General features: G+C 39.3%; 5 protein-coding genes across 6 annotated transcripts; 3 read left to right on the forward strand and 2 right to left on the reverse strand.

Annotated features, from left to right (window-relative positions):
• The first annotated feature begins 14,886 nt into the window (after positions 1–14,886).
• Positions 14,887–18,916, forward strand: s1pr5b (sphingosine-1-phosphate receptor 5b). Its single transcript, XM_014981650.2, has 2 exons — positions 14,887–15,116; positions 16,125–18,916. Exon 2 carries the CDS (start codon positions 16,332–16,334, stop codon positions 17,547–17,549), a length of 1,218 nt encoding a protein of 405 aa, XP_014837136.1. The 5' UTR covers positions 14,887–15,116; positions 16,125–16,331; the 3' UTR covers positions 17,550–18,916.
• Positions 18,917–21,446: 2,530 nt separating this feature from the next.
• Positions 21,447–35,803, forward strand: keap1b (kelch-like ECH-associated protein 1b). The gene is made up of 7 exons (XM_014981621.2): positions 21,447–21,556; positions 24,575–25,592; positions 27,350–27,595; positions 28,667–29,343; positions 31,330–31,535; positions 32,066–32,242; positions 32,926–35,803. The coding sequence occupies exons 2-7, from the start codon at positions 25,287–25,289 to the stop codon at positions 33,153–33,155; spliced, it is 1,842 nt and encodes a 613-aa protein (XP_014837107.1). The 5' UTR covers positions 21,447–21,556; positions 24,575–25,286; the 3' UTR covers positions 33,156–35,803.
• A 1,927-nt stretch (positions 35,804–37,730) lies between these two features.
• LOC106914655 (volume-regulated anion channel subunit LRRC8C) lies at positions 37,731–42,418 on the forward strand. Its single transcript, XM_014981601.2, has 3 exons — positions 37,731–37,916; positions 38,774–38,925; positions 39,985–42,418. Exons 2-3 carry the CDS (start codon positions 38,785–38,787, stop codon positions 42,253–42,255), a joined length of 2,412 nt encoding a protein of 803 aa, XP_014837087.2. The 5' UTR covers positions 37,731–37,916; positions 38,774–38,784; the 3' UTR covers positions 42,256–42,418.
• Positions 42,419–45,172: 2,754 nt separating this feature from the next.
• cdkn2d (cyclin-dependent kinase inhibitor 2D (p19, inhibits CDK4)) lies at positions 45,173–48,518 on the reverse strand. Of its 2 annotated transcripts, none has more exons than XM_014981572.2 (3): positions 48,078–48,518; positions 47,560–47,717; positions 45,173–46,138 (listed from the first exon to the last, which is right to left on the reverse strand). In XM_014981572.2, exons 2-3 carry the CDS (start codon positions 47,698–47,700, stop codon positions 45,785–45,787), a joined length of 495 nt encoding a protein of 164 aa, XP_014837058.1. In that variant the 5' UTR covers positions 47,701–47,717; positions 48,078–48,518; the 3' UTR covers positions 45,173–45,784. The 2 variants fall into 2 exon arrangements, with proteins under 2 accessions (XP_014837058.1, XP_014837049.1); XM_014981563.2 differs by having other exon boundaries at positions 47,560–47,720.
• A 133-nt stretch (positions 48,519–48,651) lies between these two features.
• ap1m2 (adaptor related protein complex 1 subunit mu 2) lies at positions 48,652–53,746 on the reverse strand. Its single transcript, XM_014981538.2, has 12 exons — positions 53,511–53,746; positions 52,324–52,480; positions 52,074–52,141; positions 51,767–51,897; positions 51,525–51,672; positions 50,760–50,886; positions 50,527–50,669; positions 50,358–50,429; positions 49,581–49,739; positions 49,362–49,487; positions 48,987–49,062; positions 48,652–48,875 (listed from the first exon to the last, which is right to left on the reverse strand). Exons 1-12 carry the CDS (start codon positions 53,550–53,552, stop codon positions 48,850–48,852), a joined length of 1,275 nt encoding a protein of 424 aa, XP_014837024.1. The 5' UTR covers positions 53,553–53,746; the 3' UTR covers positions 48,652–48,849.
• Between the last annotated feature and the right edge of the window lie 1,497 nt (positions 53,747–55,243).

Below are 55,243 nucleotides of genomic sequence, written 5' to 3' on the forward strand. Positions count from 1 at the left end.
GGAGGAATGTACCCTCGTCCCCCCTGGGCATTCAGATGTATGCACATGCCTTTGCGTGAACTATGTGTGTGCAGGCTGGGGTAATCATCCCACAGCTCCTATTGGCTCAAAGCAAGAAAAGAAAACATCAAGATTACACTGAGAACCATTTCAAATCGATTAAAATTCCACTTGCTTTCTCTTTTTACCGATTCCCAAAGAGGCCAGCTGGTTTGTATCTGTGTACAGCCCACCGATAAACTCAGGATACCCACTTTACTAAAGCCTGCGCAGAACTTACACTTCAGCACAATGAAACAGAACCCAGCTGCTGCCATGCGTGAGACCTGACATCTAATTGCTAGCGATGGAACAAGCAGCCTCGAGATATGGTTTCTCTGAAAGAGGGGGTGATGTGGGGGTAACAAAATGAGTGACTGACACATCCACTTGGATTCGCTGGAAATGAGGAAGACATTAAGGTTTCTGCTCTTAAATTTCTCCAAACCGCACATAATTGTTTGCAGAGACTGAATGACATCAGAGAGCTGATTTTGCTAATGAGCTAAAGGAGAAACCAGACTACCAGAAATCATGCATGCAGCCTTTTACACCCGATGATTATGTTTCTGTTCTATTCTGCTTCGTTTTGTTTTGTTTTAATGGCTCCATTAGAAATGATCTCAGTCTGTGCCGGAGTTGCCTCTGCAGACCCTTCGTTTGCATGCAAGGCGTCTTCAGATGTCATCGACATTTTTTCTTTTTTTCTTTTTAAGTGTGATCGCTTTGATATGTTAAAACATCTCACAGTGAAACTGGACGAGACAGTTTCACTAGAAAATAGAGTAAAACAATCTATCTTTAATAACACTTTTCAGATGGCTGAATGTCAAATGTAATTACACCAGATGTAGGACATATGTTTGACTTGCATTCTGCTGCTTTGATTCTGGAAAACATGTGAGCAGCAATGCATTGAAGTAACTTTGGCATGTACTTGTGTTCTTTACAAGCCTCCTTAAGTAAAAGCAGAACTGTACATGAAGATCAATCTATTCAATGAATCCAGCATACTGGAGGATATCGTGTCAAGAGATCCTAATTGTCCCTTTGCAAGAATAATTTGACATTTTGCAAACTTTTGGGCCAAGTTTGATGACAAAATTACAGACATTCAGGCTTTTATCTTATCATCATGTTTGCAATGGAGTCCAATGTAGGTCATTATTTACAAAATGATCTCTTGAGTACACTATGTTAAACAAAAATTGTCACACCACAATGCAATAATTTAATGTTCCAAATGTGTGTCAGTTTGTTTTGTTTTAGAAAACCATCCCAGCTTGGTTTGGAATATTCCTCTTGGAAAATATTTTTGTTTCCCTATAAAGTTTCTCAACGTTTTTTGCACTTATTTGTCAGAATGAGAACATTTTACTAAGATCCTGTATCAAGTTAAAATTTTTGTTACTGAGTTAAAGTTCCCAGACAATAATCGGAGTTTCCTGCTGTATGAAGCCTTTCCATGTGTTGCTGCAAAGTGCTTGGAGAAAGGAGTTTGCTACTTGTCTGTCTGTAAATTATCTGGGTGCAAAGCCATGGTGCAGAGAGTAAAAAAGCACCAACAAGAAAATTTCACTTTTTAAAACCACAGCTGAAAACACAAGCAACATGTATGCTAAGAAACCAATAGCAGGTTTGCTACTTGAGCAGACGGCCTGACTGATTAACATTATCCTCTTCTTTCGCTATAAAAAGCAAAGGCAAGGCTTGTTTATTCTGCACAACGTACACTTGAAAACTACAGCTAAATTTGCTCTTTATTTTTGCTTAATTTGATTAAAAATTGTTCTAATCAGCATGTTTTGCCTCCAGCACCAACCTGGGTCATTTAAGAATATGCTAAACTGAGGTCCTATTTGACACGTCATTGCATTCATTAAAACAAAAACAGGAGTTTTCTCACCCTACATCATGATATGACTGTGGAAGCGATTTTTGCCGTCACACCATATTTACGTATTTTATTTCCAACATTTTCAAATAGTATAGTCACTTTAAAGCAGTAGGAAAACCTTTGAGTTAAGCATAGCTTAAAAGAAATAATTCAATATCGTTGTTTTTTGCTGCTGGCATCGTCAGACTAATATTTTCACTGGGATCAGAGTACAGATGGGCACAGTTGCGTTCTGCCTTTGTGTCCTGTTATGATAGGGATTTGCTTCAGCGTGTGCAAACCCTTGAGTTAGAATTTCAAAAGTTATCTGAAAAGAAGTTTTGATGCCTTCTTACGCTGCCTCATATTTCATGTGCCTATGTAAAAGTTATTTTTATAAAGTGAACTCACTGGCAACAGCACATCAATAACATGGCAAAAGTTGACTTTCTTATTGACTTTTGTTTGAAGAAAAGAGGAAGGAGAGTTTTGTGGACTTCCTGTTCTGATAAAGGAAGAAAAGCTCTTTTTATATTGAATTTCTCACAAATGTCCAGATTGTTATTGCTATAGTTGTTGCATATTTATAAAAGAAAAAAGTTCTGCTGACTAGAATCCTGTCGGCTAAATGTCTCAGCCTCTCTTTATTCTGAGATGTGGAAGTTGAGTCTTGCACCTTAGTTGGTAACACTTTATTTGAAGGGGTGTGCATAAGACTGACATGACACTATCAAAAACATGAGATAACATCTGTCATGATCATAAAGAAGTCTTTATGAATGTTTATGACAGTTGTCATGAAGTGTCATTTGGTAAATAATGACACTTTTAATGCAAAGTTGCTCTAAAAGTTGCATTGAAAGTCCATTAAAAATGCCAACTTTGCATTAAATTATCATCATTTACAAAATCGTGCAAAGTTGGCACTTTAAATGGACTTTTAATGCAACTTTTAGAGCAATTTTGCATTAAAAGTGTCATTATTTACCGAATGACACTTCATGACAACTGTCATAAACATTCATAAAGACTTCTTTATGTCCATGACAGGTGTTATGTTATGTTTATGACAGTATCATGTCAGTCTTACATCCTTTCAAATAAAGTGTTACCTATTGAGATAAATATTGACCACATAATGAAGTTATAAATGTGCCACATAGCTGAGACTGATGCATGCATTAATACAAACAGCTATGTCTTCACTGGGAGCTCAAGTGTTATATTTTATGAAGGTAATTTTGATACTCACTGGCACAACTCCATGTCGTCGTCTGACCCCAGATCTCACTGCAAGTTCCTGGATTTCTAAGCGTAGAGAACAGAGTAAGTCCCAAAAATAACATGCAGATAGGGATCCTCTGGAGCCTCTCTTAATGTCAGCGTCATTGCAAAGGGCGGGAAAACCTTTGATCTTAGGCATAAATCCCAAAACATAATTTGCGCTAACTATAATGCAATTCATGCACCCAGAATAAGGTCTCAACTGTAAAAACTGAATCCCACAAAATGCTGCACCATGTCTCTCTGGTGGTGCAACTGATTTAATTGCAAAAATAGATCGACAAGAGGTATTAGGAGTTGAGTTTGCTCAGTAACTCCAATACTGAATCTTGTGGTCTGAAATGTTGGTCAGTCATATTTAAAATAAAATTTAAAAAACTAATAATCAACCAATATTATAATGAAAACAATGAACCTGTTGCAGTATCTTAGTTGTAGCTGGCAGGACTGCTTGCGAAAACTGGAACAATGTTTTAGATTATTAAATTAAATTAGGGCCACATATTTCTCGCATAAAACTTGCGATGGCGGTTTCTAATTTCCACTGTATCTAAGAATGTCACAATCCAGGGTGTCAGTAATTGAGTTTTTTCAGAGTCCCCTATGCCATCCGTACTTTATTTACTTGTCTCCTAAATTCCCTTTCTGTAAAATTGCACTAGTGCAAATGTAGAAGAGTTACAGTTTTCCATGAGAAGAAAGGGTGCTGTTACTCACCTTAGGTGACAAGTGTTTTTGGCACTGTTGTAATCCAAACAAGACTGTACAACCTGATGGTTCTGGCTCAGTTAAAGCGGAATCAACATTTTAATCTTTCTCTGGAAAGGGACAAAATACTTTTCACACAGTGTCTAATTCGGTCATCTGTTTTATCTGATACGGCATATCTGCTACAAATCTTAGCTTCGTGAAACTGACAACAGTAATTGGGAAAAGTCATCCAACACTTATTGCTGACATTCTCGTTTTGATTTGGTTTAAAAAGATTTGAGGGGCTAGTGGTAAATCTGACCGCCAAAATTTCAACACTGAGAGAAAGTGGGAAAAACTCAAATTCTAGTCACACTAGGCTTTTTGTCTGCCTGACTGAGTGAGAGCTACGCCCAAGTTCCCTCAGATTGCTCTAAAAGTTGTTGATTGAATGAAACGAAGTAGAGCATATAAAACTGAAAATGACAACGATACGTTGACAGGTCTAAGCTTGTCTTGGGCCTTTCTCTATGCTTATCAGTGGCTCTACATTTCAACAAATTATTCTGGGAAGAAGAGGGGGCGGTGTATCTTGCAGATCTGACTCTAGCTTGTATTTTTACCGGACTCAGCCTCTCCCTTCTGTTTCTTTCTCAGTTATCAAAGTTAAATTTCAATAAGGTGAAAGGCGTAAAAAAAACTGAAGTTCATGCAGCATAAATAACACGGTGAACATTTCACATGGAACTTTATGGCTTTATATTTGTGCTCGTAATGTCGTTGATTGCCATCGGGGTTTTGCGGAAAATCTATGAGATCAGAGTTTATGTGCTTACATGTGATTAAAAGAATATGTATGGACAAGTTTGTGTTCAGTTTTATAATTCCTCTGCATTTAAGGTGTAACTTTGAAATCTGTTTGGAAAGTTTTGGTCAAATCAAAAGCAGATCATCTTTAAATAATAGTAAACTAATAATGTGGCCTCAAAGTAATCAGAATCGAAAAATTACTTCTTTTTTTTTGCTAAACTACAACACATTTTACTTTCTCCACTCCTTTCTTTTCAACATATCCAACCTTTTGATTAATTGATGCAGTAAAGTAGAATAATTTCAGTTTTTTTATCATAAAATAAAATGTGTAGATTGTTGTTCTAGTATCTCTTCCCAAATGCAAAAAAGAATTTAACAAGTCCTGGTTCGAGCCATGTCGATGAGTCGATTAAAATTCCTCTTCCAGACTTTGGTATATATCGTAAATTTTTTGTTAATGGTTCCACCTTAGGAAAACAATTTACCTGCCAAAGTCACAAAATATGTCTTGCTATGGAAAACATATCCCATAAAATCCAGAGTCAGATTTTCAAATGCTGCTTCAAACAATGGATTTTGTGTGGGAACGTTCTGTGCAAGGATAACCAATATTTTTGTTTTCTGATTGAAGCTTAGAGCATTTATGTCACACAAGCCGTTTTGGCCAGGATGCATAAGCCTCAGCTGGTGACAGTGCTTATAAAAAGGGATGCAAACTAAATTTTATACATGTAATAGAATAGCTCTTAGTGCATCAACCTAGATTCACAAGATCATGTAGAATAAAGTAAGCTGCCAGAAGGTAAACAATTTTGTGTTATTTTCATTTTTTACCAGGGTAATTTCAAAAGTATGTCACTGAATTGACTCTGTATTAATAATACTGATTAGATTATTTATTTCTGTATCTAAATTTGACCTTTTAATCGTGTAACGTGCCTTAAGACAACATTTGTTGTGAATTAGAGCCATGAATTGGGACCTGAATTTAATTTAATCCAAATTTATGTAAATTATCAAAAGCTAAGCTTTGAGAAGATATAAGTTTTAATCATGGCTCTCACCACAGTCTCGAGAGTTACTCTCCCACCTTTGTCTCCATGAGCAGCAGTCCTCTGGGTGGTGTCTTTGCTGGAGCAAAGAGAAAGAGCTAATGCTACGCAAGCGCTGACCCAAGCTTAGCACTTGAACCACTTTGGTGGGAAAATAACACAAAAGAGATGGTTTGTTACTGACTCCAATTTGTTAAAATTGAAAATGCTGAGAAGTTATCTTAGTATGACATCAATCGGTGTTAAATTTGCATTGTTATTTGAATAAAGAACAAAACTACTTTTAGTTTTGATTTGGCTTCTCTGTATTTCTGCTGAACTTGGTTAGCCTGGTGATCCACAGGGCTTCGGATGGAATTTGCTATGTAAGGGGCTCAGCTTTGATGGCTCTGTAGGAGGAGGAATGATGGGAGTTCAAGACAAACAACCACAGTCAGGTAAGTTCTCATCAGCAGCTCTAAAGTCTTTTATTTACTTGCCCATATAATAGAACACTAAAGAATTAATTTTCTCTGAACTAAATAATCTATTTTTAATAACCTAATTTGTTATAAAAACCAAATGTTCCAGTTGAAAAGATCCACCAGTACTTTTAGCTAGAGCTTTCTGTTCAGATCAAACTTCCACTGGATGAATTAAATATTTAACTTTGGGTTTGGCAGTCTCATCAAAGTTATTATTCTTTCTCCCAGAGATATGCATGTGTGTGTGTGCGTGCGTGCGTGTGTGTGTGTGTGTATTCTTGTGTGAAAGTGTAAGAATATGCAAAGTCTAGCTGACAAAAGCTATAACAGATGCACATTAGCCCTCGGCAGGCAGATCTCATTGGGTGTCAGGAGTTACTTCTGGCTCTGCAGGAATGAACACATCATCTTGATGGTTGTGTGATATGGTTACAGCCCCGTGGAGCCGAGAGGGGTGTCAGTGTCACACTTTAAACCCGGAATGTTCTCAGACCTGGATCTCATTAGGCCATGCCAATCCTGAACACATCCAGACGGCAGACACAGACCCCCTAATGGATCGGCGCGCACACACAGAGAAAAATATTCCATCAACGATCGAGTAAAACAGCCATGGAGTTGAAAATAGAAACCACTGAATAGATGTTGGATATGGGTTCAAGTGTCTGCTTTCAGAGGGAAAAAAAGAGATTCCAATGAAAACAGATATAAAGACTTGCATGTAGGTCCTAACACACACTGGAGCAATCTCTGACTTCTCTTTCCTCCAAGGAGCTATCTAGTCTTATCACTCTAATTGGAGAAATAGGTGGCCATTTCCTGGGCTTCATGACTCAGTGCTCTCCTCTGCGTCTTTGAGAACACATCCAGCTGTTTCACAAAGCAAGACCGGATCACTTGTAGCCACTTTCCAGAATCGACTCCCGCTCACTCTCTGCTTTGAACTCATTCCCGAACTCATCCATCCTTCTGAGGCCAATACAATCTTGAAGCAAAGAAAAGCAGCTTTTTATGAATTGCCCTATCTTGGCCACCAAACCGCTGCACGTTGGCTGGAAAACCCACATAAACAATACGCTGATGAGTGGGATAGTCTGTCTTAGGTCATGCAAAGAAACTGTCATGCAATTGGAGGAAATATTCCGGTGTGTATGAGAAGGACTGAGGAGAGACATTTAAAAGGCGCCACCAGACTAGGAGGACTGAGAAGAATTTTATTTATTTTTTTTATGTTTATGGAAACCCGCCCGGTACAACATTGAACTAATAAACTCCACTGTGATATAATCTTTAATCCATGTACTGATGTATAATTATCTTAATTATTCCAGACATCATGGCTGCTGTTCATATGCTGATGTAAAACGTTTTAGTTTGGACAACTCGTGTCCCAGCTACTCCATTTGGGTTTGTGTTCCTCACTTTTACAAACATTGAACAGAGTGACATTGAATGCTCCATTTGTACTGGCTAACTTAAATATTTTTAGAATCAGTCACATGGGATTGTGCTCACTGGGTCATGTTTGAGTTTTTGGTTTTTTTGTGTGTGTGTGTGACCTAAATCTTATAGTCACATTTGAGTAATGCTGAAGCAGACTTATTGTAAAATTTTAAAATCTAATGACGACTTCAGCTGGGGATTTCTCTGGAAGACGAGGGAATATGATTAGTTGGACTCAGGAGAAATTTCAGAGAATGTAAGATAATTAGAGTATTATTTATAATACATAGATTAATGGACCAGGGGGGTTGGGTCCTGAAATGGCTAAACCAGATGTTGAACCGCCAGGTGCCGAGGCGTTTAAGTCCCTAGCCTCTTTCACGAGACGGTTCTGTCATAATCTCTCAAAGACAAGCCGCTTTCCTGTGGTTCATTCATAAATCACAAGTAAAGCTGGTGATATCCTGCTCAAACATGAGCCTTCAGAAATCAAACTGGTTGACCCACCCTTGCCACCGCAGTACTTTCACTAAGCACAAAAGCATATTGAAGTGGTGTCTTAATCCTGCCTGGAAGTGTTGTGTTACTCCTTGGCTGGTTAAGAGATCTCCTGATGATGTTTGTAGACGAGGGGATGCAGTCACAGGTAACCGTTAATTGATTTGCCATGTTTTTCCTTTGCGCACAAGCTGATCTCCAGATTGTCTTTGGGAGCCAGAGCAGATAGGTAGGAGAATACTGTAAAGGTAAGCTGACTGCGCTGATATAAATGAATGTAGATCTCCAGGCCACTGTAGAAGTGGTCTGAACCAGGAAGAGACGTAAGGATTTTGAGTTTGAACGACATGCACAGTAAGGAGCAAGGTATTGCTGTGCTTCTAAGTATTCATCCAGGAGGAGTCCTGCTGTTCGTCATATACTCCGAAAGTAACAACAGGATTATTTGCACGTGAGCATGAAGTCCTGCAGACACAGCCGCACCCATGGCAGTTTCTGAAGGACTTCATATAGATTGCAAAAGCGTTGCCAGGTTTCCGATCAGGAAACCTGGCAACGCAACATTACAAGCCCACAGGTCAGGCAAGGTAAGAGTGAAGCTGGTCCATTGTTTTCACTGTCCACACCATATGCAAAAGAAAGTATCACAAACCACTGACATAAAAACATGTACAAATGATGATATGTACACCTGAAGAAGATTGGAATATTGTGAAAAGGTTCTTTGTTTTTTGTTCCTCATTTTAAAAAGTATAACTTGTACATTACATTGATCCATTACACATAGAGTGAAATCTTCCATGCCTTTATTTCTTGAGATTCTCATGAAAATCTCAGAAAGTTTTTGTCAACATTAATTTGCTTACAGATGTCCACTAAGTATTTGATATACTTCTACCTGAGTCCCCTGTGACAGGAAGCACAGATATTTTTTAGCATTAATTAGACTACTTGACTCCAAGGTGTTACTTTCAGGAGGTATTTCAAGTCAGTCGCCTTTTTGCTTCCTTCATTGAGCCAATTACTTCCTTTAAAATCTAATGCATTTTTAGACTGTGCCACTGTTTCTGTCTGGCAAGCTCCGTTCACACTGTCTGCAACAACCTCACAAAGATGGAGGTGTGTACGACCAGCTGAAGTGGTGTGATGTTGAACTCACCCACTTCCTGACAGTTAACACGACAATATGTGTCAAAGGATGCTGTTCATCAAGACATTGGTGGTGATTGTAAGTTAAACTTTATTCCAACTTTTTCAGACACAGTTAAACCACTGACATCCACTCACCAATAAACAGTTTTCACCACAGTCTCACAGGCGGTAACAATCTGCTGGTCTGTAAATTGTTTACAGCACTCAAAAGAGAACAAGAAGAAGTAAAGATTTGAGTGGGTTCTATTTATTTACCTAAAGAAATCAATGTAATCTTTCTGACCTTGATGTCCCTGAGAGAAAAAATATTGAATTAAGACGGAAAACTGTGGGCCACCCACTTTATTGCTTTAAAACACTGTTTGCAGATAAAAGTTAACAGGCAGGGGAAAGCGTGTAGGTGGCAGGGAGCTCTTATCTCCAGATCGATTTTGTGAGAGTGGTCATGCATGCACGAGGATCCAAGGTTGATTTTGTACGTTTAGACCAGCAGTGAGCTTCTGTAAATTAAAGTAGGTTTTCCAGGTTAGTTGTTTTAAAGTGGGGAGAACTAGAAAGTGATTTTATGAGCCTACTGATCATCTAAAAGAAGCTCAAGGAACTGAGACAGTATGCATCTAAGAGGCTTGATTGCTGCATCCAAAAATGCAGCGGGGAGAGTTTCTGTTCCTCTTGTCCTCTGAGAGTAAATATGTGAAGAGATGATGATCTGCATCTGGAGCAACCTCTACCGAGGAGGAAATCAGCTTCACAAGAATTTACAGACACAAAACGTCAGATAGCCACACCACGATCATAGGGAATATCCATATCTTTTCTCAGGCTTCCTTTGAGCTTGACTACAGTTTCCTACACAGAATCAGTGTTCAGGATAGATCAACACGGATTAGATTTTACTTTGGGCATCTTTGTTTAGGACTGTCCAGAAACATAGCTGTAAACTACAGTCCCAAGAGTGCAGTCTGCAGCTGCTCCTCGTTCATGCCTTCAACATGAAAGCAAGTACAAAGAAGAGGATGAGCTGTAATTAAAAGCGGAGAGGAATGTTTTCTTATCATCACAGACGTGGTCTGGACGTTCTGATTTGAGGACCTTATCAGGGGGAGTAAGCCTGAGGACTGACTGGTGATAGATTGCAGGGGGTCCACAGTGAGCTGGTCTCAGAGAAAAGTTTGGAGAACTTGGCAAACAAAGACCCTTTAGACGATATTTCAAAGCTCTGTGTTTATGTGTCTCCCTCTTAGGTGTTCAATTCTCTAATGAATGTCTGACAGGCTGAAGCTGTGACATCTGGAGTATTTTAAACTGTGACTGCGCTGAGGGGAAGTACTGGTCTGGTTCAAGTGAGAGCCAAAACGAATCCTTAAAAAGTAAAGACAGCAAAATAAAACCATAACGTATATGTTCTCTTTTTAACTAGGAAGTTTGATTGGGGAGTTTTCTGTAGTTTTATAATGGATGCCTACTTTTGAGAGATATGTCTTGCCCAAGCAGATTTTAATAATTCATAGATTTTTGTAGGTTAAATAGGTCACATGTACAGCCAGGACAGTTTGGCGAGAGCTTTCACTATCTTGCTAGAATCACACAAGAACGGTGATTTAGGACCCCAAAATAAACCTCCGTTAACCACAATCATATATAGTGTGTCACAAATAGTCCAACAAGGTCAGCATTACATCTACGCCCAAGAGGAACCAGCTAAGCTGAAAGCAGCTATAGTATTACAGCAGAGTGTGTGTGTGGCCATAAACATGTTCTAGTTGGAGACCCATGTTTTCCATCTTCAGGGCTGGCCTACGTCGACTTGCGAAAGTATTTACACTCCGAAATTTTTTCACATTACAACCATAAGCTGCAGTGCTGCATTGAAACTCGCACATAAGCTAACATGTCATCTTGAAAAAATTGCTCTGCACAGAAATAACATGATGGTGGCAACATCATGCTGTAGGGATGCTTTTCTTCCTCAAGAGGGAAGCTGATTAGTTAAATTCAGAGCAATACTTACTCCAGACCGCAAAGGACTTCAGGCTGGAGTCGAGGTTCACTTAGCAAAGTGAACATGAACAAGTGAACATGAAAGTGAACACTTTCATGTTCACTTTCCAACACTGAACATGCAGCCAGGGCTAAAACGTAATTGTTTATATTGAAGAATCTATTTCAGAATCTTTTACAAAACTTCAAAATAGCTAACACTCTTCAACCAATCTGACTTTGAACTATTTTTCATAGAAAAAAGGACTGTCGTGTGTAAATCAGAGACATACCCCAACCATATGACCTGCTTTTACTGCAGTGAAAGGTTGTTGGGTAAACTGTTGGTTTAGAGCATTTAAATACAAACATACACCACCTTTTTTTTTTTTTCCAAAATGTTTTGAAAACCATTTTTCCTTTTCCTTCACTTTACAACTAAGCCCAACTTCTCATAAAACACATGTAAAATGTATTGAAGTTTGTGGTTGTGATTCTAAGAAACATGATAAAGGTCATGGCGCATAAATACTTTTTTTCCTGTTCATGCTAAAAAGTCCTATCTGTCTGTTAGACTATTCATCTGTATTCTCAGACTTCTGTTTCTTCACTTCAGACTCTGATGTGAGGCCTCTGCTTTTGTCACTCCAGGATATTAGACTATAATTCTAATTACTCTTTTTTTTAAGAATCTCCTCCTACGTGCTCTGTTTCACATCCGGGAATGTACGAAGGTGGAAAGCATACATACATGGCCTCGAAAATACTCAGAAAGACAACAAATAGATTCTGAAACAAGAAATTAATTGAAAAGCAATGTTATGTCTTCAGTGATTATTTGGAGTTCACTCTCGATTATGTTGAGTTCCCATTTTATTGTAAGCCCCTGGCACAAAAATTGAGAAAACAGACCAACAGCATTTCTGAACCAGTACTTGACAGTGAGTTAGTGCTAAGTGTTTGTTCTGATATCCATTCATTCATTGTCTATACCCGCTTGTCCTGGTGGATTGGTTCCTATCTCCGGCTGTTATTAGGCAACAGACAGGGGACTCCGTGGACAGGTCACCAGTTGTGGTGGAAGTATGTTTAAAAAGTTTATCTGCAATGGAAAAATAAGCATTCAGTATTGAAGAAGTGAAGAAGTGTTATGGTTCCACCCGAGCCAGCTCCAATCAGATTCATCTCCAGTTTCCCCATTTAGCCGTTTTTTGGAACCATCTCAGCAGAGATACAAGCCAGACTTATCCAGGTATCACGCACAAGCGATTTGATTCTCAGCAGGTTGCATTCACTGACTGGTCCATGGATTTGAATCAACAACAGCATCTCAACTACTATTTTCAGTCTGCGATCAGATTACAGATTTGGTGAGATGACGAATTCCATGTTCAGACCTTGAATTCAAAACCTTTTTATCAGTTGAAGCACATTCAGCATTAACTAGACGGGGGAAATAAACATATATACAGAGAATAAAAGAAAAAGAAAAAAAAACTGGCTCCCCAAGGTTTCAAACGCAAAATAGCATAATCAGAGTGTCGACCAGCTCCTGAGCTCTCATGACGTTCCTGCCCATCTTTGTGCCCACATAGTAAGGAACAAACTGTCAATGGAGAAACACCCAACTTGGCAAGAACTGAACCAGGGATTAGTGAGACTTCACAATGGACAAGCAGCTTCTAACCTTTTAATCATGGGTAGATAACTTTGGGAGAATGTGATTTAATCAAGGGGACAATGTGTTCTCAGAGCAGCAAAGAGAAAGTTACTAAGGTATCAGTTTAATTTGTGTTTTGAGCTTCCAAAGTGTTTTAAATTGATGTTTTTTGAGTGTTGTGCGACTTTGTGGATGTGTTCAGAACACTTTAAGAAGACTATGACGTGCTTAAAGTACATGAGAATCTGATGTAGAGAGTTTATTGCAGCAAGCAATGAAGCTCAGGACTCAGAAAAACTGCTTCAACCATCTTTGTTAAAAGGTTGTCCATTTCCCCAGTCCATCACAGGGCAACACAGACACACAGAACTTGTTCTGCGTATTCTTTAAATATTCGTCTTCATTAAGTTTTCAGCTGATGTATTTACGGACTGTGTTGTCAGTAACTGTCAAAGCAGTCCGCACATTTTATCAGCCGAGAAAGCAGCCAGTTGACTCTGTCATGATGCTGGCTGTGGGTGAAAAGCATGGGAGATATTGAAATTCAGATAAGGTGTGACCATAATACAAAACAATGAAAATCCTTTGTTTAGGTACTGTTCAGTCTCAAAGAAGACAGATGATCCCTCAGTTGAAACTAGGTAAAATCCCAACAAACCAGTTCAGGAGAAGGAAACCACTGTTTTAATAAGGCATTGCTGCGGTGTAATGTGTCAGAAAAGCATCCGGATTTCAGAGCAGGATTCCCAACTGAGAAAACACTCAGCGCAAGGAACGTTGTTTAAGTCACAGCTGTTTCACATTTATGTATTTATATACAGGATCATGTTGAATGATGAGGGCACCATGTGTATCCTAAGGAACCTGAGTTTAGAAATCTGAAGCAAGTTATAAAAAAGAAATACCTTTTTTTTTTGGCTTCTCCAGCATTACTGTCACCTCTCACCTGTTTTACTTTGTCCTGATGAATCTTGTTCAGAGCTGACAGGCAAAGTTTCACAGGTGAACCAAGGAGGCGTGTCAAAACATGCCAAAATCTTGCTGACGGGTTGTGGGAATTTGGATTTCAAAATGGCCGTGTAATTGTTGCCAAAAAAATTATATGTTTCTTATATAAGCTTGTATGCAATAAATATAAAGAAAGGAAGGAGAAAATGTTGCTTTTAACAGGGAGGGTTGCTGAGCCATTTGTGTTTTTCCAGCTTTAATGAAAGTCTGTTCCCTTTAGAAAACGCTGTATATAAAAAAGCATACTTAGTTATGTGTTATCCAAGTATAAACAGCTGTCAGTTTTATCTCTGATTTTAGATCTTCATTTGGACAGATCTTCATCTGTGCTATTTAGTAAGCATGGTTTAGACAAAGACTATCAAAGGCTGTGTGGGACCCTGGAATGAATTTGATTTATGGAAGCCTTCCCACCAACTTCAAGCACCATTAGTCAACAAATATCTCATTGACACCATCTATGTTCAGACTTTTATTATAGATCTTACAGAACCATTGATAAAGTTCACTAGGCAAAGCAATATATACCATCCCAACAGTTTAGAGTGCTTTAACTGAAGGAACAGAGATAAGGTGTATCACTTGTACACAAAACAGCATTTGAAAACCTGACTTGTGCCACAGTTTAATTCTATAGGTTCTGGAGCCGCTCGGTTCACTTTGAGCCCGCTCTGGATTTACAATGAGAGAAGCTTTAATTTCTTCTGCCAGGATAGGCTCTTATCTCGGGAGGAAGTCTCACTTGATATGAAGACGTCTGCCAGTCAGTGTTGCCCTTTATCATCTGTTCCTGTTTGACAGCAGGTGAGTAATATCTTTTCAGTTTTCACATCGTGTATATAGGTCACACACACCTACAAGTGTCGCATGAAAGAGTCCAGAAAAAACAAGTGGCATCAAAGTCTAAGGAAGCAAAAGCTGCTTGTGAAGTGCAGTATAATGCAACACTGAGTGAGAGCTAGTCTGAGGGAACGTAAGGGGCAGAGACTGTTTGAGTTAAGACCAACCCCCAGAGCCGTTGCATGTTTCAACTGAAGACTTCACTCCCTCTGCCTTGTCAGTTTGACGGTGACTAACTTGCTGCACATGTTTGGATTCTCTTGAGTGAAATTGTCAGATGAATGGCAGGATAAGCTCAGCACGACATCGCTTCCCAGGTAATATTTACTGCAATGCTTTTCCAGTTGGATTAAATATGTTAAAGACTTTATCGTTGAAAACATTTACTTTAGATATCTTTGTTGTAGATGCATGCTGTTTGTAGAACGAGTTAAGTGGAAGAAAGCTATGGTTATTCTGTGAGCATAAGTTTTGGTATGAGTATATAGAAATTTATTGTGATACTTTTGCATGTGAAGGCAACATCTATTTCACTAAAGTAAGTTAATAATAGGGTCAATTGAAACACGAATATTACATTTTAGTTATACTGTAACGCAAAAGTTAAAAAAAAAAACATTATTATATATTTTCAGTGCTGTAAAGTCTTTAGAGACACATTCACTTTCTATAATTATTTTAGGTACACAAACAAATCATTTAACGATTAAATGTTTAAATTTTAATCGCTGATGAAAATCTAATCTGTTTTCTTGGATTTTTTTTTCAATGGCAAATTTATAGCATTTTTCCAGCACACTGCATGATAAAGTAGTCAGATTGAAAAATAGGATATTAACTTTTTATAAAAACCAAGAGAAATGCAACAGTGACTACAAATGATCGTTAAACTCATTTTGAATTAACTTTAAATAGTTTTAGAAATATTTGATTCTCTCTTAAAAGCCTATTTTTGTGTCATACTTTTGTTTTTTCTGCAACACGAGAACCAGCTGCAAATGTTATAGATTATATGTTGAAGTGGTTTCTGTCTAACAATTTTACTGGGGCACACAAACCTCAACCATAACTGAAATGATTATAGAAATAGTTGCACATCATCTTTTTTATCTTTTAATATGAAAATATACCTTATTAAACCAAATAGAGTTCACATTTCATCTGCTTATGAATTAATATGCAATGTAATTTAATGTTTTGCTTACGGTGACATATTTACATGTTCCTTTTTTTCTCAAAATGCATGTATCTTTGACTCAGCTTTGTAAACTTTTATGAGTTAATGATTTAGTCCCACTACATTGAACTTTTTTATGTTTCCATAGTAATTGGAGCCCACAGTCAACCAGAGCTCAAGAGCACCGTCTGCTGGCCTTAAAGAAAACATCTGCATCATTTTCATCAAACTTCTCCATTTACTGAAGGCTCTTCCTGTTAATTTGATGTTTCCTGCTCTTGCTGTCAGCTGCATGTCAACGGAATGACTTCATAATCCCAGCTGCAAGAAGAGAAGGAAAAAAGCAGCGTCCTACATGGGTGCGTCATGTTCTGACCTTGAAGGTGCTAACGCTACAACGATGGCCTCCACCGCCTCACCTTCCTCTTCTGCCGGCTACTTTGAGTTCTTCTGGGATTACCACAATAAGTCTGTCATTTGTAAGCATTACAACTACACCGGCAAGCTCAAGAATCGTCAGGATCTGAAACCTGAGAGCATTGTATTCCTGGTGGTGTGTCTCCTCATCATCCTGGAGAATGCAGTGGTGCTCATTGCCATTTGGAAGAACAAGAAGTTCCACCTGCCCATGTACTACCTGCTGGGAAACTTGACTCTGTCAGACCTGCTGGCGGGTATCGCCTACATGGCCAACATCCTGATGTCAGGACACAATACTTTGAAACTGACACCGTTGTTATGGTTCCTCAGGGAAGGAGGGGTCTTCATCACTCTGGCCGCGTCCATCATTAGCCTGCTGGCCATTGCAATTGAACGTCACGTCACTATGGTGACAATGCGTCCATACCACGGTGCAAAACGGGGTCGGATGATTGCACTGATTGGTGGAAGTTGGGCCCTGTCAGCATTACTGGGGATTCTCCCTATTTTGGGATGGAACTGCATACACAGATTGGACCAATGTTCAACAGTGCTCCCACTTTACGCCAAAAGCTACATCCTTTTCAGTGTGTCTGTGTTCAGCACGGTGCTTTTGTCCATTGTGGTCCTCTATGCTCGGGTTTTCCGCATTGTCCGCACCAACACGAGGCGGCAGCGGCTGAGCCTGAAATCCAGCATGAGAAACAGCCTCGCCAGGGTGACGCAGAAGTACATCGCCCTCCTCAAGACTGTCACCATTGTGGTGGGAGTCTTCATTGCTTGTTGGCTGCCCCTCTTCATCCTCCTTCTCTTGGACTTTTTCTGCCCCACGGGCCAGTGCCAGATGCTCAAAAAGGCAGACTACTTCCTGGGAGTAGCCATCCTCAATTCATTCCTCAACCCAATCATCTATACTTTGACCAGCAAGGACATGAGGAGAGCCATTCTGAGGCTACTCTGTCAGTCGTGTCTGATGACCAAAGATGGACAGGTCAAGAAGATTGGGATGCCATTTATAGAATGCAGTTTCAGCAAAACTGAGGTGCCTTCTCAAAAACTGGATCATGGACTGGATACAACCATTTCCTCGGGGAATGCAATAACCTCTCCATCCACGATTAAATCTCTTTATCCTAAACTGTTTAAGTCATAAAGACTGAAACTCTTGGATGCAGAGTCCAAAAGACTGTGAAAGAACCCCACACTGCACAAAGAAAATATTCCAATAATGGAAAGAAAGAGGTCAGTGGGGTAAACCTGAAAACTGAATAGTTGGAATGAACTACAAATGGAGGCACAGAAAGAAGACATTAAGACTTTATCCTCCAAGCAGAATTTAGCTTAAAAGACTGAAAAGACAACATTTCCTTCTGTCTAAGCAATGTTAAAGTGTGGTTGAAGGTGGATTGAGTAAATTAAATTAACTAACTTTATAAACCATGTTAAAAATGTCCGTGGATATAGTTCTTGAAGTTTAATACCTCCTCTTTCACTAGTAAAAAGGAGTTTGGTCAAATTGATAGCCTACACATACCAAAGATTATAAAACAGTCATAAAATAAAACTGGTATTATTCTCTGTATTTGAATTCTTAAGGACTTTTTAAGACAGCACTTGCAGTCTATGATGCCTGCTTTTGCTGATGCTTGGGCTTCCGCTGGTTCGGAAACCCGAGGCGCATCAATTTTGCTCAGATAAGATTCTTTTGCAAACACTTGCCTGTCTGTGTTGCATAAAGAGTTAAGAGAAGTCTGAGAGATAACAGGAAAGGGGTATCTCACTTCTCAGTGACACAACAACACAATGCAGTGGAGAACGTTGCGGTCTTATTGAGGGAGGAAAGGTGCAAACCAAAAGCCCCCCACATAACATTTTGAAATGACTGAGTGCTAAAGTCTGATGGAGAAATAGTTGGTCTTTGGGTGGGTGTGCTATTCTTGTAAAATGTCACCCAATTACCCTCAGTTCAACTGCTACACTGAAAGACAAAGAGAAATGAACATGGCAAAAAGTCAATACACCTGTACTATGACTAGTGTGCACTTGTAAAAATATTATTGCTTTTTTTTCCTGTTGCTACATGCTGACAGCTTAACCATGACTGAACCTGAATCAGCTGGCTGGTGAGTGAGCACATCATGATCTGTAAATGGTTTATTTTTTTAATCAGGTGCGTCAGAACTTTATTTGACAAAAGTGTGTGCTCGTTTAATTATTTAGGGTGTGGACATATTCACTCTCAGATCCCTTATTTTACTGTTCACCTGGAACATTTCTGCTTCTAATGTGAGGTATGCGTTTTTAGAATAAAACCAGCCTGAGAACCACTTTTGTAGCTTGAATGTTGAATGTTATTTTTTTTATATACTGAGATCTGTGTGGTGGACTTTCTGGGTTTCAGAACACATTTTTGTAACATCTGTACTATAAATTATACCTTTTTGTAACAGTCTAAATCCAACATAACCTTTCTTTTCATAAAAGAAATAATAATAAAAATGCATTTTAAGCGATGCCAAAGAGTTTGTGATCTATTTTCATTCTCTGTAACAGATCTAAATGAGGCTGGGTGTATTTTGTCTCGAGCGACTGAAGTTGTAAGTACTACAGGAAGTCAGCCCCCCGTCTCACATCTGTTAATGACATTGGGCAGCACACATCAAGGTCTGCTGGTCTCAGACTGGCTTGAACACAATACAACACTTCTCTTATGAAACAGTGAACTTTGTTATTCTGCTTTTTCTTGAAAAAAGCATAGGTAAAATTTACTATCACCTTACATTAATGTCAGTAATTTCTACATTTGTGATGAAGAAAATGCTATTGTAGAAATATACCTCTTGATGCATTGAAAATCCTTTGTTACTTAAAAATCTGGCATTTCACTCATAAAGGTTACCACACGTTTCACACATTGGGAGAATGTGAAATGAGTGAATCTTTCCAATTTTTAGGTTTCATCTAAGAAGGAAGTGTTTTTATTGTTCAGTGTTTCCACAGACCAGTCACAAAGTAAATGTAAAATTCACTTAACAAAAACAAAATAACTTTAACTTAAACATTTGCTTTGTTGACATGAACAAAGTCCTGCAAGAAGGGATCTCTAACAAACCACTTAAGACATTCACAGAATGGCACTTTTTATACAAAGGGATTGGCTTTCTCTACAAATCAGATGATTTGTTTGAGGGCACATGGTTGAAAAGATTTTATTTAGGGGTAAGAAATTGAAGTTTAGTTGTAGATTTGCAGTGTTGTTGTATGATAAAGAGGATGCTCAGGGCTGTCTGTGATGATCTTCATTTTATGACGAATCTTTCTTTGCACACTAATCTCCAGATGGTCCACAACATCCACTTTGTTTGCCAAAAATTGCACATTGCCTTTTGTGGTCAAAGAGATGGTTTGAATTTCCTCCTACTCTCTATCCTCTGATGAATCCAAATGAATTCAACCCTTCCCCAAACTGTAAAACTACAAAAATAGCTTCCCTCCCACATCAAAATTATGCCCTACTTTTTGTTTGTTTACGACATTGAAGTTTGAGGTTGTAACATGACATGGCATAGTGCAGAAGCTATCATTTCGTGTTCAATGTGAACAAAATTAAAGAAACGGTTATACAAACAGGTAAATGGCAGTGAAACTGCATTTCTTGTTTAAGTCTACTGAGGAGAGTGGGGTTTCTTCTGTCCTCAGTAGAGTTTGCAGCAACAGAGACAGTGAATTGGAAATATGAACAAGCTCATAAAGAAGGCTGGTTCTGTTCTTGAGTCCGCACTGCAGCCTGAGGAGATGATTGTGCAAAAAAGGCTGTTTTATGAAATTAAGATCATAATGGACAACCCCTAAAATCCTTTTCACAAGACAGCTACAAGGTGTTTTCAGGAAGAGACGACTCGTTCACATCTCTAGAATATCGTTTCTGTTAAAAGAGTTCACAATCTGTAACGACTCTGAAGGAACTTACTTAGTACATTAAATTTCCCTGTGTGATGAACAAAGGGCTTTTAAATCAAACTGAGCTCAACAGAATTAAGCTACATTAAGGCATAGATAGATTTGCAAGACCCTGCAGTTTTCCCCATGTGTTGTGACCTAAAGACATTGTTGTCTAGAAACTTGGCTATGTTACAATGAAGCACCTTTGTTTTGATAGGATTTTCACCAGTGCAGATGTTCTCCCAGATGTTGACTGTATCCACCAGAAAAAGTACCTGCTGATAGAGGTCAAGCAGTCAGGACTTCCTTCCTGCTGTTGAAATCATACAATAAACTGCGTTGGTCGGTAAAAGCCGTAGGTCATTTGTCAGTGTTGACAAGGGACACATGCTTAGTTCACTGAGACATCTAACGTGACACACCTCATGTTAGAGCAGCAACTCGTTGGACCTACAAACTCTAAATGTTAAGCTTTGGCGCCACCTATTGCTTGAAAAGGAAATGTTGCTCCACGAGACCTTATTGACCTGAACTAGATTATATATTTTGAAAGAGGGACGAACTGATGCGTCAGCACCAGCCTGGGGCAAACTGACTTCTTTCATGCTGCGGCACTGGGAGATGTTCACAAACATATTTACTGTAAAGAAAAACACCTGAGAGGCACGTTTGAGGTAAACAGTTCTTACATAACAGAAACGGTGTGTGTTATGAAATTAGCTATTTATTCAAAATATTGTTTAGTTGGGTTATTGACGCAATTAATTTCTTGTTAGAACTGCAGAGTTTGCTTTGCCATAAATTTGCTATATACATTTGTTTTTCATTGTTAATTTTCTTGAATCAATCAATAACAGTGTGTTTTCTACAACTGGACGGGATTCAATCAACTCCCAAATCTCTGTACTGCAGAGTTTATTTTACATTGAACAGTAAAGTTGAATGGGCTGCATGTCTTGGCACTGCTTATAGTTCTGGCTTGCTTTTCCGTCATTCTGAGAATCCCTTCGCAATAAAAGCCCCCGGGGTTGTGACGCGCTCGCTCTCCTTTACACGTCAACGGAGGCGGTCCTCGCGCGCTGGGGGAAGCTTTTATTGTGAAGGCCCACGGGAGGCTCGGCACAATGCTTAGTCACGGTGAGTTACAGCTTCCCCACCCCTCCTCCTTCCGATGTGGCCACAGATCAGTACCATGATGGAGGAATTGAGCCAGACTACGTGAGTTTCCTTTCTTTCTGAGAAATATATCGTCTCAGTGACAGTTGATACTTTTATGGATCGCTTTGATAAACGAGCAGGTGGTTCGTAGCAGAAATAGTTTGAGGCATGGTTTTGTTAGCATGTTTGTGCGGCTGTTGTCGCCTTACAGCCTTCTATTATTAGGGTCCTCTATGGGTCCCGCTGTCAGCTCTATTTCCCATTTTCTTTAATTTATTGTCCGTGATGTCGCGTTTTATCGCGACACTGGCGTCCCTTACAAACTCCCAGCCGACTGTGTCGCGCCTGTTTCGGGTTTTCCACGCCAGCTCCCTGTGATATTTGGGTGAAAACAAACCAGGAGATGGTGACCTTTTTCAGTGCCAAGAGCGAAGCGGGGGTGAGCGGCGATTTGTGTGAAGGAGGGCAGGTAGATGGCGCGGAAATCTAATTCCGTTCGGGCTTATGTAAGGACTAGCTCCACTTCTGGGTCATGTTTTGGTACATCCAGTTCCACTGTTGGCTCGGGGAGAACTTCACGATGAGTCACTGAGCGGGGACGCTCTTCTGTGGGTTATACAATGCTCAGTCGTGTGCGTTTGTTTCTCTTTCGGCTCGTCACTATAAGCTCGAGAGAAACGCAGGTGGTGGGTCGTTTCCTGCTGAAAAGCACTCGTTTGATTCAGCTCTGCAGGGGCTACGGGGTCAAAGTTGAAACTCATGATCATCACACATTTGGTTATGGACTTTGACTCTGTCATTCCTACGGAACAAAATGCTTTAATCTAGTCTCCCAGAGTGTAACAGGGTTGCTTTGTGTTAAGTTTCATCCAGCTTCCGATCGGCTCTGACCAGCATCCTGGTTCCTGCTGATGTAAATAAACCCCACAGCATGATGCTGCCAGCACCACCATGATTCAGCATTTCGCAGCTCAATCTAAGTGCTTTTATGGCTTTTAGTTCACAGCTCCTCTGTGCATTGTGTTGGAGCAGAACTTTTATTTATGCAGATTTATTAAGCCTGTCACAATAACACATTTTGCTAGACAATAAATTGTCCCAGAAGTTATCGGGTCAAGTTAACGATGCTGCTGTTTTGAGTCCAATTTCAAGTAACATAATAAGACAAATACAGACTCTCACAGATCATTTTTACACTGGAACTGGAAGACATTTTAAATATCCAAAATAAATAAAGAAAAACACCTGAAATAACATATTAAGTGGATTCTGAAGTCTCTGTATACAAAATTGGCCTTAAAAATAGTTGAGACCAGGTTGAAGCATTTTGTTGTCCAGTCACTATAGGAAGAGACGTGTGAGAAAAACAATGGCTTATTGCAATAGGCTTAATAGTGATCAAAACTTCTAACCTGTTAAAGTTGGAGATTGATTTGTTCATCAAGCCTGGCTGGAACTGCAAATGGAGACTTTGCATATTAAACATTAAATACTCTCTGCTTGCTTCGCTCTAGTTGGGTGGTTCTGATAAGACTGATTTTCTCTTAGTAAAACTGAGGTAAAATATTTGTAGCCATTCCTCAACGCTTGTACTTTTCCCTTGTGAAACTATTAGTAAAGCATGAGAGATTGTCAGCAGATCCAGGGTCATGCATGAGAAGCCTATTTGTCATTCAGAAGTTTTTGTGCCTTGCACACAGGGAGACAGAGCGAGGCAGCAGGAGTTGAGCAATATGTTCTGCTCTGAAAATGTTTTACTCAGAACTTTGCAGGGGGAAAAGCTCTGCGGTAAATCTGAATCACAGCACGCTTCATATTACAGCTTTCTAACTGGCTGACTAACTTATGACAGGCCCTGCGTTGACCTTGCCGCACGTCATTAATTGTTGACGGCAGAAGCTGCTCAGAGAAAACAAGCTAGTCTGTGAAAAGTGCATAGACATGCAGCTTATGGATATACCTGTGTACAACGGTGCCGTGTTGTATAACTGAACTCTCACTGCCTCATTGTTGCTTTGATTCTTCCTTTTCAGCGATCACCAGACTGTTACTGTTAGTTCACTATTGCATGCAGGTCATGATCTGGAAGGAAGAAGTTAGAATCACACAGTGGTGCGAGGCGATGATTTAAATGAATCTCTTCACAGCTCAAACCGTCGCCTGTTAACTTCCACGAGTTTCATTTTTCATTCACTTTTAAAGCTGATTTCAACCAACGTTTTCCACCCAACCAATCAGCAGGGTACACCCACTACCATAGGTCATGGTTGAATTGTTACAATGTGTGAATTAAGCTTTGTTGGGGTTGTTAAATGTCCTTTCAGACATCATTGTGGTTGTGTTTTTGTGCGAAACGTTCCTTCTGTGCCAGCCCCAGATAGACGGGTCACAGGACAGAGTAAAAACCGAGTCATGCCGACCGGCTGGACTAAAGCCCAGTTTAACCAGAGCAGGACTCCCCTCTTCCTCCTCATACTCTGTTTGCAGTCATAGGGCTATCACAGCTGGATAGTTTTGTTTCCAATTAATATTTTTCTTTTTTTTTATTGCTGTGTTGGTGCTTGAGTCAGTGGGTGAATCCAGTTATTTATAAACTTTGTGATTGTTTTAGAACAGACTTGTTAATTATAAATTAAGGTCGGCGTTTACACAAAGTTTGTCACAGAAAAGTCTTCCTAAACCTTTGAATCTTTTCTGATTTTATGTTTAGTTTACTGACATTTTGTGTGATAGCGCAACACAAAGTAGGTAAAAATATGTCAAGCACAGTCAGATTGAATAGTAAATTGCTATGAACATAATTTTTCACGTCTTTTCACTCATTATAAAGTGGAATTAGGTCTACAGTTGTATAACATAGCCATGCGACAAAGCCCCTCTGAGAACAGCTGGATTTTAAACTGATATTACCAATTAGGTGATGTCTAAAGGCAACTGTTTGTCTTAATTTTATTTGGGGGTGTCAAAGTTAACGGGGCTGGATATGAAAGCATGTCACACTTGTCCAATTTTTTTTCATATGAATGAATTAGAAAGCCTCCACTCATTAGTTTAAATCTCGTCTTCTTCTCTTCTCAGTTGAATTCCAGAGTTGGGCAACTCCAAGGAAAAGCAGCGCTGTCAGCTGTCCCTGCTCGGGTCCAAGGGACACCAAGTGACGCGTGTAACACATTTGGCATCTGACCCATTTGTTGCTGTTCAGCGTCAACAACCTAACTGCCTAATCTCACTATCTGCCTCATCTTCTCTCAGCCAAGTGTTAATATCTTGATTTTTATAAATATATATATTTCTTTTTTTTTTCCCTTTGAAAGTGGGCCGCCACCTCGTCTTTTTTTTGCCTTTAAGGAATGACTAAGAAGTTTATAATGAGCGCTGTGAGAAGTGGAAAGAAAAGCATCAGTGCAGCCAAAACTAACAGTTGAACTGAACGGGATCACTCTGAGTCATAGTACCAAGTTATCTGCAACGTTACCAGAAGAATTCTTCATCTGAAAAACTTTTACCATGTTGGAGCTCTGCATAACCCCATATCCAGCACTGAGGAAAAACTTGGATCCAAATATCGTGATGACTTAATGAACGATTGAAAGACTTTACTCTGGGGGAAAAAAAAAAAGAAAATCAGGCAAATCTGGTCCCGTTTTCTGTCGTCGCCGTCTCGCCCCCTGCCTTTTAAATCCTTTCTTTATTTTTACCCGTGTCTGCATGAGGTGCAGGGATGCCGCATCACGTCGACCGCAGTTCATGAGAGAGAGGTTTACGGTGGAGCAGAGTGGGAAGACAGGAAATGACAGAGTGCCTGACAGAATGCAAGGCGCTGGTGACTCCATCCACGCGCAACGGTCACCGCGTCTTCAGCTACACGTTGGAGAGCCACACCTCGGCCGCCTTCGCCATCATGAACGAGCTGCGCCTGGAGAAGCAGCTGTGCGACGTCACCCTACGCGTGCGCTACAAGGACCTGGAGGCGGTGGACTTCGTGGCTCACAAGGTGGTGCTGGCCTCGTCGTCGCCCGTCTTCCGCGCCATGTTCACCAACGGCCTGAAGGAGTGCGGCATGGAGCTGGTCCCCATTGAAGGGATTCATCCCAGAGTAAGCCAGAGTTTAATAGCACTGCTCTCTGTTTCAGCATTAACCGGTCACATTTGCAGTAACAACATAGGGATTTTATGATAAATGCTGTGGTAAAAGCACATCAACTATCCCACTTAGTTGGTTTGACTCTGAGGTTTCAGCGTGTGAATTATCTCTCTTGATTGATCTACAGATAACATCAGACGGTAACACTGTGTGTCACAGGGCGGTTATTCTATAGAAAGAATGTAGGTCTGATCAGATGTGGTAAACATAGAAGCTAAAAAGTAAAAAGTCAGCTTTTGTTTCACCTAGAGGTATGCTTAGTTAGCATTGCATAAGTCTTATCTGAATGAGTCATAAAACCACTTTAACTTTTCCTCATTTTGTCACATAAGGTCCACAAACCTCAGTGTACTTTATGTGAGAGACCAATGGAAAGTAGTAAATAGTTTTGGGCAAAATGATTTCAATGTTTTTTACAATTAAAAATCTTAAAAATGCAGAGTGCATTTGTATTCAGCCATCATACATCAATCCTTTGGAGAACCATCTTTCACTACAGCTACACTAGCAGGTCTTTGGGGGTATGTCTGTGCCAGTTTTGTACCTCTGTAGATGGAAATATCTGCCTGTTCTGTGGAAAACATCTGTTAACAGATCAGTTTTTGCTCTGTTACTTGGTCTTCACAAGGCTGTTTAAATCCAGAACAGCTGGATTTATACTGAGACTTACTCTATTTACCACCCAGCAGAGGTCTAAAAGAAATAGGTTACTCTTGAGTTTATTTACGGGTATCTGATTACTGTGGGTTGCATGATGCACTTTGCAACACTTTTATTTGTAAAAATATAAAACTAGGGCTGATACTTTAACTTAATAATTTGGAAAATTACAAGTTTTAATGCAATTAATGGCTTTATTTATTTATTTTTGCATACAAAGGTTGCAGACAGAACTTTTGTATCCACATGTTTTTAGTCACCTTAAATCTGACACACAAGCAGCATCCACAAACACAAAACTTTTTTTTCTTTCCCAAAAATAAATTCACTTGTGCTTAAAAAAAACAATCTGATAGGACACCGGAAAAGACTACCGTTGTGCTAAAATTAATTGGCCTACCACAGAAGCTACTCAAACCTGAAATACAATCTCAATGCAAAACATGTTGCAGCAAGCACTGATGTCCCCAACGCTAATGTCAATTTCCGCATTTCAAAAGAAGTATATTTTCAAAGAAATTACTGGAAAGCTGCATGGTCATAAGAGCATTTTTACACATTAACCTAAACAACAAATTTAAATTCAATAAATATCTTTGTTGTTGAACTTGTATATTTATTTATTCAATAAATAAAACTTTTTTTTAATTGAAAACATTGCTTATTTTGTTGAACACATAGGTTTCTATTAGAATCTTATTGCAATTATTATTTACAGACCCTGAAATTAACTCTGAACTTTTAATCAACTCCCACCACAAATAAAAACATGTATCTATTTTCTTCTGAATCACATTTCCATACTATATGTGTGGGGCTGTCACAAAAGGAATCCAAATAGTTTGTGGTTGCAGAGTTCAGTGGGTGAGAATAGTTTTTTTTTTCGAGGCACTGTACGTGTGGTGGCTCACATACAAACAAGGGCACTGTGTGTGACTCATCAAAGCTAATCTCTGTTCCCCGTTGGCAGAAATGAAAGGATTTAAGCAGCTTTATTTTTCATTTCTTTTCCCTTCTTTGACCCTAACCCTGCCCCACTTCCCGCTCAGGTTATGGACCGATTGATTGAGTTTGCCTACACTGCCAGCATCTCTGTGGGGGAGAAGTGCGTCATCCATGTGATGAACGGCGCCGTCATGTATCAGATAGACAGTGTGGTCAAGGCCTGCTGCGACTTCCTCGTCCAGCAGCTCGACCCCAGCAACGCCATCGGCATCGCCAGCTTTGCTGAGCAGATCGGTTGCACGGAGCTCCACCAGAAGGCCAGAGAATACATCTACATGAACTTCAGCCAGGTACGGCCAGAAGAGGGATATTTCAGAAACAAAACCAAGGAGGTTCCCTTTCGGAACTGAAACATAGATGAAATGAAGAACTGCTGAGGTTAAAGTTTAATACACCTACTTAGGATAAGCTTCGTACTGAAACGGTGGAAGTGCTGTGTGGTAAACAAGTTCGTACAGCTTTCAGTTTGTCCATAGTTTCTGTTTGAGTGCCTGCACACCTGCATATTCTGAGAATGCAGTGAGTCATGATTTTCCTTAACAGGGTTTACTTGAGGTTGGAGCACCACTTATTGCAAAAGATCTGTTTACGCTTGAAAATAAAGGAAACAAGAGCGCACTTTTAGGGTGCATTTACACCAGACCTGTTGACTCTGCTTTAATCGAACTCAAGTTCATTTTCCTAGAAAGTTCAATTCGTTTGGAGAGGTGTGAATGCACAGTGGAACTGTGACGCAGACCTAAAAAAGCTAACTCTGGTCCACCTACAAACTTAAGTCCAAGTTCAGTTTAAGTGAACTCTGGTGCGGTTCGAATGCTTATGTGGATCGAAGACCGCTCCAAAAGCAGAAAGCAAACTGTGGCGCACAGCATTTTGGGCAAATAGAACGAAAACAAACATGAGAGTCTTAAAACTAAAGGGTGAAATGGCTCATGGTCTTTTACCAAAGGGAAATTCTACAACTGCTAAAATCTGCCAATACTCGTTTTTTGTTTACATTTTGTGAAGAAGGAAGTTGCGTCAGTTTCTTGTTCGGAGGTTTTTGTGACATTTTCTTCAGTGGTTCTTGGTGCAGCAGCACCAAAGGTGAGGGTGTTTTGTTTCGAGTTTGTTAAACATGGGCCCCACTCGAACCAAGTCTACCGGACTGTCGGGTGTGAAAACACTCTTGGTGTTTGTTCAGAGAGATGCAGCTCATGTTTCAGCGATCTCTGCATTGCTTTGTGTCTGATTTGCCAAAGGCAATGGGGTGTCATGAAAGAATACTTCATCAAGTCTTAATACGTCAGTACTTAAATTACAAAGACATTCCTGTAAGCACTGGTATGACAAAAATAATGTATTTCCACTTCCTCGCCCAGGTTGCAACCCAGGAGGAGTTTTTCAACTTGTCCCAGTGCCAGCTGGTCAACCTCATCAGCCGCGATGAGCTCAACGTGCGCTGCGAGTCAGAGGTCTTCCAGGCGTGCGTGGCCTGGGTCCGCTACGACCAGGAGAACCGGCGACCGTACGTCCAGGCCTTACTCCAGGCTGTCCGCTGCCATTCCCTCACTCCCAACTTCCTGCAGGCGCAGCTCCAGTCTTTGGACTGGGACCCTCAGTGTAAAGACTACTTAGCTCAGATCTTCCAGGACCTCACACTCCACAAACCCACCAAAGCCGTTCCTTGCCGAACTCCCAAGGTACCGCAGCTCATCTACACCGCAGGGGGATATTTCCGCCAGTCTCTGAGCTACCTGGAGGCCTACAACCCCTGTACAGGTGCCTGGCTGAGGCTGGCTGACCTGCAGGTTCCCCGCAGTGGGCTGGCAGCCTGCGTCATCAGCGGACTCTTCTACGCCGTCGGCGGCAGAAACAACGCACCTGACGGGAACATGGACTCCAACACGTTGGACTGCTACAACCCTATGAACAACTGCTGGCACCCGTGTGCGCCAATGAGCGTTCCAAGGAACCGAATTGGGGTCGGCGTCATCGATGGCATGATTTATGCGGTTGGCGGTTCACATGGGTGCATCCATCACAACAGCGTGGAAAGGTGAGTAAACTGAGCTTGGCCGATTGAAGTTGATACCAACAGGTGCAATTTGCTTTACAAGTGTCTTTTGATGTGAAGCTTCCTGGCCCAATGGGATTTAATATCATTATGTTTGAGTTTCTGTGGGTTGCCTCTACCCAGAACCTGATATTAGTAGCATGGACTTAAGTTTTTGGTATGTAGTCTGCATACATACAAACTGTAAGTAAAAGAAACTTCCTGGAATTTATCTGGTGATGTTTCACTTCCTGTAATCTTTGTTTTTTTTTAAATTTGCTCAAGACTATTTATACGTCTTACTTCTGCAACACTAAATAGTGTTGCTACGTATTTTCTTTAATGCAGTATTTTGCAAGTTGACACATTATTTAAAAAGAAAAAAAAAAAGAGTAATGTTGTTTTTCTCGATTTCTTCGCTTGAGGCAAAACACCTGCACTGAGATTACATTACCAGAGCTCGAAAAACCCAGCTACAATCCTGTCCTGCAGACATTACTCCAACCTTTTGATGAAAAGTCTTTCAAAATTACTCAACTGAACATTTTCACACAGTGTCACATTATACATTACAGCTACACACTCATGTAGCTGTAATGTATAATTTATGGGAATTTTATATGACAGAGCAACATAAAGTATCATGTAATTATAAAATAGAAAAGAATGGTACATGGTGCTGAATAAACAGAGCAGTCATGAATGGCAGCCTGCTAAAAGCTGCAGCGTTGGGCTGCATCATATTAGGAAAACATGTGACGTGCTTTAATTTTTGGTGAGTGTCACATTAATGATATATTTTCCATTAAATAATCAAACGGCAAGTTGTCTGTCCAGCTGCTGGAAAGACATATTGTTGAGATATTTCCATCTCAACAAGGTTTTATTGAAAACATTGCTTTTTGGCTGTTCCCTCGACAAAGCAATAACTAAGTTATTTCTTAATAAATTTACCACTTCTTCACCTCTGGAAACTTTAAAGTTTCATTAAACAACAAGTATCACTGAATGTATTACAGAAGTAGAGTTCCCGAATGTATGGTACTAAAACTATCTGATAACCATGATTGTAGATTAGTCAGCTCTTCACAATAATAAATTTACTATAATTTACCTATAAGCAAGACAGTGTAAACACAGAGCCAGAGCTACAACGGAATAGTTTACAAAAAAGTATATACGTTTTGTCATTTGCAAAAAGTGTGCATATATTTTTTGCTGGTCTATCGCATAAAATCCCAACAAAAAAAAAAACAAAAAAAAGTCTGTGGTTGTAACTTGATATGGTATGAAAAAAAATCATGTGCATGACTAGATCTACAAGGCACTTTTGTTCCTAAATTTATTTCTGCTTCTTTCATGAACAATAGTTCAGTTTGTGAATGGTCCATTATGACAGAAAAACAGAAATCAAACATTTAACTCAGTTTTGTCTCACTGTAAGTGTCTGTTGTCGGTATTTTAGCTGGAATGTGACCCAGAAGCAGCTATGGACACGTGGTACAATCTTTAACCTCGTTAAGTTAAATATTCAACAGTGGATTTCAAATATAGCTGCGCTTAAGGATGAAATAGATCCAAACTCTGGCAATAATCCAAACATAATTCACAGGAAGCCAGTATTGCTTTGAAAGAGGAACATGCCCAACCTGTCTTAATTGCTAGGTAGTGACATTTGTGGAACAAACATGTTCATTGCACCAAACTGCCAGTGATGGGGGTAAAGGAATCTGTGCCCAAAACGATACACATTCTGCTTCATCTTCATTCTTTACATTAAATTGTTAGGAGGAAAGAATAATTATGTCTTAGAATTTTGAGCTCATTTCTGAGAAAGAGCAGAAAACTATATATAAAAACAGCACTGGAATTTCAATTGTTTACTGAAATAAAGTATGTTCACTTTTTGTGACTTCTCAGAAATCTCAGTGCACAAACAGTTTGCCCGAGTTACAACGGCAACACCAAACCACAGTCATGTGTTCACAGGTATGATCCGGAGCGGGACCAGTGGCAGCTGGTGGCCCCAATGTTAACGCGGCGTATTGGTGTGGGTGTCGCCGTGATCAACCGACTGCTTTACGCCGTCGGGGGTTTCGACGGCGCCAACCGGCTCAGCTCCTGTGAGTGCTACTATCCAGAGAAGGATGAGTGGAGGACCATGGCCCCCATGAACACTGTGCGGTCTGGAGCTGGTAAGGAAGGAGGAGGAGGGGAAAAACTGCTTTGTAACGATAAACTCTGTGAACTGAGAGTCTGGAAAGTTACTCAACTGGTTGTGCAATTTTCCCCACTTTGTTTTTAAAGTCTAGAAACATCTGCCTGTCCAGCACCTTTGGTCTATGCTAACATAAACATGACTGGGGTGTTTGATTCAGACCAGAATGAGGCTGGTGATGCAGCACATTAAACTTTCCTGTCAGACTAAGTTCCTTCTTGAAATGTATTTTTAGTCTTGAAGTCAGACCAGTTCAGTGTCACCTCTGCTTTGAGCAGTGGAAACTGGCTGTGTCTATTCCTACAGGGCCTGGCATCACTTTTGAGTTTCATGAAGAATCCACAAGTTATCTACTGAACTTATACCTTTAGAAAACAGATTTTAACCTGCAGTATGTTGAGATATTTACCTTTCATATAAAAGTGAAGCATAAACGGTACTATTTGACTGTTTATATTTTAGATGATGTAATTTAAACTGATAAGAAACTATATTTTTCTCTTTTAGGTGTGTGTGCGCTGGGTAATCAAATTTTTGTGATGGGTGGATACGACGGCACCAACCAGCTGAACACAGTGGAGCGCTACGACGTGGAAACGGATACGTGGAGCTCTGCCGCCTCCATGAGGCACAGGCGCAGTGCGCTGGGAGTCACTGCTTTACACGGACGTATTTATGTGCTAGGTGAGTTGAGGCGTGACCAAAGATTAATATCTGCCTGGAGCATATTATAGAAGTAACATTGTTAAGACAATAATAATTATTATTATTATTAAAATTTTGTTTACATGGACCGTGACTCCTTAAAATGTGAGCAAAACTTTAACAGAATCCTCCAAAACGTTGTTGGATATTACAATATAGCCTTAAGAAAAAAGTGCGTAACTGTGAAGTAGAAGCAAAAAAAATAAATAAATATTATTTTAATCTGAAGAGAGGTGGGTATATTTGTAGACAATCTTTGTAGGACAATCGTTTAGCTCCATCCGTCTTACAATAAACTGTGACCATCTTTCCTGTCCTGGCAAAAGAGAAACTTCCCCGCAGCATGATCCGGTCATCACCGTGTTTCACAGTGTATTAAGGCGATCTGCCAATTTAATTTTACTGAACCAATCTTCCAAAATTAAGGATGCACCAGATTATACCTAATCTGGTGCGTCCTTAAATTTGGAGTAAAAGGGGAAGAATACGAATGAATGCCACAGCTAAAGTCACAATAAAATAGATTAAACTTGTGGTTGTTAGGTGAAAACATTGGAAAAAAAAAACAACAAAACAAGTGTTTTGGTCTAAAGTATTACACACTAGAGTCTTAAATCATTTTGTAATAAACTCAAACTAAAACACCAACATCATCTATACAGGAGGCTACGACGGCAACACTTTCCTGGACAGTGTGGAGAGCTATGACCCAGAGACAGACAGCTGGTCAGAGGTCACCCACATAACATCGGGGCGGAGCGGCGTGGGCGTGGCCGTCACCATGGAGCCGTGCCAAAAGGGTCTGTCTCGGAGTCAGAAGACCGAGAGCTTCGAAGGCTCGATCGTCCAATCCGTCAGCTCCGATTTTAGCCAGTGTGAACCGTTTAGCTAAGGCACATGAATGTTTCCACACGCCCTCACACGTTGTTGAGCCGCCCTAATGTTTGGCTCTGCTCTGCATAAAGTAAGGGCAGACGTGTGCGGAACACCACATCCTGCCTCATTGACTTAAGGTGTTTAAAGATGAATCAACACGAGTCGTATCTTATTGTCCGGGCGCTGCTGATTCTCTTCTATAAGGTGGAAATTAGCAGCACTGAGCACATGACCCCTCAGTGCATCTGTTCTACAGCCAACAGACCATGTTCAACCAGAAAAGGGCTGGAAATTGAAATGTATTTTATTGGCTCAAAAAACTCATCAGGTTATTTTTTAACTGATTGAATCTGATAGGGAAACTACAATAGGACTAAAAGTAGCAGGCCGTAATATTTAAAGTGCCATTACAGTGCCTGGGGGGGGCTTTATTATTACTATTGTTAGTATAACGTGTCCTTGGAAAGGAGCATACCTCTTAACATGAAGTCCATGCATGACAATGGGCCTCATGCAAGAATGTTTTAAAGCTTTCCACAAAACATTTATGACTTTTTTTTTCATTCCCAATATTTGATTAAGAAGTTGCCGTTTCCAGACGGAAATGCAAAATCTGCATCGAGTGTAGCAGAAACATTTGGATCAGATGGTGAAACATGGCAAACAGTATCTTCTAGTGGTTTTAGTCTGCTGTAAATGGTAGACAATTTTGTTTACTAGCTCCCCTGCTTGTAAAGATGTGTAAAGTCTTTAAATAAATTCATGCTTTATTATAGCAGCACATTAAAGATGTTCTAAAAACACAACATTTGCATAACGTACAAAAAACACATTAAGAATGTAATTTGCACTGCAGAAACTCCCTGCTAAATATGTGTAGCTAAAGAATTTGTTTTAATCATTCTTTTTTAGGTTGATCTTAGTTTATAAAAACTTGTGATTATTAATTTGAGCTGTACCAGAGGCACAAGTGTTTTAGTCAATACCAGTATAAGAATCCCCATTTGTTTTGCCACCATTCCCAGTGAGCAGAGTAAAAAAAAAACACTCCTGAAACAATGACAATAAGTTGAATTTCTTTTAAAATCAATCAGTTTTTAGACTATGCCGTTGGAATAAAAGAGGAATTTATTCAAAAGCTTTTCACACATTTCTAATTTTGATGCCCCAAAAGTTCCCCTGTCTTTGTCTGCACAGGGGGACTAAGGAACACCAGCTGCTCCTTAGCCATTAAACTCAGTTAATAAAAACAAGAGGCCGCATCACCATAGGAACAGTTCAACATCACCAATATGAGTCTCAATTTTTCTTTGCTGTCAGTTCAAACAGGAATCAAACATCAATGCCTTAATAAAAGCAGGACAGTTGGACTAAACTGTTGGTATTGTATCTGGGAATACATCAACAGGCTACTAAACACCGTAAGTTACACTCATCTTGTTACAACGACGACCTTCAGGGGAAACCAGAATCCCGGCACTCGCATGACTGTTACTTTGACACCTGCCTCCTGCCTGCGCACCTTTTACAGCCTAAATCACACATCAGCAGCACTTTCGCTTTTCCTCTCAAGGCCCTGCAACAACTGCTTTGAAATGATCATGAACTAAACTGACGCAATCCATGGATGCTGTTCCAGTCCTGGTTATGAGACTCTCCACTGACCGGGCAGTTTCTGCGTGTGATGGCTAAAATGTGCAACGTAACCGGCTGGAGCTGTAATTGACACTATCCACTTTAATTCTATAATGTTTTTCCGTGGAGCTGGTGGATTGTATAGTGTCTTTTCTTTTATGTAGCTGTAAATTCTCAGTTAATATCAACCTGGTGAATCTCACTCAGGAGAAGTTCTTGCATGGAGCCCATTGTCTCAGTTTGATGCTGGTTCAGAAAAATCAGGGCGGTGAAGAAACTGTACAGCAGCAAATGCGGCCTTTTCTCTGTCGAGCCACTGGCAGGGTGATAAAATGTGAAATTTCAGAGAGGACTCGGGAACGATTGTTGCGTAAACCGTGATTAGATTAAAAAGCAAGTCCTGACTTTGATTTGGGAAAAACGGAAAGAAAAGAAAAGAAAAAAAAAACATAGCATTTTGAAAGCCTGGATTCAAACATTTTGATGAATGTGTTTTTTATATGTTGAAAACAAGAAACACTAACCACTGACAGGACTGAAAAACCTCCTCTGCAGACATCACACACAGAAGCGCCTATGTTTGAGCACTGCTGTGGACCTGTTGTATACTAATGACAAGGACTTGCTCCAAGAAGCGTATTTGTAACAGCCATCTAAGCTACGGACATTTTTTTTTTTTTAGAAATGTTTTGTACATTGAAAATCTGAATCGCTTTGTACAGAATTCCAGAGTTGATATGTTTTTATTTATTTGTTCAGATCCTATTCTTTGATTTTCTGCTTGCTTTTCAACTGACATCAGCTTTGTATTAAATCAGACTCTTGATGTAGTATTTTGAATAACTAGCATGTATTGTAACTCAGTGGGGATGTCTGTTAGTGCTAAGTTTGGGTGTTAAAAAAAAAAATCTTCACATTGAAAGGGACTGCTTTTTGTTGTCCATTCAGTAGTTTGAATTCAAATTAGGATATTCATCTGCTTTGTAAGTTTCTTTTTCTGCCAAAACACCCATAAATATATTTCTTGTACTGCTGCGCTCCTTATTTGTCTTTTTTTCTGGTGCTTGAGATCACTTATACCACATAATATAAAGCTAATTATTCAAGAAGTTTACCAAAAAGTACTCCAGAAAAGTTTGTAATGTATATGCTCTTACTTTTTTTGTTGTTTTACATTTTACAATTCAGATCCAAGAAGCAATTCTGCAGTTTTCCAAGAAAGGTTAATGCTATATTCAACAAACACTAAAGGGGATGAAACGTTTTTTTTTTTACTTATGTTGGATGGTTAAAATGCTTAAGTGAATTGATGTTTGCAATGCCAAATGTACATTTACGTCCAATGAAAACATCATCTGGAATGATGACTCCTAAATCCTGTCTGACTTCAAAGTAGGACATGAGTTTGAAGCAGCAGGAGACACTAGAGGGGGCCAAATCTCTTTGAAACAGAGCCAACTCTTTTCTTTTTAATTTAAACGTAGATACAAATATAGACTACTATTGTTGGAAAATAGGTGTTTATCTTCTACTTAATGTGACTTAGTCAATGTTCACTTGAACGCAATGTGCTGTAAAATCGACCACCCATGATCACTTGGAAAAAAAAGCTTCCTGCCCAAATCTGGCAGGTGGAAACTGTAGACCATTATTACATAATCCACAAGGAAGCATCCCACACTCTGTGCATTCACAAGAGTCTTAGGCTGTAATCTCACCAAATAAAGGAGCCCGGAGCAATGCATCCTTGTAGAAGTAGCTACTCGACGGAAATGGTGGTATGAATTATTTGCAAGGTAAATATATACAAATGACAAGACAATGAAGAGGAAGAGCTTGAAACAGAAGCAAGAGCTGTTCATGCTGTGTTCAGTGTAACAAGGATCTGGGAATTGTAATATCAGCCAACCTTGTTTCAAATTCAAACCGCAGTGGAAGTTCACAGTGACTGTGTTACCTTGGCAATATGTGTATTTATTTTATTTTATTTTACTTCCCAACACTTTGGCAGCATATTATTTACTGCAGCTATCACTAAGGTTTATGTGAAAGGAAGCCCTTCACATAAAAGGGCTGCCTTTGAAGTCACGACCAATAAAAACTTCAGACTTTAACTCGTGGAATCTGCCCCCTAATTCCAACATCAAAGAAACAACTGAAACAGTCCACGCAACTATGTAGATATGATAGTACTGTGACCATTTAAAATTAACTGTTGTGCTAGTGGTTATTAAAAGCTGAAGAAACTAGCATGCTTCACAGATCACAAAGTGTGTTTCAAAGACTATTCGTTGTGGACAGGAATGGTCAGGTGATGGGTACAGGAATGTCTGGAGAAAAATATATTAAGACAAAGGCTGGGAGGTCAGGGAATGAACCTGAACTAAGTCAGTGGATGTGGCAGAAAAATAAAGGTTTGTGTTGCCTTTTCTATAAAGTTCAAAAGTATCAGCAGTGTTTTAAAGAATCTGTTCTGACTGTAGAGTAGTCCATGGGGTTGAACAGTTACAAGTAAGCTATTGATATTTTCAGTCACACTTACACCAAAGAAAACAAAGAAATCACATAAGAAATGTAAAAATGTGTTTAACAGTGTAGGAAGTGTGTAGCGATTCAAATTGAGATTATTCAACACGTTCTAGATTTTAATTAGATCAGATTAATGATTTTAATCTGATCATTAAACAGATGCAAAGTAAAACTTTATTGTTGACTGATTCGACACGAATTCAATCTCCGCACTGAATTGGATTTTAAGATTAACTTTATTATATTTCTCTTTAAAAATTAAGACTATTTTTCCCATTAAACAAATTTACGTCTTTTTTAAAAAAAAAGAAAGGTAGAGTGGGGTTTCAGGAGACTATCACATAAACTGCAGCTAGTGAGAAGGCACGCACATCAAGCAAAACTGGCCTGGAGGAAACAAAAAGTCTGTTTCCGGTCTAGATCTTATCTTTCAGGTGTGTTGATGTGGGAGTTTTAGCGAACTGGAGTTTACTTTGAAAGTCTGACCGGAACTCTCCTGTGACTTCTCCCTCACTTCACACCGGTGCGCTCCCATGAGGTGATGGAAAAAATAAAAAAACAAGCGCTCCAACTATCACCGGACACCGACGGGGAGTATACTCTCCGGACGCAGGTAAGGCGGACTCACTTGGCTGAGTCACCGTTTGCTTTTACTTTACTTTGTGAACCCATAACGCGAAACTAATGTGAAAACTTTAGAAATAACGCAGCTCGGGTTACGTTATGAGCTCCCGTTAATCTCTGCAAAGATAGCCCCTTAGGGTGAATTCCTGAATAACTCATCGAAAGACGGCTTGTATCTACTGTTAATGGGATTGGATAAAATGTACTGTCATAGGTGCATTATCTTTATTTAGTAACATCACTGGGGACTTGTAAACACATTTAAACCAAATTCCTTATGACATATTTAACTGTCTCCTATCTGAGTTCTTGTCTGACTAGTTTTTCCATTTTAGGTCAACATTCATTCAGTCATTATAAGCAAGGTGTGGAGGCAGGCAGGGCATTGACTGTTACCCCTATAAACGTTCAGATTTCAGCATTATGAGATATGAGAATGCTTGTTTCAATAGGTTGCAGCATTTATTTATGATCTGTCAACTAAATGGAGTGCTACTGTCAAAATATTTATCACCCATTCCCAGTTCTGTATGTGGCAATATTTACATCTACATATGTAAACAGCAATAGAAAAAATTCTGAAATTCTGGTGTGTGTTTTTTTTTTTTTTTTTTTTTGATTTTGTTGTGCCAAGCCTAAAATTGTCACTGGCCCCTTTTGAAAAACTTTCTAGCAGCACCCCTGGTCCCTACATTATTTATTCCAAGGCGCAGACACTTAGCCTTGAGTTTTAACACACGTTTTTCTCTGTCGTTTCTCTTGTGATATCGACCAAACCTTGAAACTGTCTTGGCAGATGGTATTAATTTAAAGCCATGTTGACCTCCACTGTCCTTCCATCACCAGGGCGCAGCAGCATGATCCCAGTGGGTGAATTCAAAAGCCTCGGGATTGAGCAGAACTCCCAGTTCCGGGTGCTGAAACCATGGTGGGACGTTCTGTCAGAGTACCTGTGCGTTGCAATGCTCATGATTGGTGTCTTTGGCTGCACCCTGCAGGTGAGGTATCTGCCATTATGAAAGATATTTTACTGCATGTTACCTAATTTCTACAACTTAACATTCCTGGGGAGGTTAATTATTAGCTTCTTTTGCCGTGTTGTTGCACCCCGGAATGACATATCACAATATTAAATTCCCCACACACCCTTTTTTCTGGCTCAGTGCAAAGCATAAAAAATATGTACAGTTTGAAACACACCAAGAATAACTTAGCAACTCTGTTCTAATAAGCTACAGACATACAAATTGACTTAAAGATCTGTTTATAACCTAGGTCATCTTTTATTATCTCACAGTCACACTAAATACTTTAGAAAAATCCAAACTTTAATCGTAGTGCAATCATGTTAAGACAAAATTGCTTGTGGCACAATTGACACCCCAAACAATCCTTTCGAACAGTGCGGGGTTGCCAGGAAAGAAAATCTATCTTACCATTACACTCTTCTGGGATCTTAACTGGAACCATGCGCTTTGGTCAGATGACAGAAAGTATAGTGGAGGTTCTATGATGCCGTGGGCCTGTTAATCCTCAGAAGATCCTGGATAGATTGCTAAAGAGACTTTTTTTTTTCATATAGTGACTTACATTATGTTACTTTAATTGCCCTAATTTTGTAGAAATAAGTTTTAATGTGGACATTAAAAAGTTTTATTTTATTTTTAATTTTTTTGTGGAAAAAAAAAGCCAGGATTGCTCTTGATTGATTTTTAAAAGCAATAAAATTGTTAAAACATCCAGGGGTGGGGGTGGTTATTTTTTCTATGTACTATAGGTGTATGTTGATCAAAAGATAACAGTTAAAACTCCTACAAAAGCAGGGCCTCATGAATATTTATACAGCATACAGAAGTTTGCAGGTTTGCTGCAGTTAAAAGAAAGGAAGTGCAGAAAACCACAATCCCAACACTGAAACTGTGAAAATGTGGTTTATTTCACATTATTAATAATTTGGGGATTTTATCAGAATGCATTGCCACACATTATTTATTTTAAGTTTTTATGCTTTCGTTTCTAGCTAATTTACATAAAAATTTTCTATTTAATTTCCACAGCTAACCCAGGACAAGATCGCATGTCTGCCCAGCCATATCACCAGCCCAAAGAATGAGGCAGTAGACTGCAACTACATCATTGACTACAGCAGTAACAACAGTGACAGCTCCATCGTCACAGAGCTGTTCGGTCGCAAGAATAACCTGGACATTCACCAATACTTGTTTGTTAACCACTATTGCTATGAGAGGTTTGTGCACTGGTATGCGAAGTACTTCCCATACCTTGTGGTGATCCACTCTATGATCTTCATGGTAGCAAGCAGCTTCTGGTTCAAATTCCCTGGGACATCTTCTAAAATTGACCTTTTTGTCAACATTCTGGGGAAGTGCTTTGACTCACCCTGGACCACGAGGGCCCTGAGTGAAGTTTCAGAGGAAAGAGGAGAGGAGAAGCTGGTCAGTTTGAGGAGGAGCACCATGTCGAAGGATTTCAAAGACCACAGGTCAGACGAGGAGGAGAATATAGGACTTCTTCGCTCCACCTCTGTCAAGTCTAATTCGGAAAAGAAAGTCCAGGACCCCCAGCCTACTCCTTCTGTGTTGGACAAAAAGGAGGGAGAGCAGGCCAAAGCTCTCTTTGAAAAGGTGAAGAAGTTTCGAACCCATGTAGAGGAGGCAGACATCTTGTACCTTATGTATGTGCTACAAACATCTCTCAAAGTCTTCAAGTTCCTTATTATCATTGTATACACTGCAGTGCTGGTACAAAATATTGAAGTAATTGTGCGCTGTGATGTTCCTCCTGACCTGACTGGGTTTCATATCTTTTGCTGTACCCACACCAAAGCCCATCTTTTCTCCAAGCTTGCTTACTGCTACTTCTGCTTCGTAGGAGTGTATGGACTTATGTGCATCTACACCCTATATTGGGTGTTCCACCGACCTTTGAAGGAGTACTCCTTTGAGCACGTCAGACTGGAAACGGGTGTGATTGACATACCGGATGTAAAGAACGACTTTGCTTTCTTGTTTCATCTGGTGGACCAGTATGATGCTCTTTATCCTAAAAGGTTTGCCGTCTTTCTTTCTGAGGTAAGCGAGAGTCACCTCCATCAACTCAACCTGAACTACGAGTGGACCAACAGGAAGCTGCGCGCCCACCTTGCTAAGAACTCCAAAGATAACTTGGAACTCTGTCTTATGGGACTACCAGGCCTTCCAGACACTGTCTTTGAAATCACAGAAATTGAATCACTCAGACTGGAGCAAGTTAAAAATGTCACAATTCCAGCTGGTGTGGCAAAGCTGGATTCTTTGCAGGAGTTATCTTTGATCTACTGTCCAGCTAAGCTGCAACTGCTTGCCCTGAACCACCTTAAAGAACAATTAAAGGTTCTACGTCTTGCTTTTGAAAGTTCAGAGGAGATCCCTTTGTGGATGTATACCCTCCATTCTCTGGAGGAGTTATATCTGACTGGTCCTTTAACTAATGAGGTGTCAAAAAGTGGCAACTTGGAATCTCTGCGAGATCTCAGTAATTTGAGACTCCTCAGTCTGCGGTCCAACCTACGAAAGATACCACCCAGTGTTGGTGACCTGGCGTCACAGTTGAAGGCATTGTGCATCCACAACGAAGGGGTCAAGCTCCAGGCATTTAGCACCCTGAAGAAGCTAACAAACTTGGTTTCATTAGAGCTATCGGGCTGTGAGCTGGAGCGGATCCCAAGCGCTGTTTTCAGTCTGAACAATCTACAGGAGCTAGACCTGAAGGAAAATAAGCTTTGCACCGTGGAAGAGATCCTGAGTCTGCAGCATTGCCGGCGTTTGGTGACGCTCCGTCTGTGGCACAATAAAATCACGTACATTCCTGATCACATCGCTAAGCTGCACACACTGGAGACGCTGGACATAAGCTGGAACAAGTTGAAAAAGCTTCCGTCTCGGCTGTTCTACTGCACCCGGCTACGGCACCTCGACATCTCCCACAATCAGATCACATCCATTCCTTCAGAAGTGAACATACTATCGGGTCTTCAGTTCTTTTCTGCTGCCTTTAACTCTCTAGAGTCTCTGCCAGAGGAGCTCTTCTCCTGTAAACGAATAAAAACTCTGGTTCTGAGTAACAACTGTCTTTCGTATCTTAGCCCGAAAGTGGGCAACCTGGCCCAGCTTGTGCGACTGGATATTAAGGGAAATCGGTTGGACTCTCTGCCTTTGGAGATAGGGGAGTGTCCTCTTCTGAGATGCACAGGACTGATAGTAGAGGACAGCCTGTTCGACTTGCTGCCATCAGACTTACGAAAGAAGCTGAGTCAAGGCCGAGACTGAAAGCTGAGGATAGTCGCAAATGAAGAAAATCATGGTGGCCAGTTGTGTTCTGGCTTGCTTTGAGGAAAGAGTTTTGATTGTGGACAAACCTGTGTATTACATGTGTGTTTTAGAAAAACACATATGCAAGTGTCTACTTTTATTAAAATATCTTTTTTACAGAGCTTGTTTCTTGCTTGTTTTTTTTGTTTTTTTGGGATGGTTGGGTGGTGTGTGGGTGAGAGGGAGGCTGGTCCAGCTCAAACAATAGTTCTCAAAAGGTTTACAAAGTTTACCTTATTTTGCACAAAATAAGGACTCAGACAGACCTATGTTGTTTTTGACTGGGGAGGTTTGTGCTGTATCCTGCAGAACAGGTTTTCACTGCCCAGAGAGGAGTGTCCTTCACTGTGTTGAGTCATGTTGCCCTCATTTAGGAGACACAGAGAAAAAGGGTGATCTTTGAGACAAACACCAATACACTTAAGTTTTAATTTAATCGTATATTATTTCTTTAATTGTAGGTAAGTGTTGTTGCATTAGAAAGACTATTCTGACTGTTACTAATCTGAAGATCATAATACTAAAAGATTAAATACAAAGTTTTTTTTTTTATTACATTCTTTCTCCATTAATTAATCCATGATTTTCCCTCTAAGTGTATTGAAGGTCAAACTCAGCAACCCGAAAAACAGTGAATTTTTCTGCCTCTGCTTTGTACCTTCAAGTCTATTATTCGTGTTCTGGCTTGCAGAGCATGACTAGAAAACAAGATCCTAGCAGTCAAATGAACAGAAATACCTCTTCTGTAAAATGCAAGGTAAGGTAATTTTAGTTATGTAGCACATTTTCAGCAGCGAGGCAATTCAAAGTGCTTTACATGAATTTAAAGGAAATACAAACTAAATAACAAACCAAAGGAAAGAAGAAGAAGAAAAATAATCTAATGCAACACTGACCCGCCCTCATGGCATTATATCATAGATGGTTATCTGAGTGTATCTGAAGAGTTTTGGAGTAGTTTGAACAACAGTAGCTGCACAGTATGTGCCAAATGCCACCATACCAGGTAAATCATTACCGTGTCTTTTCTGTTGTCATTAAGGGGGTGACGAAGTGTGTCACCAGTATTAGACAGAAAGTTGTGGAAACGTTTCAAGCAGTTTTAGATTAAAAATCTATTTCCACATCTCGCAGGGAACTGTTCATTCTATAATCCACAAAATAAATATTCCATAACTTCAAACTACAAACGCATGAGCACTCACTTAAACTGATAGGTCTAGAAAGGTGATTTAAAGCTAGGAATACAACACAATTCCCCCCCCCCCCCCCGATTTTATCATCTGGTCAGATGAGACAAAAACGCTTCAGTCTACATGTTAGACTGTCTGTCAGAAAACCAGAACTGCCTATCACCCTAAATACTCTGTTCCCCACAATAAAACATGATGGTGGCAACATCATGCTGTGGAGATACTGTTCTTCTGTGGGGCTGACAAAGCTGGTCAGATCTGAGGGGGAAAATGAATTGAGCTAAAAACAGTGGAATGCTGGGAGAAAATATGTTAGAGACTGAAGCACAGTTTTTAGTTTCATTTTCCACAGAAGTCTAAGCACTAGGTGGTTTTGATAGTAATGTTTTTGACATGCCCATTCTTGTAACCCTTCTGAGGATCTAGAAGCAGGATTTCTTTAATAAGCTTAATTTGCTTTACAAAAAATAAGAAAATGTACCTTATAAGTGTAGATGTTAACTTTTCACCATTATCTGCAGAACATGCCAACAATTTGACTCTGGAAGTATTTCCACACACAGCACACCCACCTTCAAACCAGTTGAGCAACTGAGCTCTACCCAGTGTCTGGTTGAGTGTCTCAATCTGACTCTTTCACTAATCAAGTTAAATTTATTTGTATTGCACAAAAAACAGCAACCAATTAATAAACAAGCAGTACACATTGAATTTTGTCAAATGCCACCATCAAAGTCATTAAGACTAATCATCAAATATACAAATATATTGATCACTGTTCCAGTTATGAATCAAATGAAATTCTAAACAGCTTTAGATTTGATCTAAAGGAGCTCATTGTTTCAGCTGTTTTATGGCGCATACAAATTAAATGCCGTTTCTCAATGTGTGGGTGCCTTTCTACCATTAGCACTCAGAAATATTACAATTTTAGCTGGTTTAGTTATAAACTTCAAGTCATCAGAAGTTGAAGAATTAGAAATGCCTTTATACCACTTGAGTTTGATTTATTCTACCATGTAATCATTTTAATTCGGATTTTTAAGCAATAGACCAATATGAAATAGCACAAAACTGTGAGGTGATGCAAACCTGAAAACCGTGGTGTACATTTGTATTCCGTTCTCCTGAGTCAATGCGTTGTAGTTACCGTTCACTGCAGTTACAGCTGCAGGTCTGAATACTTTTGGAAGGTGCTGTAAGTGACCTGTGAATACGGACTTCAACACAAAGAACACAGCAGCACAGTAGCTGCACTGTATCTGCTCTCTCTTGTGGTGAAGAAGGAGGCGCACAGGCAAACAAAATAGCCATTGTGCCGTGAGAGTCCTGAGAACAAACAGCAGCAAACTGTGCCTCGGTTACCTAGGGTCTGTAACAAAAACAGGGCTCTCATTCATTTTTAGCTGCAGAGCAGTTATCTTTGTGACCTTTAACAGGGTTTTCTGGTTCTGTGCATTCCATTTTGGACTTTTCAGCTTCGTCATTGAGGAAGTGTTAAAACACAAAAAAATATTTAAAAAGAAAAAGAATATGGATCAAAACCTCTGATTATCTGGGTGCTCGCAGATACTGGAAAGACACTAAAGAATCGGTTTTGTCATTTTATTTTTAAATACCAAAAGTAGAGCGAGCTCAAGATAGATTACATTTTTAAAAAAGACAATGAGAGACAATAAGACTTAAAGTTCATAACTTTATTTTGTGCTTTCTTCAAATATTAAAGTGAATAATCTCACTTTTGTCTTAAAGGTATTTATATAAATAACATTTCAACAAATCACATCAAATGTTGCTATTTACAAAGTCACAGGAATATTAATTCCTCTTCCAACAATAAATAAGAGTAAATTCAAAGTCCATCTAATTAAGAGAAACACAACTATGCAAAGCAATCAGGGTGCACCATTTCATTTTTGTAAATAAAAAAAACAAAACATACATGTGTAGAAACTGTTACAATTCATACACACAATGGAAATAATGTAAAAAAAAAAAAATCACATAACACTGGAGGACAACTATCTACAAATGTGCACTCCCAATTAACAGGGAAAGAATGTAAATATAAGGTGCCTAAACTGCACTGTGCAAAAGGTGTCTACAGTATATAGCCACCAATCCACTGAAAGAAGCTGCCAAGACATCACGTCCCGTCACATTTTAATGCTCAGCTACCAAAAACCAAATTCATGTATTCAAGTTACCAGGTACAAAGCAAAAAAATTGAAAAAACACAAAAGAAAAAAAAGTGAGGTTTGAGTTATGCAGAGGATTAATTCTTACTATTCTTACTAACTGTGAATGTGAGCAAAAAGTGAGTTCATCATATCCAGCTCACCCAGAGATCGGGCAACGTCTATTGCTGTTTGACCACTGACGTTGGCATGTTTGAGGTCGGATCGTGGGGCCAAGAACTCCACGACATCCCGGTGGCCTTCTCGTATGGCGATGTGGATGGGGAGGGCGCCGTTCTGGTCCTGGATGTTCACTGAAGCCCCGTGCTCCACCAGGACCTGCAGGGTCTCCACGAAGCCCGTCTGTGCTGCATCATGGACAGGCGCTATGCCGTGTTTGTCCTGGACGTTGGGCTCAGCTCCTTTTTCCAGCAACAACCTTGCTACTTTGGAGTTTCCCATCATCATCACCTGAAAGGAGATGTTAAATAAGATGAATGTAGAGCACATAATCATTTTAAAACACCTTTGTGTAAATTGGTAAGCTATACAGTCAAAGAGCTCTTATTTTCTCAGCTTTATGTCAGTAAGTACCCAACTCTATTCAGTGCATTTACTACAAATATCAACATGTCTTTTTTCACAAAACTTTTGAAATTTGTACATTTTCTAAATGTTTGTTCTTAATGATTGTATCTAAAAAAATTTTGCAGCATTATAAGTTTATGTTAAACTAAGCCTTTATGTATAGTCGTTCCAATATTTAAAATCTCAAGATGTCCCCCAATAACAATAATAATAATAATAATAATAATAATAGATAACTCTGAACTAAAACTTTTATATTTGGAAATCCAAATACCTTAGCTGATATATTAAATATTAGTACCACTACTACTTCTACTAACAATAAAGATAAAGATCCTGAAAGCTCCAAACAATTTCACTTCTATTTAAATTTATAAACCCGATTCATACCGATGCGTTTCCATTTTGTCCCTTTCTAAATCAATCAATATCAAAACTCATTCAATAATAATGTACTTATACCTTTGCTCATTACTTCTGAATTTTAATGAATTACAAAAATAATCTGATAAATATGCTCAAATACAGGTGTCGCATTTTATTTTCTGAAAAGAATTACATTGAAATCTACCTGGTCAAACCAAATTTACGGATATGCCAAAAACAATTTCTTTTTGGAAGTCAAAGAGATATTTTGTGATAGACTATGACTATGCTTTATATGGACATCAAAGTGAAAAGTGGAGGCAGAGCATAATGCTCATTTACCATGTCATGCCTTTGTAGTTTTCATTTGTAGCTACAGAATGTTTCAAGGTAGGAATTAAAGATGTTTGCACATGATGTTTCAGAACATGACGAGTCCAGCATGTATGGAAAATATGATTTTTTTTTTCCTGGGGTATTTTGGACATACATACAGCTTCCAGCAGCATGTGTGTACAGGGGATGCTTTGAATTCTAAGTACGTTCCTGCTACAAACAAAAATAAACTGATATGCCATCATTTAACTACGCAGTATCCAACAACAGACGACGCCTTTTCGTAGCCGAAAAACTCGGATCCCAAGAACCAAAGCTACAAAAATACGAAATGATCAGCGGCAATAATTCTGTAAATTGGGGATTAAACGGTAAATCCAAAAGAAAAAAAAATGACATTGGTAATAAAGAACCCACTCAAAATAAATGCAAAAATATAAAATGTGAAGTAGGAATTATGTAATTCCCGTTAACATAACAGGGCGGACATAGGAAACTATTCATAAACACAGCGACCAAATGAATTTATCCTCGGCTCATATTCAGAAGGTAATAGTTCTGAAACTGATTCATGATATGTGAACATAAATAACGGTGTTTACCTGCAGCGCGGTCCGACCGAACTCGTTGGGAGTATCGGGATGCACTCTGCATTCCTCCAGGATCCTCTGCACCTCATCGGCATTCCCTTTGGCTGCTGCCGCCGTCAAAGCTTTCCCCGCGTCCATCTGACTCAGGACCATTATACTCTGGGTTTCTGCTGCTGGATAAGACACGGAGCAGAGTCGCATCAAAACTCAAACTGAAATATTTCATTAAGATGGAGGAATTGACAGGTTATTTCGAAAAGCCGGGATGATAATGTCGGCTACTCCTAGCTAACCTTACTACAGCATCCGGCTAACGTAACTTGTAGTTCTCCGCTGACGCCATATTACTGGGTTGTTGCGTACAGCTGCAACGCCGGGGTGTTTTAACAAAATATACGGTTAAACCGCACTGGTGAAGGGAAATATTTGCCATTTCTACAGAGATAATTCATATAGACTGAATGTTAATAACAAGTAGCATCCGAGCTAAAGGCTAACGGTTTATCAACCATAAAGGTTTCTGTGCCTACCTTATTCAGTCCGTTGAGATACCAAGCGTCGTCAAGTCTCCACAACCCGTTGCTTCTAGTGCCCAGTTATTTTTAAATACAATTCAAACGAGAAAAGTTTATCAACCTTTAAAAAATACATTTGCGCGCTGAGATCCAAACTGCGGTGTCCCCCTAGTCTAAAATTTACAAACATTGGAAAGAGAATACGCTAGCCAATCACAACTCTCCCAGTAGGCGTTGTTTGTCCATATATGGTAAAATAGGAGGAGCTATAACTCTGTTACTACGCTCTCGCAGTGGCAACATCAACATCTGACCAATCAGCGCTAGAAGCGAATAAAGCGGGCGATTTGTAAACGTTGGCGTCTTCAAAGGGCAGTTCATTCAGATTTCCATCCTTTGCTTGTACTTCTGCAGGTCGGAGTGACGGAAAAAAGGCGGGTGCGCGTTTGTAATTTTGGGCGGAATTTATCGACTGTGATTGCACAATGCGTGCCTGCAGGTGTGATAGAAATATCACCAGTTAAAGTTTGACACATGCAAAACGAAAAACGAAATGCACTAAAGCCACTCATAAACTGCTCTAAAGAAATATGATTTAAATAATTTTAATGTATGAGTACATGTTAAATTCTGAATAAACACTTCATAAAAACTTCTTAAAACAAGGAAATTAACATTAAAGCAGGTGATATTTTAAAACATGTTTTTTTTTCTCAGTGCTGTTAAAAGTGATCTTTTTGCTCCTCGGAAAGTCATGAAGAATATACAATGGAGCATCCCTCAGTCTTTACACGTTGGTCCTCAGCTGGTAATCTGAATATGAAGAGACCAAATGTAAGGGCCAAAAACATTTAAAAAATCATGTCAAATATATTTCAAAGTGTATGACAATTTATTTATTTATAAGGGGTGTTGCAACTCTACCTCCACTCTGTGTGATGTAGCGCACCCAGGGTAAAGCCTGGTACCCGCTTTTTTCAATAATCTTCATATACCGAACCTAGCACAAAAGAGAGAATGTTATAACGTGCTGTGGCAAGACAGCAGTGCATCATAAAAGCAAATAAACTGAATTGAGTCACATCAGCTCCTACATGATCTAACTTGACTGTCAAAAGTCTACTATAGCATGCCTAGACGCAAAAGAAAGAGCAGAGCAGCAGAGTAATACGAAAACCAAACTCTGCAAAAAAAGAGCAAAAGAACAAACATTTTCCATCTCCAGTTTAACTTGATGCCCATGTCCACATAATGCTAGATTACCTCATCATAAACACAATAACCAGTGTTCAAACATACCTGAATGCCAGAGACTGTGAAATAGGGGATTTCAAATTTGACTGTAATGGGTGGTTTCCCCTCTGCTTCATCATTCTCTACACTGGGCAAACCAAAGTGAGCTCTCATAAGAAACTCCTTTCCTCCCTGTATCGACAGATGAACACACAGGCAAATTAATCAAAGAGACAGATAACGCTGGTAGTTTTAAAGTGAAGCACTCTGCAGTGAGTTCCTTACAGGGAACGACTTGATAGTCCACACCACCATGTTCTTCTCAGGTACATATTTAGCACTGCCTGTGCTGGTTTTGAACTTGGGTGAATCAGCGTCACTGGGGACCGGGACCCTCACCTCCACATTATTGGCCACGGACTGCTTTTTAAACTGTCCCTTTGCCTAAAAACAGAACAATAAAGAAAGAATAATAATTTTGTCCAATGTGAAACTGTCTCTAAGCAAGGACAGGTTCAGCTGCAGAGTGTGTGAAGGTACATCATCACAAGAACCCTGTTTAAATGATTAATTTAATTAATTGTCATTTATTATACATTTCCAACTTACAGGAAGCACACATGAGAAATAAAGAACAGAAAAAATGTGGCTGATATTGTTGCAATATTTGCCAATATCACCAAAAGATTTTCTAATATCACACAGCTCTCATACCTAAATCTTTTTGGATACTGAGTGTTGTCTAACCAACTGCGGCTTCACAGTAATTATATGGAACTGAAATTCCAATAGTTCTCTATTTGCCTCAAGGCAAATGTTTTCACAGAACTGAATTTAGGCGTATTGGCATGAGGGAGCCTGAATAAATACACATCACATAGTTTGATTTAAAACCCTACAACAACACATACATGTGCATTTAGGAAAATCTTTGTGTGGATGTGTAAAAATCACATCCACACAAAGGAGGTTTGTTGGTCCTTCAAAGTTTGTGAATGAAATGTGACATAATGTAAAAAAATAAATAAAAATAAAGTAGAAGCACAAGACTTTCCAAAATACCTTAACCATGATCTCAACTCTGCTGTGAGAAAATTTCTCAATGACTGACTCAATCCATATCAGAGGTTTCACCTGTAAGACAAAAATAGTATTTGGTGAAACAAAGTTAGAATTTTCGCATAGCATATCTTTGCATATATAGCAAAGTTGATACTGAAGTGCGTCATACATGCGTATTGATGCGATAGGACATGAGTTCAGACTCTCCATCTGGAGGAATGAAAGAGATTGTCCGATCGCTTTCAAAACGGGAGAGACGGACACACTGATGAAATTTCACGTCCTCCATCACCACCGTCTTCCCCTTATCACCTGAAAAACAACAGCCAAGGCACTTCCTCAGGGTGTTCTGATTTAATAGTTATATGACACATGTGGATATATCGCAGGGTGCATTCATACGTCCAGTGAGCGCAAAAAGAACACGATCATTGAGGCCGAGGCGCAGTTCAGGCATTCCAGACAGCATGGTCTTCAGTTTAATGCTCCCCACAATGTCACTGCTCATTACGCTCCCATTGGCATTTACCTGTTAAAATAATATGGTGTGAATAGAACATTTAACTTTCATTTGATTTATTTTGCCAGTTGCACCAACTATTTAGTAAAGTAAACTAAAACACACTTTAGGGTGTAAACTGGCATGCAAATGTTTTTGGATCCTTAGGTGAAATACTATTTGCATATGAATGGCAAAAGCAGATCATCTGATTTTAAAAATGAAGTGACGCTAAACTGGAAAGACTTTATTTGAAGCCAATAGATTTATTTTAATGTTCTACACTATAAAAAAAAGACCTCAAAAAGCCTTAAAATATATGGGAGTCCTTTGTAATACTAGTGTGTAAAGTACTGGAAGTTTGTCTGTCTTTAGTTCAACTAGTAATAGTAAAATACAGAATCCCTCTCTCACATCTACACTAAACATCCATTTCAAGACAGCTTTACAATATTTTTTTCTGTTTTATTAGCTTAAGAATAACTAATTTAAATAAAAAGTTTCCCCCAGGTCACTCCTCACTGACCTCTATAGCAGACCAGACGAGACAAACCAATAAATATCTGAAAAGCTTCGTTTATCTAAGACCAGAGGAATTTGGATTCGGTTTGAAGGAATTTTGATTAATTTTTCAGTAAAAGATAACTGCACTTCATTCTTCATCTTACCAGTACATTGATGGACTCAATGACGTCAATGAAAACCTCGTTCTTTTTGTATTTGATGCCCTCTGACCGCCAGGAAACAGCGTTGGTGACAGTGGTGGGGACCTTGCTCTTTGCCACCTCCAGCTTTGCACCTTCCTGGGTTATGTATCTGTAAAACAAAAATCAGTAGACAGTATGATACAAAATCCTTTTGTTCTAGTTATTTTATGTATGAGACCTTTGAATATGCACGAGAGTCTCACTCTTGCAGGATCTTGCTTTCGGTAGTCTGAGGGAAACCAAAGTCCATCAGCTCATCGAGCAGCTCATAAACAACAACAAAATTATCCTGAATGCTCTCCTCTTCCAGCTCTTTGAAGTATTCTGTGAACACCTGTGGAAATCACACAACACATAAATGCAATGTTTGAAAGAATGTGAAGAACCAGGTTTGGACATCATGTCTGAAAACTGTGCTCGTTTGCCAACTTTACCAACTTTCCAAAAGAAAACTGTATTTTTTAATAACTTATTGGAGTTTTAATAAAACACTGCGTATGTCTCACTTACCTCAACTATTTTGTAAAGGAATGAGTAAACGAGCGAGGCGTTTGAGTTCTTATTGGTGGTGGCCACAACTGTAAGTAGTGCAAGTCAAGGATTATGCCAAAATGTCACTGTTGAAGTTGGGAATGTTCAAACCATATACTTCCATATTTAAGTAGAATTTGTACTGGTCTCCCAAAAGTTAAAATGAATTATGCCCCACATCAGCCAAGTATGCTTTAAATTATGTGTATTACAATCCGGGCAAGGATACGGTAAAGATTGCTGTGCTTGATCCACATGAAGTGAACATTGCCGTGGGACAGCACAGGACTGAGCAGCCCTTCCTCTTCATGCTGCATGAGTAAAGGCATAAAGTGGTCGATCTCTGCCATGTCCACGTCGCCTTTGTAGTTACGACAAATCAGCACCTGAGCAGAAAAAACAGAAAAACAAAGTTTGGACACAAGTGGGCTACTATTTTATAACAAAAGTATTTAAGAATTAACTTATCTGTGGGGTTTTTTCAGCTTTACGAAGCTATTTAATTCCCAACAAGTCTGAAGTATCTTTCTGTTGAATTATTGAAACTAATTATATTACTGAATACATTGTAAGAAAGAATGTATTGATTTGTAATTCATAGAATAACAATGTGCTAAATTGTAACATAGAATTTTACAGAGTCCTACATTTGGCCAGCTGTTTGATGTAAGATTTTTTCATACTAATTAATTTCTCACTATCCAAGTTTCACCTCTGTTTTGATGTAGAGCATCTTGCTACACTTTGTTTAATTTATTTACTAATCTAACTCTCTTTCGTTTATTGAAGCATGAAAAGTAATTGAGTTGGTCAAGATTAAAAGACCAGAGTATGTACCTAAAAACTGCAAAATGTTAAAATAAATAATAATAACAAAAAACAACAAAGAAAGACAGACCTACAATTTCATGAAATTAAACATGCTGCCTGTTCACAAAATGGCACCATTACTGTTAACAATGACCCAACACGCTGCAGGGAACAGTTTCAAATATGAGCAAAGCTGATACTCATCATAAAACTGTCTCAGCTAAATTTATCAGATCAAATGTTATATACATAGTATTTTCAGCATACAAGAAAAGGAACAGTAAGTCGTTCTGTTATTAAGAGGCGTGTGTCATGTTGCATGAAAAACCCGTGATGCCAATGCATCTCCAGTTGCCGAGGGGCAACAGGTGAAGCACGTTAGGTTTTTGACTGAGTCCGGAAGTAGCGAGAAACGGCCACTAAATAGGTCTGTCGCAAGATTTTCATTAATTTTTAACCACGCCATTAATGTTTTACAGTAAAAGCAACAGCAAAACAGGAGTAATTTTAAGGTAAACTTTTTAAAATTCGTGCTGAAAACACGAACCTGCAGTAGAAACGACCATTAAATGTGACCAACTCTATCAGTCACAACAGTTATCTTACCTTCCCTTTCAAATCCAACACAAATATTGCGGAGGCAGACATTCTGCTTGGTACACGACTTTACAGATATCAACAAACTCAGAGTAAAGTTCAGTTCGGCCCGTCAGACTTCAGTTTCACCATAAAAACACGGAGAAAAGCATCAGTCCAGTGGGATCACAGATTCCACCGTGGCTTTTTCCTTAAGCTAACGTGACGTGGTCTCGCGCAGGTGAAACATTAACCGCCTCACCTGAGCGGAGGACAACTGGCAGAGGTGGCGGTAATGCTCGTCAAAACCACTAGAGGGCGGCACCGGCACACATATTACACTGGAGGACAAGGTTGCTGCTGACTTCAAGATACCTGGCCCAGGTTTGTCAAGTATCTGATAAATATCTGTCTGTTCAAAGTTGAAAGAAGAATTAGGTTCTAAAACAAAATCACAAGAATAAATATCATGGAGCACTGTTGAATCCTTCGAAAATGGAAAGAGTATCACAAAAATGCAAACTGAAAAATATGAAGTTAGACATCCCATTTACTGTTTGCCACAAATAATATTGGAGATATAGTGAACAAGTGAAAGAAGGCTTGGATTAAATGACATTCATTGAATGTTTGGGTCTTCATGCAAAAAATTGTGTGTGCTCAACTTAACACTGCACATCACTCTCAGCACATCATCCCCATAGTGAAACATGGTTTTGGGAACATCATTCTGTCTGGATGCTTTTCTTTAGCAGGAACTGGGAACGTAGTGTATTAGTGGATGCATAAGACTTGAGACATTGGATCGTCATCAAGCAGGACAACAAGTCGATTCAAACTCCAGTCTTTACAATAATGCTCATGTTCACATACTGTCTAAAATCAGTTTTTAAAAAATATAAAATTAATATGATATTATCTATTCAAGGTTTTTGTGTAAATTATGTCCGGCAGCTTTTTCTGTGATATAAGCAATAAACCTCAAAATAATATGAAATGTGAAAAAAAAATACAACTTTGTGCAACAATTTCCTTTTTATGATTCTGATGTTCTTAAAAAGCACATTACACTCAGCCACAATGAGATATATCACTGTACTCCTAGGTCAGTAGCACAAAAACTGACTTCAAAGTTTCAATTTTATGAGAGCCTGACCTGTGGGCTTTGACAAAAACATTCTACCCATATGGTTGGGTTCTTCTTAGGCCATAAACCTCTGTTATACTTTCTGCGTTTATTATACCCCAGATCCTGGCCACTGCTTCTTATCACTGTTGTGTAGAAGAGCAATTACCATGAAATTACACATTCTGACAGGTTTACAATATGTGTGTCTCAAAAAAGACTGTATGGTCCAGCTGGAGTGCAGAGTCTTCCTGTGTCCCACTCCTTTGGTCCATAAGAGTGAGGCTCCTCTTATCAGACCACTCTTTATCTAATGAGTCATACTTTTATCTGGGCTGTAATTGACACAACGCAATCTTGTTCTCATACTGGATACAACCGATAGTATACCAGTCTAAAAAAACTGTGTGGCTTGATTTGTGACTTTATCTCAAAGATGTAAATACTCACTGAATTCGCAGTTAGGGTGTTTTTCTTCACTGAAAAGTCAGTTTGTTACCCTAGTTATTGTCATATGGAAACACATTAATTATGTCTTCATTTCCAGAGAAATAAAGGTGTTAGGCAAACATTTTCTTCATCTATTTCCTAACTAGACCCAATGTGGCTGCATTTGTATTTGTTTCCAAGTCAAATT

The sequence above is a fragment of the Poecilia mexicana genome, unplaced genomic scaffold (assembly GCF_051168715.1).
Source record: "Poecilia mexicana isolate PSO_F unplaced genomic scaffold, ASM5116871v1 scaffold_1, whole genome shotgun sequence".
NCBI lineage: Eukaryota > Metazoa > Chordata > Actinopteri > Cyprinodontiformes > Poeciliidae > Poecilia > Poecilia mexicana.

Excerpts from the sequence above, each read along its gene's own strand:
- cdkn2d (XM_014981572.2), bottom strand. The coding sequence starts at position 47,700 with ATGGTCCTGAGTCAGATGGACGCGGGGAAAGCTTTGACGGCGGCAGCA. Across the intron at positions 46,139-47,559 it reads TCGGTCGGACCGCGCTGCAG|GTGATGATGATGGGAAACTC; the intron begins GTAAACACCGTT and ends ATCTCCTTTCAG.
- ap1m2 (XM_014981538.2), bottom strand. The coding sequence starts at position 53,552 with ATGTCTGCCTCCGCAATATTTGTGTTGGATTTGAAAGGGAAG. Across the intron at positions 52,142-52,323 it reads CAAGCACAGCAATCTTTACC|TTGTGGCCACCACCAATAAG; the intron begins GTATCCTTGCCC and ends CACTACTTACAG. Across the intron at positions 50,430-50,526 it reads CCTATCGCATCAATACGCAT|GTGAAACCTCTGATATGGAT; the intron begins GTATGACGCACT and ends TTTGTCTTACAG.
- keap1b (XM_014981621.2), top strand. The coding sequence starts at position 25,287 with ATGACAGAGTGCCTGACAGAATGCAAGGCGCTGGTGACTCCATCCACG. Across the intron at positions 27,596-28,666 it reads TCTACATGAACTTCAGCCAG|GTTGCAACCCAGGAGGAGTT; the intron begins GTACGGCCAGAA and ends TTCCTCGCCCAG. Across the intron at positions 31,536-32,065 it reads CACTGTGCGGTCTGGAGCTG|GTGTGTGTGCGCTGGGTAAT; the intron begins GTAAGGAAGGAG and ends TTTCTCTTTTAG.
- s1pr5b (XM_014981650.2), top strand. The coding sequence starts at position 16,332 with ATGGGTGCGTCATGTTCTGACCTTGAAGGTGCTAACGCTACAACGATG.
- LOC106914655 (XM_014981601.2), top strand. The coding sequence starts at position 38,785 with ATGATCCCAGTGGGTGAATTCAAAAGCCTCGGGATTGAGCAGAACTCC. Across the intron at positions 38,926-39,984 it reads TCTTTGGCTGCACCCTGCAG|CTAACCCAGGACAAGATCGC; the intron begins GTGAGGTATCTG and ends TAATTTCCACAG.